The following is a 69356-nucleotide window of genomic DNA, read 5'->3' as shown; positions in this document are numbered from 1 at the left end:
CTTCTGCAAGGGGGAGCTCGAGCCCGTTGTCGGGCAGCTCGTTTGAAAGGCCCCTTCCAAGTCACTACCCGGACCAAGCCCCCATAAGGGGTCAGGGCACTCGATCCCGGCAACCACCACTACCTTCTCGTGCATACAGACACGATACCAGCGAGCACTACTTACGCGGTGCACGCAGTAGATCACCCGCTCAGCAGCAGTTGTACGCGCCCCCAGCGCCGCGCAGGCTCTGCTACGTTAACCCACGCTTCGTGGGTCCCCCTTCCTCGGGGGGTGGCGAGTCTTCCTATAGTTACGCTAGTCGTGCCAGCAACAACAGACAAGGCAAGGGCGCTAAGCAAAGGCAGAGGGAGAAGGCTAGGAGAGAGCGTTACCAGCGCAAGCGCGACAGAGAACACGCTAGGCTAGCGGCAGAGGCAGATAGAGAGCCAAGGAGTGCCAGTGTAGGGAACGTGGGCGACAACGCCAGTGGCACGGAGCATCGGCACCAAAAGGAAAGTTACCGCCATGCGACCGCATCAACAACAGCAGCGGCATACAAGGACTATTTACGCCATGGGAGGCGGGATTTCTCAGAAGAGCGGCCGGAGCGGGGCCACCTTGGAGCAGAACACGAAAGGCGGGCGCTAGAGGCTCCGCAAACAAGTACGCGGCAGCAGTCGCCCAGCTGGGGCAGAAGCCCAGGAGGAAGACCGGTAAGGACCACGACCTTGGCAGAGCCGGAGGACGGTCAAGCCGGTGAGTTGGCGTGTTTAAATGCTTGGAAAAAAGTGATGGATCCCGCCGCGGGGGCGGACAAAAATGATTTGGTTGTGGTTTTAAAGTCACTGTTGAGCAAGGTTGATCAAGGTGATGTTTTTTCGGTGTCCGGCGGACCCCCAAGGGGTGTAGTACCACTTGTGGGGCAGGAGGTTGGAAGCTCAACAGTCGGTGGTGACCCTACGGAAGGGTTGCGATACGCGGACTCGTTATTTTGTGGTGTTGCCCTGCTAGGGGTCGGTCTGTCAGACGAGGTGGTTGAGAAGATTCGAAAAGGTATATATGTGGATATATGGTCCTTGCTGTCGGCGGACCACGTAATTGTGGACAAAGAGCGAGTGTCGGAGCGCGGTGCGGATAGGAAGCCGAAAGTCGCTAAGACTTTTGGCAATTGGCTGCAAGCGTATATGGTACTGGCATACATTGTATGCCAGCACCAGCCCAAAAAGGGTCCTGAGCTCATGGTTTACCTCAATACGATTTATAGCGCTTATAAATTGCATGGCGGCGCCGCGTGGTGGCGATATGATGAGGACTTCCGACGACGGGTCTCGGGGATTAGTCATATCAGCTGGGCGTCAAAGGCAACCGACGTCTGGTTGCAACTTATTTTAGCACAGCGCCCACAAAAACCGACATTTCAGGGGGGAGCCGTGGGGGGCGGGCAACAGCCCCCTGCGGCCTCCCCAAGACCGAATGGATCCTGCTGGCTCTACAACGAGGGCCATTGCAAGTTTTATTCAACATGCAAGTTCAGACATGAGTGCTCTGTCTGCGGGGGTCAACACGCGGCGGTTCGTTGCTTTAGGAAGCAGCGAGCTACAGCCGGGGGCGGCGGTGCCAGTGGAGCACCAAACCCCAGTGAAAAGCCGATACCTCTTCCTGTGGCTCGACAAGTACCACAGGAGGGAGGAAGCAAAAATACTTAGAGAAGGTTTTACCGTCGGTTTCGTTATTCCGTTCACTTTTCAGCCCGCTTTCATGTCTTGTCCTAACCTAAAGTCTGCGACGGACAACATAGAGTTAGTTAAAGAAAAAGTTCAAAAGGAGGTATCAGCGGGCCGCATGGCGGGCCCGTTTGATGAACCACCGTTCGCCAATCTGCGAGTTTCCCCGTTGGGGTTAGTCCCCAAAAAGGAGGCTGGCAAGTTCCGCCTGATACATCATTTATCATTTCCAAAAGGGGAGTCGGTAAATGATGGTATCTCAAAGGAGCAAGCTTCGGTGGTTTACGCTTCATTTGACCAGGCGGTGTCTCTAGTCAGAGCGGCGGGAAAACGCGCGCAATTAGCGAAGGCTGATATTGAGTCAGCTTTCCGGCTGTTGCCAATTCATCCGGAGTGCTTCCACCTTCTCGGTTGCAAGGTGGACGATCAATTCTATTATGACATGTGTTTGCCTATGGGTTGCTCCATTTCATGTTACTATTTTGAGCTTTTCAGCTCCTTTTTGGAGTGGATGGTAAAATATGAGACGGGCATCACATCGGTAACGCATTACCTGGATGATTTTCTGTTCATTGGAACGGAAGCATCGGGTGCGTGCGGGGTTTTGCTAAATACATTTCGGTATCTTATGCGGCAGGCGGGGGTTCCGTTGGCGGAGGACAAGACGTTGGGTCCGGTCAGTAGGCTGGTTTTCCTTGGAATCGAAATCGATACCGAGGAAATGGTCTTCAGGTTGCCAATAGATAAGATAGCCCGCCTGCGGCAGACGGTAAAAGAAATTGCGAGCGGTAAAAAGGCCACGCTGCGCCAGGTGCAGGTCCTGTCGGGTTTATTGAACTTTGCCTGCAAAGTTATACCCATGGGCCGTGTTTTTGCCAGAAGGCTGTCGCTCGCGACAGTGGGAGTAAAAGAGCCTCACCACTTTATAAGGATCACACAAGGTATCAAAAGTGATTTACATGTGTGGAGAATTTTCTTGGAGACTTTCAACGGGCAAGTGGTATGCCCTAAGGAAGAGTGGGCAGGACCCGAGCTCAGCTTGTTTGCTGATGCAGCCGGGTCGGCCGGCTTTGGTGTGATTTTCCGGAACCACTGGTGCAGAGAACACTGGCCAGTATCCTGGATGAAAAGAAAGTGGAATAAGGACATAACGCTTCTGGAATTTTTCCCGCTGGTGGTAGCATTGGAGCTATGGGGCGATGAGCTCCGGGACCATAAGTTATGTTTCTGGTCCGACAATGTGTCGGTGGTTCAGATCATTAACAGACAGTCTTCGGCTTCATTGCCGGTGTTGGCACTGCTGAGGCACACGGTTTTACGATGTCTGCAACTGAATATATACTTGCGTGCAAAGCATGTGCCGGGTTATAAGAACTTAGCAGCTGATGCACTCTCTCGTTCGCAGATGGAGCGTTTCAGGGAGCGGCACCCGCTGGCGGACGCCGAGGGGGTCCGCTGCCCGATTTTCTTGTGGAGTCTGGTCGAGCGGAGCTGCTGAAGCTGGTCGAGACATCAGTAGCGGTCGGGACATGGAACAGTTATAAAGCGGTCTGGCAGACATGGTTGAGTTTCGCCGGAGGTTGTGTGGCAGGGGGCGATAGGGCCCGCTCGGCAACTTTGGACATGCTTGTTTTTTTGCGTAAGAAAGGGTCTTCGGCTGATGCGGTTAAAAAACATTTGGCGGGAGTCGCGTTTTTATTAAAACTACACGGGTTAGTCGATGTCACAAAACAGTTCGTTTTTCGGCAGATCGTGCGGGGCTGGAGGAAGGACAAAGTCCGGACGGACACGCGTCGTCCCATAACGTATTTTGTTTTGTGCAAGTTGTTAGAGGCCTTGGAAGTTTCCTGCAAAAATGGGTCAGAAGTATTGTTGTTTAGGGCGGCTTTTTCAATTGCGTTTTTCGCCGCGTTGAGGATTGGTGAGCTGGTTCCTGCAAGTAAGTGTAAGGCGGGCGGGCTACATTGGAACGATGTTATTATAGTCGATACGTCGTTGCGCGTCAGGATCAGGAAGTCCAAGACCGATGTGTACGGCAGAGGTGAGTGGGTGACTATCAGTCGTCTCGGATCGCGATGGTGCCCAGTTGACACTGTGATACAATACATGGACGACAGGACATCGGGAGAGCAATTTTTCGTACATTCGTCGGGCTTCCCTCTCACGCGGTTCCAATTTTCGGCAGTTTTGCGTTCGGCTTTAAAAGTAGCGGGGTTCAACTCAGCGGAGTTTGGAACGCATTCTTTTAGAATCGGCGCGGCCACATCGGCAGATGCGGGTGGTATGAATGAGGACGGGTTAATGAAACTAGGCAGATGGAAGTCGCAGGCATATAAATCTTATGTCAGACCGGATTTGGCGGTGGGCGACTTTAGCAAATCGGCGGCATTGTAGAGGAATTTTTGTGTTAGGTGGAGTTAAATAGCCTTGGTTCCTGTATTTTCTTTTCTTTGTTTTCTTTTGTTCTCAACTGCAGAGAAATGGAAGGCGTGCATTGTGGGACATTCCTACGTCTATTGGGCCCAGAGGAGGGCAGCAGTGCGGCCATTGGGATCGGACCTCGGCTTACCCGGAACACCCGTAACCTGGCACGGAGTCCGGGGGCTAAGATGGCCCGACATGCTAAAACTAATAACGGACATAAGCAGGTCCAACCCTCGGAGAGTGATTTTGGTAATTCACGCGGGAGGAAACGACCTTGGTAAAATGAAGACAAGGGACCTTTTGGCTATCATGAAGCAGGACATTTTACGGTTTCGCTCATGTTTTCAGGAGGTGATAATCGTCTGGTCCGATATAGTTGCACGAAGGTATTGGAGAGGTGCAAGAAACGTGGAGGCGATAGAGAAAGTGCGAAAATTAGTGAACATGAAAATGTCGCAGTTCGTGCAGTCCATTGGAGGGGTGGCGGTTCGCCACTGGGAGCTGGAAGGTAAAGAGAGGGGGTCATTGAGGGAGGACGGGGTCCACCTCAATGATCTGGGACTTGACACATTTTTATCTGGCTTGCAGGACGGCGTAGAGGCAGCTCTAGCCAGGGTAGGTGGGGTGGGACGGAATGAGCCGCAGTAATACGGCACATCCCGTGTGGCCCGGAATTATCCATGCTGGTTAGGGATGATTGAGGAGGGTTTGCAAGCCAGAGGATCGTGGGCTTACAAACGTCCTCGGGGACGGTTTATGGACTGAAAAGTTAAACTGCATACAGCATGGATAGGTTTCGTGAAAGTTCAGGATTAACGTTACTAAAAGGTTGTTTAATAAAGCTGTGGCCTACCCCACATTTGTTCAGCAAGAAGTAGTCGAGTATGTTATTTACTAGGTAAGTGAGCTGTTTAGAATTAAGTTATTGTCCCTAGTCTCTTATGCTGTGAACCGTGGTAGGGAAACAGCATGGGACTAGGGACAGGCAGGGTAAGGGTTAAGTGTAGCGAACGACGCAGGGGGTGGGGGGAGGAGCTAAGACAGGAAGAGCAGAGGGAAGGGGAGCGGAAGAAGAAGAAGACCAGAAGACGGGAGACACGTGGAGAGGAAAGAAGTCTGGAGCAGAAAAGAAGCCCACCCACCCTCCCGGAAGGCCTGGGCAAGGGAGGAGAAAGAACAGGGTTAGGAGTTAGTTGAGTCCACCTTTTTAATTTTAATTTTTCTTTTTTTTTTTTTTTTTGTTTGAATTTTAATTTTTCTTTTTAGTTTTTCTTTTCGGAAGTTGTCACAGCTAGTGGTTGGCCCGGAATTATCCATGCTGGTTAGGGATGATTGAGGAGGGTTTGCAAGCCAGAGGATCGTGGGCTTACAAACGTCCTCGGGGACGGTTTATGGACTGAAAAGTTAAACTGCATACAGCATGGATAGGTTTCGTGAAAGTTCAGGATTAACGTTACTAAAAGGTTGTTTAATAAAGCTGTGGCCTACCCCACATTTGTTCAGCAAGAAGTAGTCGAGTATGTTATTTACTAGGTAAGTGAGCTGTTTAGAATTAAGTTATTGTCCCTAGTCTCTCTGTTTCCGACCCGGATTGTCTGACCTGCCTTTGTGTTTGTGTGTCTCCTTGTATTTGTCTGTGAGTCTGACTCCTGCCCTGCATCCCTAGGGAGTTTAGGGACTGTCGCCCAGTTGTCGCCCAGTTGTCGCCCCAGGGCCTAGCCTAGGGGGGCAAGTTGGTAGTGGTTGCGGTTAATTCAGGGACTCCCAGTTTCCCGGACCGCAGCTCCTTGACAGTCAGTTCTCCCAGCAAATCATCAGACTTCAGCTCTATTTACTTACCTGTACAGATAACAGAAAGCTGACCTTTTCTTCAGTTGCTATAAGGCCTGCGGCACACGAGCGTACTTGTGTCCGTGTGCGGACCGTGTTAACCCTTTCCAACCCACTGTCTGACGTCTACAGACATTCTGATTGAAGCCTGTACAGCTCCGATGTCAGAAGATATCCTGCAGGGTATTCTTACTGTATATTACTGGCCCATCTGTTGTCGGGGGCCTATCCGGCATGTCCCATACCGCAGTACTGACTCTAGCCAGCAGACGGCACCATTGTGTAATGGCAGAAAGAGAAAGCCTCCTAGGAAACCCGGAATGTAAATTGGATTGCAAAGGGTTAATACCCGAACCCATTATAGCAGATGGGGCTACGGTATGTATATGTAGACGGCAGTTGTTTGACGCGGTCCGATGGTCCACGTGAGAAGCGCATCGTATATCCTATTCTTGTCCGTATCCATGTTCAGGCAGTCCGTGTATCAGACAGCTGTCCGTGTCGTGTCCAATGCAGGTTGTGACTGAACCTCTTGGGAGCAACTCTCACACATGACAAGTGAGTGCCCACCTTAAGACGACGTCTCCCTATGACAACCATAACCTGTCAGAGCAATGCTGTACTGTCATGGGGACACCGGCCGGGACATTATTATTTATTCACAGGAGGCCGGCAATGTTTACTGCGGATAACTAAACATCTGACCTTGCATACAATCGTGGCCAACAGGTTTGAGACTGACGCAAAGTTTTCTGCATCAGTGTTTTTAGATCTTTTAGTCAGCTGTTTCTATGGTTACTGCAGTAGAATAAGTAGTTCAGAAGTTTTTATACTTTTACTGACAAATAATTCACATTTAGACAAAGATGGTTGGTTGGCACAGCTCACTTCTGGATGGTTGGGAGATGCTGCTCCCCGGGTGGTGTGGGAGACGCTGCTCCTCGGGTGGCGTGGGGAAAATGTTGCTCCCCGGGGGGCGTGGGGAAAATGTTGCTCCCCGGGGGGCGTGGGGAAAATGTTGCTCCCCGGGGGGCGTGGGGAAAATGTTGCTCCCCGGGTGGCGAGGGGAAAATGTTGCTCCCCGGGTGGCGAGGGGAAAATGTTGCTCCCCGGGTGGCGAGGGGAAAATGTTGCTCCCCGGGTGGCGAGGGGAAAATGTTGCTCCCCGGGTGGCGAGGGGAAAATGTTGCTCCCCGGGTGGCGAGGGAGAAGTTGCTTCCTGGGTGGCGTGGAAAAAAAGAATCATTATGTCTTTTATTAACGCAGTTTCCGAGAAAAATCCACGTTGGGCGGCCACACATTGACCGGGCTGAATCCATGTGTGGCTCCACATGAGTATCCACAACAGAACTCCCTGGCTCAGCCTCGGATTCCCATCGTGGTCAGGCATCAGATTCAAGTTGGAATAATCTGTTGTGGATCTGACACTCGAGCATTCATGTGAACGAGGCCGTAAACTACGGAGGCATTACACCTGCTCTCTGATTGGCTAGTACCAATATACCAGTATTGATTGCAGTGGGACTTTAGCTAACTATTACACTTATGGCGCTGACCAGTGATGATGATGTCCGGCCTGCTGCACTGAGAGAGGCCAAACAATCAGCTGATTGATGAGCATCTCGAGCTGTGGGCCCCCAGCGATCAATAGTTGATGGGGTATTCTGAGGATAGGTCATCAATAGTTATGGTCCTGGTTACTCCTTTAAGGCTAACCGGAGCTGGACTATCCATCCGCATGAGCTCCATCTATGGTTTCTATACCCATGCATGCACTTCCTATCAGCCCCCTTGTGGTGATGGCAGGTAGGTACTCACCATAGAGGTTTGTGCAGTTGTTTGCCTTCAGTTCATCAAGTTGTGTTTTGACCTCTTGGACTATTTGCTCATAATCTTGGGTGATGTTCACATCACTATTTTTGGCCTCCACAACCACATTGTGATTCACGACGACGCTTCCTCTCCTGCAAGAAAATCACATATATTACATTTCACTTTAAAGCCAGATTCACACAAGCGTATGCGTATTTGGGCGCATGAGCGTAGCGTTTTTGCGGAACATCAGCGTATTTTAGTTTTTTTGTGGCTGCACGACATGTTCATTTGTGCGCGGCAAACAAAGACGCATCGATTGAAATGAGTTCCAGCTGTGTTCTTTTTCCAGTGGAGTTACGCAGCGTATTACCTTGTGTTTGTCCCCACCAGTCCACTCTCAGAAGAAGCTGCAGCAGACATGCCACTCACTGTGCACATGACTGCTCGGTCAGTCACAGAGCAGCGGTGATACTGGCACTCATTGTGCACATGACTGCTCGGTCAGTCACAGAGCAGCGGTGATACTGCCACTCATTGTGCACATGACTGCTCGGTCAGTCACAGAGCAGCGGTGATACTGGCACTCATTGTGCACATGACTGCTCGGTCAGTCACAGAGCAGCGGTGATACTGCCACTCATTGTGCACATGACTGCTCGGTCAGTCACAGAGCAGCGGTGATACTGGCACTCATTGTGCACATGACTGCTCGGTCAGTCACAGAGCAGCGGTGATACTGGCACTCATTGTGCACATGACTGCTCGGTCAGTCACAGAGCAGCGGTGATACTGCCACTCATTGTGCACATGACTGCTCGGTCAGTCACAGAGCAGCGGTGATACTGCCACTCATTGTGCACATGACTGCTCGGTCAGACACAGAGCAGCAAGGATACTGCCACTCATTGTGCACATGACTGCTCGGTCAGTCACAGAGCAGCGGTGATACTGCCACTCATTGTGCACATGACTGCTCGGTCAGTCACAGAGCAGCGGTGATACTGGCACTCATAGTGCACATGACTGCTTGGTCAGTCACAGAGCAGCGGTGATACTGGCACTCATTGTGCACATGACTGCTCGGTCATTCACAGAGCAGCGGTGGTACTGGCACTCATTGTGCACATGACTGCTCAGTCAGTCACAGAGCAGCGGTGATACTGGCACTCATTGTGCACATGACTGCTCGGTCAGTCACAGAGCAGCGGTGATACTGGCACTCATTGTGCACATGACTGCTCAGTCAGTCACAGAGCAGCGGTGATACTGGCACTCATTGTGCACATGACTGCTCAGTCAGTCACAGAGCAGCGGTGATACTGGCACTCATTGTGCACATGACTGCTCGGTCAGTCACAGAGCAGCGGTTTTTTCGTGCACATATTTACACACAAGAAAAAATTGCAACATGTCCTCTTGTGGTCCCCGAGTAGCCCATAGAAGTCAACGGGACTGCGTAAATACACATAATACATACAACATATTCACTGAAAGCGTTTTTTTTGTGCATGTTTATTGCGTTTTTCACATGTGCGCAAACAAAAAACCCCACAATGCTCAGGATTACACAGTTTTGGTCTGTTGTGTATTTTACGCCCCTTGTGAACGAGGCCTGATCGACACAGAAGGCAGGGCCGAAAGACAACCTGATGATAAGAGGCGGACGTGCCCTTCAGAGAAGAGCCTCCTTCCCAGGGCTCTCCAGGTATGGATCTTTGTCAGGGCATGCTGGGGGTTGTAGTTCTGCCACAGGCAGAAAGTGACTAGTTGGAGATGATGATGCTGCACAAGAGTGTTAACTGAAATCACTCACCATATATCGAGAATGAGCACATCCTTGTATCCAAGGACATTGGAGTAGACCAATCTCATCTGTAGGAAGAGGAAGACGAGGTCAGCTGTATCTCCATTGTTATACCACAGACCTGGGCAGGCGGGGGGTCACTGTCTGACACCTCTGAGAGGGCTGGGCTGCAGTACCAGGCACGGCCAAATCCATATGTATGGCGCTTTGCCTATGTAAAGAGTAGCATAAAGAATATGCCACCTCTGCCCCGTCTGTCATTGTCGCAGCAAAAAAAGTTCAATAAAAGTTTAATTTAAAGAAAAGAAATCTAATTTGAAAAATACGCATTCCCCCCCACCCCCTCCAAAAAAAACCCATCTTAGGCCATTTTTATATGGTCCAGAAAATCACAGGAGATTTTGCATTGCGAGACGCATGAATCCCGCACAAATATTAACCCTATCCTTTTGAATGGGGTCATGCATATAAGAATCTATCTTTGGGTGCATCCTGGCATTACATTGCCCATTGTTTCCATAAGGGCCAACGGCAGGATCGCGCCGCATGCTAGGTGCACATGCCAGGTCTCCTCATTAAAAACAATGGGAGACACTCCGTGATCCTTCATCGTGGCTGTCAGCAACGCACAAATCTCCCCCTCGCTGTCTCTCTGCCTCTCTCCTCCCCTCCGGCTATTTACAATGGGAGAGGGCGGAGCTAAGCCCTCTCTCCGCCCCTTGTCCGCAGCCAACAATGGGGGGGGGGGAGGAAACGGGGCGGAGCTTAGCAGGCAGAAATGCTGCTGATTTTCTGCACAGAAACTCTGCATAAAATCCGCTGCCCAGAGTGAGCGCCCTTATATTTCTTCATCAACGGAGCTGTCCAAGGGCTCTTTTTTTGCAGCACAAGATGCAGTTTTAACCTATTCCCCCCCATGGGGTACATGAGCGTTTTTGATTACCTTTCATTAATTTTTTTGTAGAGTGTAAGAAAACAGCAATTCTATTTTTTTTTATGTCATGCTAAATAAATTAAGGGTTACCTTTACAGTAGGGGTGATCCCAAATATGTATAGCTTCTCTTTTTTTCTCTCCCCCACCCCACAGTAAAGCAGCCAATTACACACCCCAGCAGTCTGTGCTGTTTTCCTGGCATCAAGGTTCCCAGCATCTAAGTGGTGATGCCAGGAGAATGGCATGTGACTGCGGCAGCCTCCGATTGGCTGTACTGGTCAGGTGGTAGCCATTCCCAAACAAAGACTGGGGGAACAGGGGGGTCGCAGTGCTGGATCGTTGCCGAATATGATAGCTAAGTACTGCTGGTTTAATTGTTTAACAGATTTGGCCCCGTTTTTAAAAAGCTGTCTCACTCACAGAAAACCCCTATAATGGCTGTAAGAGACACGGCCAGGACTATATTCCTCTTACCTGCTGCTTAAACTCTCCTTCAAACTCTTTGTATTCCGGACTAGTGTTGTCAGTCAGACTTTCCGAAAAATTTCTGTTGATGATTTTCAACTCAACATTCACTTTGGTCTCGACAACTAGTGAGACAGACAAATGCACATAGTATGAAGATTAGGTAGATAGATCAAAAAACCTGGCTTGTTCAGCATTAACTAATACAGAGCATATCCCTCTCTACCAGCTGGAGTGCTTCCCTACTCACAATGCATATGATGAGTCACACAGACCAGCTTTCTGTGTTCCCTGGTGGAGCAGAGCAGAGGCACATCTACTAATTAACAACCCGAGGCACATTTTCTCTGTCAGACAGACCTTGATGTGTTTGCCATTTCTGACATTCTGTTACTACAGTACTAATGTTATAGTAAGGGTGGTGGCAGGCTTTGAAGATACCTGGGGCACCAAGGTTTCCTGGCAGAAGGGAGGGCACTAGCATTTGGTCCAGTACTAGAAACTCTCTTCTATTATAGTAAATCTGCTTAGAGCAAAATAAGATACAAGGTCTTTGTATTGGTGCATATCAGTCATACTTACTTGGTGGGATTCTATCAGTTATGTATTCGCACTTGGGTCCGTAGAAATTGTCCAGGCATATACATTTATTTCCATCAAAGATGCCTCCGTTATTGCATTCTTGGGAATATAAAAAAATAACTACATTAGATCAACAAGATTATATTATTATATCATATAACTATATTATCAGCTCAGTTAGTTCTCGTGAAAGCAACCGTTTTGGCTCCAGAGCTCCTTTTCCTACCATGACTGGCTACAGGAAGTTCTAACCATAGCCAGCGATTTTGAAACATGTGGATAGCTGTCTTTGGTCATCCATACTAGATGGACAATGGAAAAAGCACCCATGCTCAGGAATGATTTCTCAGCCAGCTAAGCACCAAATGCACCATGGGAGCTAAAATGCAACCCCTTGGGTTATTGATTAGTTTTAGTGGAAGGTAACAAATCTAGCAAATCGAAAAAAAAAAAAAAAAATCAATACTCACCTAGCCGCTGGCGTCTAAGTCTCTAACACTGGTCCCCGGGGCTATGGCAGATTGCCGTGTCCTCTGCGCTGACACAGAACTCTCCTTCTGGTGACGAGGCTTTGAATACCTCGCCTCCAGCAAGCAAGTACTGTGATTGGATGGAGGCCAGCCAATCAGGGTCAGTGCTCAATTATTCACAGCCATTCAGTGAATGACATCACTGAATGGCTGTGATTGGCTCATCGAGCGCCGGCTCTGATTGTCTGAGCCACTTTGCTCGTGAGCCAATCACAGCACTCGCTTGCTGGAGGTGGGGTATTCAAAGCCCTGTCACTAGAAGGAGAGTTCTGTGTGAACGCCGAGTACACTGCAGCCTGCTGCATCGCCACTGAAGATCAGCACCGCCGCGAACCATGTGAGTATAAGCCCCCTGAAAATGAGACACTGTGCCTCTTTTGGAGCACAAAGTAATATAAGACCATGTCTTATTTTCGGGGAAACACGGTACATTTTGGTGTAAAACTGCTAAAACAGCTATACAGTTATGATGAGACAGATATACTAAAAGCTTGGATCACTAAGCCGTGGAAAAACATCACCTGGTCAAATGAACTTAGATTTCTGCTGCACCAATCTAATAAGAGGGTTAGAATTTGGCGTAAGCAGCATGAATTGATAAACCCTTCCTGTCAGCTGTTGAAAGTAAGTCTGTACTTCCATCCGATTTGCGGCCACTACAAGATGCTTCCTGTCAGTATGGGCCAATATTCCTGCAGAACAATTTTAATACCTTGAGGAATATACACCATGTCGAATCTCTGCAGTTCTGAAGGCCAAAGAAGGTCCAACACACTACTAGATGCAGAATAAGACTACACAGGGCTTGTGTGTAGTTGGGTTAAACAGAGACACATAGCTCCAAGTGAATCTAAATTCTGCACCCACTATTGAAGCTGCTTAGACACCTGCATTAGCTAATGGAGACTCCAGCAGTGACATAACGTACTTTCTAGACTTTAAGCTTAGCTGATACATTATGGATAATTGGAGTGCTTTCTCTATAGGGGTGAGTCACTAGAAAAGTTTGTGAAAAGTATGCAACTTACCTATAGTTTGGGCTGTGGTTGATGGAATTGGTGCCATCGATGTGGTGCTTGAGCGGGTTGAGCTAGAAGAGGTAGGAGCTGTCCTTGAACTGGTCAAGAGTTTCTTGGTTGTGGATGGTAGAGAGACAGTTGTACTAGTAGTTCGCTTGGTAGTCGATGTTTTACTAGTAGCTAGATGAACTGTAGTGGCTGGTATATGTGGAGTAGTTTTGGTTGAGCCATTGGATATAATGGTAGTTGGAGATGTTACTGTGGATAACTTAGGAGTTGTAGTAAGGGAAGAACTTGTACGTGGTTTGGTTGATCGAGTTTGAGAAGTAAAGATTGACGCATTTGTGCTTGAAGGTGTAAGTAAATTTGTTGTAGGTGTTGTGGTTAAAATGGAAGTAGAGAGGAACTTTGTTGTTGCAGCTGTTACAACTGGCACCGTTTTGCTTACAGATGTGGTAGACTGAGGTATAAGCATAGATGTAGAGGTGAAAGATGGTGTAGATGTAGAAATTGTTGTGGTTGGTGATGTGGTTGCTTTGGAAGAAATTTGAGAAGTGGAAGGCAACCTACTTGTTAATGTGGAGGTTGAAGTTGATGTTGGAAGTTGTGTACTGGAACTAGATATTGAAGTCAAAATTATAGTACTAGGAGAATCTGTTGATGGAGATACTGAAATAGTGGCAGGCAAAGGTAAGGATGTAGAAGAGATAGGAGGACTGGTTGATGAATTGTTGACAGATAATCTTGTAGTGGGTAAACCTGTTGTTAGGGGAAAAGCTAATTCAGATGTGGGTGAAACAGAAGTTGGTAAAGTGGTTCCCTCGGTCAGAAAAGTGGATTGCACTGGAGTTGTTTCTGGATGTTCAGATGTAGAAATGGTCTGCGATCCATGGGTAGTGTAGGCGGTCTTCAGTGTTGATTCTTCGGTAGCGGTCATTTGTGAAGTAGATATTTCTGCTTGCGTTGTTTCAAAAAGTTCAGATGTGGTTGTTTCCTCAGATGTAAGAGTTGATGGCACAGGCGTCGTCTCTACTTCAGCCGTGGGGAATTGGAGTGTAGTCCCTTGGGTCTCTGTCTTAATGGAGGACTGCTCAAAAGCCGTAGTCTTCAGAGCTGAGGAGGTGGTCTTTTCAACATCTGTTGTCTGTGATGTGGTATGATCCGCCTCTGTTGTTTGAGAGACCCCAGACGGAGTGAAGAAGGATGTTAGTAATCCGCCTGTGGAGGTTTCCTCTGCTGGCCTAGTGGGTTGTACAGTTGTCGTCTGAGTGGACCTAGTGGAGACGTATGTTGGGGTTGTTGAACGGGTCTCGGAAGAAGTTTGTGCTACATCAGTATTCTCTTCGGTGTTGTACGTGGACTGCATGGTATCGGTTGTTTGTACTGTGACGCTGTCTCCTGTTACTTCTGTGAATCCAGGCGTCGTCGTTTCTCCGGGAGTTCCTTGGCCATCTGTGGTTGTTTGCTGCCCTGGAAGAGTGCTTTGTACAGCTTCTGTCCTCTGCGTTGGCAACGTGGACTGATAGGGACCTGCCGTGGTCACTGGACTCTCAGTCTGCAGAGATGTTTGCGATATAGTGGCAGTCTCCAAAGTTGCGGATGAAGATTTTTCTGCGTCAGAAGTTGGCAACGTGGTACTTTCCGCTCCCGTGGTTTGAACCTCTGCCGTTGACGCTGCGAGTGACGTTCCTAGTTCTGCACTAGTTGTTTCCTCGGTCAGAAAAGTGGATTGCACTGGAGTTGTTTCTGGATATTCAGATGTAGAAATGGTCTGCGATCCATGGGTAGTGTAGGCGGTCTTGAGTGTTGATTCTTCGGTAGCGGTCATTTGTGAAGTAGATATTTCTGCTTGCGTTGTTTCAAAAAGTTCAGATGTGGTTGTTTCCTCAGATGTAAGAGTTGATGGCACAGGCGTCGTCTCTACTTCAGCCGTGGGGAATTGGAGTGTAGTCCCTTGGGTCTCTGTCTTAATGGAGGACTGCTCAAAAGCCGTAGTCTTCAGAGCTGAGGAGGTGGTCTTTTCAACATCTGTCGTCTGTGATGTGGTATGATCCGCCTCTGTTGTTTGAGAGACCCCAGACGGAGTGAAGAAGGATGTTAGTAATCCGCCTGTGGAGGTTTCCTCTGCTGGCCTAGTGGGTTGTACAGTTGTCGTCTGAGTGGACCTAGTGGAGACGTATGTTGGGGTTGTTGAACGGGTCTCGGAAGAAGTTTGTGCTACATCAGTATTCTCTTCGGTGTTGTACGTGGACTGCATGGTATCGGTTGTTTGTACTGTGACGCTGTCTCCTGTTACTTCTGTGAATCCAGGCGTCGTCGTTTCTCCGGGAGTTCCTTGGCCATCTGTGGTTGTTTGCTGCCCTGGAAGAGTGCTTTGTACAGCTTCTGTCCTCTGCGTTGGCAACGTGGACTGATGGGGACCTGCCGTGGTCACTGGACTCTCAGTCTGCAGAGATGTTTGCGATATAGTGGCAGTCTCCAAAGTTGCGGATGAAGATTTTTCTGCGTCAGAAGTTGGTAACGTGGTACTTTCCGCTCCCGTGGTTTGAACCTCTGCCGTTGACGCTGCGAGTGACGTTCCTAGTTCTGCACTAGTTGTTTCCTCGGTCAGAAAAGTGGATTGCACTGGAGTTGTTTCTGGATATTCAGATGTAGAAATGGTCTGCGATCCATGGGTAGTGTAGGCGGTCTTGAGTGTTGATTCTTCGGTAGCGGTCATTTGTGAAGTAGATATTTCTGCTTGCGTTGTTTCAAAAAGTTCAGATGTGGTTGTTTCCTCAGATGTAAGAGTTGATGGCACAGGCGTCGTCTCTACTTCAGCCGTGGGGAATTGGAGTGTAGTCCCTTGGGTCTCTGTCTTAATGGAGGACTGCTCAAAAGCCGTAGTCTTCAGAGCTGAGGAGGTGGTCTTTTCAACATCTGTCGTCTGTGATGTGGTATGATCCGCCTCTGTTGTTCGAGAGACCCCAGACGGAGTGAAGAAGGATGTTAGTAATCCGCCTGTGGATGTTTCCTCTGCTGGCCTAGTGGGTTGTACAGTTGTCGTCTGAGTGGACCTAGTGGAGACGTATGTTGGGGTTGTTGAACTGGTCTCGGAAGAAGTTTGTGCTACATCAGTATTCTCTTCGGTGTTGTACGTGGACTGCATGGTATCGGTTGTTTGTACTGTGACGCTGTCTCCTGTTACTTCTGTGAATCCAGGCGTCGTCGTTTCTCCGGGAGTTCCTTGGCCATCTGTGGTTGTTTGCTGCCCTGGAAGAGTGCTTTGTACAGCTTCTGTCCTCTGCGTTGGCAACGTGGACTGATGGGGACCTGCCGTGGTCACTGGACTCTCAGTCTGCAGAGATGTTTGCAATATAGTGGCAGTCTCCAAAGTTGCGGATGTAGATTTTTCTGCGTCAGAAGTTGGTAGCGTGGTACTTTCCGCTCCTGTGGTTTGAACCTCTGCCGTTGACGCTGCGAGTGACGTTCCTTGGTCTGCACTAGTTGTTTCCTCGGTCAGAAAAGTGGATTGCATTGGAGTTGTTTCTGGATGTTCAGATGTAGAAATGGTCTGCGATCCATGGGTAGTGTAGGCGGTCTTGAGTGTTGATTCTTCGGTAGCGGTCATTTGTGAAGTAGATATTTCTGCTTGCGTTGTTTCAAAAAGTTCAGATGTGGTTGTTTCCTCAGATGTAAGAGTTGATGGCACAGGCGTCGTCTCTACTTCAGCCGTGGGGAATTGGAGTGTAGTCCCTTGGGTCTCTGTCTTAATGGAGGACTGCTCAAAAGCCGTAGTCTTCAGAGCTGAGGAGGTGGTCTTTTTAACATCTGTCGTCTGTGATGTGGTATGATCCGCCTCTGTTGTTTGAGAGACCCCAGACGGAGTGAAGAAGGATGTTAGTAATCCGCCTGTGGATGTTTCCTCTGCTGGCCTAGTGGGTTGTACAGTTGTCGTCTGAGTGGACCTAGTGGAGACGTATGTTGGGGTTGTTGAACGGGTCTCGGAAGAAGTTTGTGCTACATCAGTATTCTCTTCGGTGTTGTACGTGGACTGCATGGTATCGGTTGTTTGTACTGTGACGCTGTCTCCTGTTACTTCTGTGAATCCAGGTGTCGTCGTTTCTCCGGGAGTTCCTTGGCCATCTGTGGTTGTTTGCTGCCCTGGAAGAGTGCTTTGTACAGCTTCTGTCCTCTGCGTTGGCAACGTGGACTGATGGGGACCTGCCGTGGTCACTGGACTCTCAGTCTGCAGAGATGTTTGCGATATAGTGGCAGTCTCCAAAGTTGCGGATGTAGATTTTTCTGTGTCAGAAGTTGGTAACGTGGTACTTTCCGCTCCCGTGGTTTGAACCTCTGCCGTTGACGCTGCGAGTGACGTTCCTAGTTCTGCACTAGTTGCTTCCTCGGTCAGAAAAGTGGATTGCACTGGAGTTGTTTCTGGATGTTCAGATGTAGAAATGGTCTGCGATCCATGGGTAGTGTAGGCGGTCTTGAGTGTTGATTCTTCGGTAGCGGTCATTTGTGAAGTAGATATTTCTGCTTGCGTTGTTTCAAAAAGTTCAGATGTGGTTGTTTCCTCAGATGTAAGAGTTGATGGCACAGGCGTCGTCTCTACTTCAGCCGTGGGGAATTGGAGTGTAGTCCCTTGGGTCTCTGTCTTAATGGAGGACTGCTCAAAAGCCGTAGTCTTCAGAGCTGAGGAGGTGGTCTTTTCAACATCTGTCGTCTGTGATGTGGTATGATCCGCCTCTGTTGTTTGAGAGACCCCAGACGGAGTGAAGAAGGATGTTAGTAATCCGCCTGTGGATGTTTCCTCTGCTGGCCTAGTGGGTTGTACAGTTGTCGTCTGAGTGGACCTAGTGGAGACGTATGTTGGGGTTGTTGAACGGGTCTCGGAAGAAGTTTGTGCTACATCAGTATTCTCTTCGGTGTTGTACGTGGACTGCATGGTATCGGTTGTTTGTACTGTGACGCTGTCTCCTGTTACTTCTGTGAATCCAGGCGTCGTCGTTTCTCCGGGAGTTCCTTGGCCATCTGTGGTTGTTTGCTGCCCTGGAAGAGTGCTTTGTACAGCTTCTGTCCTCTGCGTTGGCAACGTGGACTGATGGGGACCTGCCGTGGTCACTGGACTCTCAGTCTGCAGAGATGTTTGCAATATAGTGGCAGTCTCCAAAGTTGCGGATGTAGATTTTTCTGCGTCAGAAGTTGGTAGCGTGGTACTTTCCGCTCCTGTGGTTTGAACCTCTGCCGTTGACGCTGCGAGTGACGTTCCTTGGTCTGCACTAGTTGTTTCCTCGGTCAGAAAAGTGGATTGCATTGGAGTTGTTTCTGGATGTTCAGATGTAGAAATGGTCTGCGATCCATGGGTAGTGTAGGCGGTCTTGAGTGTTGATTCTTCGGTAGCGGTCATTTGTGAAGTAGATATTTCTGCTTGCGTTGTTTCAAAAAGTTCAGATGTGGTTGTTTCCTCAGATGTAAGAGTTGATGGCACAGGCGTCGTCTCTACTTCAGCCGTGGGGAATTGGAGTGTAGTCCCTTGGGTCTCTGTCTTAATGGAGGACTGCTCAAAAGCCGTAGTCTTCAGAGCTGAGGAGGTGGTCTTTTTAACATCTGTCGTCTGTGATGTGGTATGATCCGCCTCTGTTGTTTGAGAGACCCCAGACGGAGTGAAGAAGGATGTTAGTAATCCGCCTGTGGATGTTTCCTCTGCTGGCCTAGTGGGTTGTACAGTTGTCGTCTGAGTGGACCTAGTGGAGACGTATGTTGGGGTTGTTGAACGGGTCTCGGAAGAAGTTTGTGCTACATCAGTATTCTCTTCGGTGTTGTACGTGGACTGCATGGTATCGGTTGTTTGTACTGTGACGCTGTCTCCTGTTACTTCTGTGAATCCAGGTGTCGTCGTTTCTCCGGGAGTTCCTTGGCCATCTGTGGTTGTTTGCTGCCCTGGAAGAGTGCTTTGTACAGCTTCTGTCCTCTGCGTTGGCAACGTGGACTGATGGGGACCTGCCGTGGTCACTGGACTCTCAGTCTGCAGAGATGTTTGCGATATAGTGGCAGTCTCCAAAGTTGCGGATGTAGATTTTTCTGTGTCAGAAGTTGGTAACGTGGTACTTTCCGCTCCCGTGGTTTGAACCTCTGCCGTTGACGCTGCGAGTGACGTTCCTAGTTCTGCACTAGTTGCTTCCTCGGTCAGAAAAGTGGATTGCACTGGAGTTGTTTCTGGATGTTCAGATATAGAAATGGTCTGCGATCCATGGGTAGTGTAGGCGGTCTTGAGTGTTGATTCTTCGGTAGCGGTCATTTGTGAAGTAGATATTTCTGCTTGCGTTGTTTCAAAAAGTTCAGATGTGGTTGTTTCCTCAGATGTAAGAGTTGATGGCACAGGCGTCGTCTCTACTTCAGCCGTGGGGAATTGGAGTGTAGTCCCTTGGGTCTCTGTCTTAATGGAGGACTGCTCAAAAGCCGTAGTCTTCAGAGCTGAGGAGGTGGTCTTTTCAACATCTGTCGTCTGTGATGTGGTATGATCCGCCTCTGTTGTTTGAGAGACCCCAGACGGAGTGAAGAAGGATGTTAGTAATCCGCCTGTGGATGTTTCCTCTGCTGGCCTAGTGGGTTGTACAGTTGTCGTCTGAGTGGACCTAGTGGAGACGTATGTTGGGGTTGTTGAACGGGTCTCGGAAGAAGTTTGTGCTACATCAGTATTCTCTTCGGTGTTGTACGTGGACTGCATGGTATCGGTTGTTTGTACTGTGACGCTGTCTCCTGTTACTTCTGTGAATCCAGGCGTCGTCGTTTCTCCGGGAGTTCCTTGGCCATCTGTGGTTGTTTGCTGCCCTGGAAGAGTGCTTTGTACAGCTTCTGTCCTCTGCGTTGGCAACGTGGACTGATGGGGACCTGCCGTGGTCACTGGACTTTCAGTCTGCAGAGATGTTTGCGATATAGTGGCAGTCTCCAAAGTTGCGGATGTAGATTTTTCTGCGTCAGAAGTTGGTAACGTGGTACTTTCCGCTCCCGTGGTTTGAACCTCTGCCGTTGACGCTGCGAGTGACGTTCCTAGTTCTGCACTAGTTGTTTCCTCGGTCAGAAAAGTGGATTGCACTGGAGTTGTTTCTGGATGTTTAGATGTAGAAATGGTCTGCGATCCATGGGTAGTGTAGGCGGTCTTGAGTGTTGATTCTTCGGTAGCGGTCATTTGTGAAGTAGATATTTCTGCTTGCGTTGTTTCAAAAAGTTCAGATGTGGTTGTTTCCTCAGATGTAAGAGTTGATGGCACAGGCGTCGTCTCTACTTCAGCCGTGGGGAATTGGAGTGTAGTCCCTTGGGTCTCTGTCTTAATGGAGGACTGCTCAAAAGCCGTAGTCTTCAGAGCTGAGGAGGTGGTCTTTTCAACATCTGTCGTCTGTGATGTGGTATGATCCGCCTCTGTTGTTTGAGAGACCCCAGACGGAGTGAAGAAGGATGTTAGTAATCCGCCTGTGGATGTTTCCTCTGCTGGCCTAGTGGGTTGTACAGTTGTCGTCTGAGTGGACCTAGTGGAGACGTATGTTGGGGTTGTTGAACGGGTCTCGGAAGAAGTTTGTGCTACATCAGTATTCTCTTCGGTGTTGTACGTGGACTGCATGGTATCGGTTGTTTGTACTGTGACGCTGTCTCCTGTTACTTCTGTGAATCCAGGCGTCGTCGTTTCTCCGGGAGTTCCTTGGCCATCTGTGGTTGTTTGCTGCCCTGGAAGAGTGCTTTGTACAGCTTCTGTCCTCTGCGTTGGCAACGTGGACTGATGGGGACCTGCCGTGGTCACTGGACTTTCAGTCTGCAGAGATGTTTGCGATATAGTGGCAGTCTCCAAAGTTGCGGATGTAGATTTTTCTGCGTCAGAAGTTGGTAACGTGGTACTTTCCGCTCCCGTGGTTTGAACCTCTGCCGTTGACGCTGCGAGTGACGTTCCTAGTTCTGCACTAGTTGTTTCCTCGGTCAGAAAAGTGGATTGCACTGGAGTTGTTTCTGGATGTTCAGATGTAGAAATGGTCTGCGATCCATGGGTAGTGTAGGCGGTCTTGAGTGTTGATTCTTCGGTAGCGGTCATTTGTGAAGTAGATATTTCTGCTTGCGTTGTTTCAAAAAGTTCAGATGTGGTTGTTTCCTCTGATGTAAGAGTTGATGGCACAGGCGTCGTCTCTACTTCAGCCGTGGGGAATTGGAGTGTAGTCCCTTGGGTCTCTGTCTTAATGGAGGACTGCTCAAAAGCCGTAGTCTTCAGAGCTGAGGAGGTGGTCTTTTCAACATCTGTCGTCTGTGATGTGGTATGATCCGCCTCTGTTGTTTGAGAGACCCCAGACGGAGTGAAGAAGGATGTTAGTAATCCGCCTGTGGATGTTTCCTCTGCTGGCCTAGTGGGTTGTACAGTTGTCGTCTGAGTGGACCTAGTGGAGACGTATGTTGGGGTTGTTGAACGGGTCTCGGAAGAAGTTTGTGCTACATCAGTATTCTCTTCGGTGTTGTACGTGGACTGCATGGTATCGGTTGTTTGTACTGTGACGCTGTCTCCTGTTACTTCTGTGAATCCAGGCGTCGTCGTTTCTCCGGGAGTTCCTTGGCCATCTGTGGTTGTTTGCTGCCCTGGAAGAGTGCTTTGTACAGCTTCTGTCCTCTGCGTTGGCAACGTGGACTGATGGGGACCTGCCGTGGTCACTGGACTTTCAGTCTGCAGAGATGTTTGCGATATAGTGGCAGTCTCCAAAGTTGCGGATGTAGATTTTTCTGCGTCAGAAGTTGGTAACGTGGTACTTTCCGCTCCCGTGGTTTGAACCTCTGCCGTTGACGCTGCGAGTGATGTTCCTAGTTCTGCACTAGTTGTTTCCTCGGTCGGAAAAGTGGATTGCACTGGAGTTGTTTCTGGATGTTTAGATGTAGAAATGGTCTGCGATCCATGGGTAGTGTAGGCGGTCTTGAGTGTTGATTCTTCGGTAGCGGTCATTTGTGAAGTAGATATTTCTGCTTGCGTTGTTTCAAAAAGTTCAGATGTGGTTGTTTCCTCAGATGTAAGAGTTGATGGCACAGGCGTCGTCTCTACTTCAGCCGTGGGGAATTGGAGTGTAGTCCCTTGGGTCTCTGTCTTAATGGAGGACTGCTCAAAAGCCGTAGTCTTCAGAGCTGAGGAGGTGGTCTTTTCAACATCTGTCGTCTGTGATGTGGTATGATCCGCCTCTGTTGTTTGAGAGACCCCAGACGGAGTGAAGAAGGATGTTAGTAATCCGCCTGTGGATGTTTCCTCTGCTGGCCTAGTGGGTTGTACAGTTGTCGTCTGAGTGGACCTAGTGGAGACGTATGTTGGGGTTGTTGAACGGGTCTCGGAAGAAGTTTGTGCTACATCAGTATTCTCTTCGGTGTTGTACGTGGACTGCATGGTATCGGTTGTTTGTACTGTGACGCTGTCTCCTGTTACTTCTGTGAATCCAGGCGTCGTCGTTTCTCCGGGAGTTCCTTGGCCATCTGTGGTTGTTTGCTGCCCTGGAAGAGTGCTTTGTACAGCTTCTGTCCTCTGCGTTGGCAACGTGGACTGATGGGGACCTGCCGTGGTCACTGGACTTTCAGTCTGCAGAGATGTTTGCGATATAGTGGCAGTCTCCAAAGTTGCGGATGTAGATTTTTCTGCGTCAGAAGTCGGTAACGTGGTACTTTCCGCTCCCGTGGTTTGAACCTCTGCCGTTGACGCTGCGAGTGACGTTCCTAGTTCTGCACTAGTTGTTTCCTCGGTCAGAAAAGTGGATTGCACTGGAGTTGTTTCTGGATGTTCAGATGTAGAAATGGTCTGCGATCCATGGGTAGTGTAGGCGGTCTTGAGTGTTGATTCTTCGGTAGCGGTCATTTGTGAAGTAGATATTTCTGCTTGCGTTGTTTCAAAAAGTTCAGATGTGGTCGTTTCCTCAGATGTAAGAGTTGATGGCACAGGCGTCGTCTCTACTTCAGCCGTGGGGAATTGGAGTGTAGTCCCTTGGGTCTCTGTCTTAATGGAGGACTGCTCAAAAGCCGTAGTCTTCAGAGCTGAGGAGGTGGTCTTTTCAACATCTGTCGTCTGTGATGTGGTATGATCCGCCTCTGTTGTTTGAGAGACCCCAGACGGAGTGAAGAAGGATGTTAGTAATCCGCCTGTGGATGTTTCCTCTGCTGGCCTAGTGGGTTGTACAGTTGTCGTCTGAGTGGACCTAGTGGAGACGTATGTTGGGGTTGTTGAACGGGTCTCGGAAGAAGTTTGTGCTACATCAGTATTCTCTTCGGTGTTGTACGTGGACTGCATGGTATCGGTTGTTTGTACTGTGACGCTGTCTCCTGTTACTTCTGTGAATCCAGGCGTCGTCGTTTCTCCGGGAGTTCCTTGGCCATCTGTGGTTGTTTGCTGCCCTGGAAGAGTGCTTTGTACAGCTTCTGTCCTCTGGGTTGGCAACGTGGACTGATGGGGACCTGCCGTGGTCACTGGACTTGAAGTCTGCAGAGATGTTTGCGATATAGTGGCAGTCTCCAAAGTTGCGGATGTAGATTTTTCTGCGTCAGAAGTTGGTAACGTGGTACTTTCCGCTCCCGTGGTTTGAACCTCTGCCGTTGACGCTGCGAGTGATGTTCCTGGTTCTGCACTAGTTGTTTCCTCGGTCGGAAAAGTGGATTGCACTGGAGTTGTTTCTGGATGTTTAGATGTAGAAATGGTCTGCGATCCATGGGTAGTGTAGGCGGTCTTGAGTGTTGATTCTTCGGTAGCGGTCATTTGTGAAGTAGATATTTCTGCTTGCGTTGTTTCAAAAAGTTCAGATGTGGTTGTTTCCTCAGATGTAAGAGTTGATGGCACAGGCGTCGTCTCTACTTCAGCCGTGGGGAATTGGAGTGTAGTCCCTTGGGTCTCTGTCTTAATGGAGGACTGCTCAAAAGCCGTAGTCTTCAGAGCTGAGGAGGTGGTCTTTTCAACATCTGTCGTCTGTGATGTGGTATGATCCGCCTCTGTTGTTTGAGAGACCCCAGACGGAGTGAAGAAGGATGTTAGTAATCCGCCTGTGGATGTTTCCTCTGCTGGCCTAGTGGGTTGTACAGTTGTCGTCTGAGTGGACCTAGTGGAGACGTATGTTGGGGTTGTTGAACGGGTCTCGGAAGAAGTTTGTGCTACATCAGTATTCTCTTCGGTGTTGTACGTGGACTGCATGGTATCGGTTGTTTGTACTGTGACGCTGTCTCCTGTTACTTCTGTGAATCCAGGCGTCGTCGTTTCTCCGGGAGTTCCTTGGCCATCTGTGGTTGTTTGCTGCCCTGGAAGAGTGCTTTGTACAGCTTCTGTCCTCTGGGTTGGCAACGTGGACTGATGGGGACCTGCCGTGGTCACTGGACTTGAAGTCTGCAGAGATGTTTGCGATATAGTGGCAGTCTCCAAAGTTGCGGATGTAGATTTTTCTGCGTCAGAAGTCGGTAACGTGGTACTTTCCGCTCCCGTGGTTTGAAACTCTGCCGTTGACGCTGCGAGTGACGTTCCTAGTTCTGCACTAGTTGTTTCCTCGGTCAGAAAAGTGGATTGCACTGGAGTTGTTTCTGGATGTTCAGATGTAGAAATGGTCTGCGATCCATGGGTAGTGTAGGCGGTCTTGAGTGTTGATTCTTCGGTAGCGGTCATTTGTGAAGTAGATATTTCTGCTTGCGTTGTTTCAAAAAGTTCAGATGTGGTCGTTTCCTCAGATGTAAGAGTTGATGGCACAGGCGTCGTCTCTACTTCAGCCGTGGGGAATTGGAGTGTAGTCCCTTGGGTCTCTGTCTTAATGGAGGACTGCTCAAAAGCCGTAGTCTTCAGAGCTGAGGAGGTGGTCTTTTCAACATCTGTCGTCTGTGATGTGGTATGATCCGCCTCTGTTGTTTGAGAGACCCCAGACGGAGTGAAGAAGGATGTTAGTAATCCGCCTGTGGATGTTTCCTCTGCTGGCCTAGTGGGTTGTACAGTTGTCGTCTGAGTGGACCTAGTGGAGACGTATGTTGGGGTTGTTGAACGGGTCTCGGAAGAAGTTTGTGCTACATCAGTATTCTCTTCGGTGTTGTACGTAGACTGCATGGTATCGGTTGTTTGTACTGTGACGCTGTCTCCTGTTACTTCTGTGAATCCAGGCGTCGTCGTTTCTCCGGGAGTTCCTTGGCCATCTGTGGTTGTTTGCTGCCCTGGAAGAGTGCTTTGTACAGCTTCTGTCCTCTGGGTTGGCAACGTGGACTGATGGGGACCTGCCGTGGTCACTGGACTTGAAGTCTGCAGAGATGTTTGCGATATAGTGGCAGTCTCCAAAGTTGCGGATGTAGATTTTTCTGCGTCAGAAGTTGGTAACGTGGTACTTTCCGCTCCCGTGGTTTGAACCTCTGCCGTTGACGCTGCGAGTGATGTTCCTGGTTCTGCACTAGTTGTTTCCTCGGTCGGAAAAGTGGATTGCACTGGAGTTGTTTCTGGATGTTTAGATGTAGAAATGGTCTGCGATCCATGGGTAGTGTAGGCGGTCTTGAGTGTTGATTCTTCGGTAGCGGTCATTTGTGAAGTAGATATTTCTGCTTGCGTTGTTTCAAAAAGTTCAGATGTGGTTGTTTCCTCAGATGTAAGAGTTGATGGCACAGGCGTCGTCTCTACTTCAGCCGTGGGGAATTGGAGTGTAGTCCCTTGGGTCTCTGTCTTAATGGAGGACTGCTCAAAAGCCGTAGTCTTCAGAGCTGAGGAGGTGGTCTTTTCAACATCTGTCGTCTGTGATGTGGTATGATCCGCCTCTGCTGTTTGAGAGACCCCAGACGGAGTGAAGAAGGATGTTAGTAATCCGCCTGTGGAGGTTTCCTCTGCTGGCCTAGTGGGTTGTACAGTTGTCGTCTGAGTGGACCTAGTGGAGACGTATGTTGGGGTTGTTGAACGGGTCTCGGAAGAAGTTTGTGCTACATCAGTATTCTCTTCGGTGTTGTACGTGGACTGCATGGTATCGGTTGTTTGTACTGTGACGCTGTCTCCTGTTATTACTGTGAATCGAGGCGTCGTCGTTTCTCCGGGAGTTCCTTGGCCATCTGTGGTTGTTTGCTGCCCTGGAAGAGTGCTTTGTACAGCTTCTGTCCTCTGCGTTGGCAACGTGGACTGATGGGGACCTGCCGTGGTCACTGGACTTTCAGTCTGCAGAGATGTTTGCGATAAAGTGGCAGTCTCCAAAGTTGCGGATGTAGATTTTTCTGCGTCAGAAGTCGGTAACGTGGTACTTTCCGCTCCCGTGGTTTGAACCTCTGCCGTTGACGCTGCGAGTGACGTTCCTAGTTCTGCACTAGTTGTTTCCTCGGTCAGAAAAGTGGATTGCACTGGAGTTGTTTCTGGATGTTCAGATGTAGAAATGGTCTGCGATCCATGGGTAGTGTAGGCGGTCTTGAGTGTTGATTCTTCGGTAGCGGTCATTTGTGAAGTAGATATTTCTGCTTGCGTTGTTTCAAAAAGTTCAGATGTGGTTGTTTCCTCAGATGTAAGAGTTGATGGCACAGGCGTCGTCTCTACTTCAGCCGTGGGGAATTGGAGTGTAGTCCCTTGGGTCTCTGTCTTAATGGAGGACTGCTCAAAAGCCGTAGTCTTCAGAGCTGAGGAGGTGGTCTTTTCAACATCTGTCGTCTGTGATGTGGTATGATCCGCCTCTGCTGTTTGAGAGACCCCAGACGGAGTGAAGAAGGATGTTAGTAATCCGCCTGTGGAGGTTTCCTCTGCTGGCCTAGTGGGTTGTACAGTTGTCGCCTGAGTGGACCTAGTGGAGACGTATGTTGGGGTTGTTGAACGGGTCTCGGAAGAAGTTTGTGCTACATCAGTATTCTCTTCGGTGTTGTACGTGGACTGCATGGTATCGGTTGTTTGTACTGTGACGCTGTCTCCTGTTACTTCTGTGAATCCAGGCGTCGTCGTTTCTCCGGGAGTTCCTTGGCCATCTGTGGTTGTTTGCTGCCCTGGAAGAGTGCTTTGTACAGCTTCTGTCCTCTGCGTTGGCAACGTGGACTGATGGGGACCTGCCGTGGTCACTGGACTTTCAGTGTGCAGAGATGTTTGCGATATAGTGGCAGTCTCCAAAGTTGCGGATGTAGATTTTTCTGCGTCAGAAGTTGGTAACGTGGTACTTTCCGCTCCCGTGGTTTGAACCTCTGCCGTTGACGCTGCGAGTGACGTTCCTAGTTCTGCACTAGTTGTTTCCTCGGTCAGAAAAGTGGATTGCACTGGAGTTGTTTCTGGATGTTCAGATGTAGAAATGGTCTGCGATCCATGGGTAGTGTAGGCGGTCTTGAGTGTTGATTCTTCGGTAGCGGTCATTTGTGAAGTAGATATTTCTGCTTGCGTTGTTTCAAAAAGTTCAGATGTGGTTGTTTCCTCAGATGTAAGAGTTGATGGCACAGGCGTCGTCTCTACTTCAGCCGTGGGGAATTGGAGTGTAGTCCCTTGGGTCTCTGTCTTAATGGAGGACTGCTCAAAAGCCGTAGTCTTCAGAGCTGAGGAGGTGGTCTTTTCAACATCTGTCATCTGTGATGTGGTATGATCCGCCTCTGCTGTTTGAGAGACCCCAGACGGAGTGAAGAAGGATGTTAGTAATCCGCCTGTGGAGGTTTCCTCTGCTGGCCTAGTGGGTTGTACAGTTGTCGTCTGAGTGGACCTAGTGGAGACGTATGTTGGGGTTGTTGAACGGGTCTCGGAAGAAGTTTGTGCTACATCAGTATTCTCTTCGGTGTTGTACGTGGACTGCATGGTATCGGTTGTTTGTACTGTGATGCTGTCTCCTGTTACTTCTGTGAATCCAGGCGTCGTTGTTTCTCCGGGAGTTCCTTGGCCATCTGTGGTTGTTTGCTGCCCTGGAAGAGTGCTTTGTACAGCTTCTGTCCTCTGCGTTGGCAACGTGGACTGATGGGGACCTGCCGTGGTCACTGGACTTTCAGTCTGCAGAGATGTTTGCGATATAGTGGCAGTCTCCAAAGTTGCGGATGTAGATTTTTCTGCGTCAGAAGTTGGTAACGGGGTACTTTCCGCTCCCGTGGTTTGAACCTCTGCCGTTGACGCTGCGAGTGACGTTCCTAGTTCTGCACTAGTTGTTTCCTCGGTCAGAAAAGTGGATTGCACTGGAGTTGTTTCTGGATGTTCAGATGTAGAAATGGTCTGCGATACATGGGTAGTGTAGGCGGTCTTGAGTGTTGATTCTTCGGTAGCGGTCATTTGTGAAGTAGATATTTCTGCTTGCGTTGTTTCAAAAAGTTCAGATGTGGTTGTTTCCTCAGATGTAAGAGTTGATGGCACAGGCGTCGTCTCTACTTCAGCCGTGGGGAATTGGAGTGTAGTCCCTTGGGTCTCTGTCTTAATGGAGGACTGCTCAAAAGCCGTAGTCTTCAGAGCTGAGGAGGTGGTCTTTTCAACATCTGTCGTCTGTGATGTGGTATGATCCGCCTCTGCTGTTTGAGAGACCCCAGACGGAGTAAAGAAGGATGTTAGTAATCCGCCAGTGGAGGTTTCCTCTGCTGGCCTAGTGGGTTGTACAGTTGTCGTCTGAGTGGACCTAGTGGAGACGTATGTTGGGGTTGTTGAACGGGTCTCGGAAGAAGTTTGTGCTACATCAGTATTCTCTTCGGTGTTGTACGTGGACTGCATGGTATCGGTTGTTTGTACTGTGACGCTGTCTCCTGTTACTTCTGTGAATCCAGGCGTCGTCGTTTCTCCGGGAGTTCCTTGGCCATCTGTGGTTGTTTGCTGCCCTGGAAGAGTGCTTTGTACAGCTTCTGTCCTCTGCGTTGGCAACGTGGACTGATGGGGACCTGCCGTGGTCACTGGACTTTCAGTCTGCAGAGATGTTTGCGATAAAGTGGCAGTCTCCAAAGTTGCGGATGTAGATTTTTCTGCGTCAGAAGTCGGTAACGTGGTACTTTCCGCTCCCGTGGTTTGAACCTCTGCCGTTGACGCTGCGAGTGACGTTCCTAGTTCTGCACTAGTTGTTTCCTCGGTCAGAAAAGTGGATTGCACTGGAGTTGTTTCTGGATGTTCAGATGTAGAAATGGTCTGCGATCCATGGGTAGTGTAGGCGGTCTTGAGTGTTGATTCTTCGGTAGCGGTCATTTGTGAAGTAGATATTTCTGCTTGCGTTGTTTCAAAAAGTTCAGATGTGGTTGTTTCCTCAGATGTAAGAGTTGATGGCACAGGCGTCGTCTCTACTTCAGCCGTGGGGAATTGGAGTGTAGTCCCTTGGGTCTCTGTCTTAATGGAGGACTGCTCAAAAGCCGTAGTCTTCAGAGCTGAGGAGGTGGTCTTTTCAACATCTGTCGTCTGTGATGTGGTATGATCCGCCTCTGCTGTTTGAGAGACCCCAGACGGAGTGAAGAAGGATGTTAGTAATCCGCCTGTGGAGGTTTCCTCTGCTGGCCTAGTGGGTTGTACAGTTGTCGCCTGAGTGGACCTAGTGGAGACGTATGTTGGGGTTGTTGAACGGGTCTCGGAAGAAGTTTGTGCTACATCAGTATTCTCTTCGGTGTTGTACGTGGACTGCATGGTATCGGTTGTTTGTACTGTGACGCTGTCTCCTGTTACTTCTGTGAATCCAGGCGTCGTCGTTTCTCCGGGAGTTCCTTGGCCATCTGTGGTTGTTTGCTGCCCTGGAAGAGTGCTTTGTACAGCTTCTGTCCTCTGCGTTGGCAACGTGGACTGATGGGGACCTGCCGTGGTCACTGGACTTTCAGTGTGCAGAGATGTTTGCGATATAGTGGCAGTCTCCAAAGTTGCGGATGTAGATTTTTCTGCGTCAGAAGTTGGTAACGTGGTACTTTCCGCTCCCGTGGTTTGAACCTCTGCCGTTGACGCTGCGAGTGACGTTCCTAGTTCTGCACTAGTTGTTTCCTCGGTCAGAAAAGTGGATTGCACTGGAGTTGTTTCTGGATGTTCAGATGTAGAAATGGTCTGCGATCCATGGGTAGTGTAGGCGGTCTTGAGTGTTGATTCTTCGGTAGCGGTCATTTGTGAAGTAGATATTTCTGCTTGCGTTGTTTCAAAAAGTTCAGATGTGGTTGTTTCCTCAGATGTAAGAGTTGATGGCACAGGCGTCGTCTCTACTTCAGCCGTGGGGAATTGGAGTGTAGTCCCTTGGGTCTCTGTCTTAATGGAGGACTGCTCAAAAGCCGTAGTCTTCAGAGCTGAGGAGGTGGTCTTTTCAACATCTGTTGTCTGTGATGTGGTATGATCCGCCTCTGCTGTTTGAGAGACCCCAGACGGAGTGAAGAAGGATGTTAGTAATCCGCCTGTGGAGGTTTCCTCTGCTGGCCTAGTGGGTTGTACAGTTGTCGTCTGAGTGGACCTAGTGGAGACGTATGTTGGGGTTGTTGAACGGGTCTCGGAAGAAGTTTGTGCTACATCAGTATTCTCTTCGGTGTTGTACGTGGACTGCATGGTATCGGTTGTTTGTACTGTGACGCTGTCTCCTGTTACTTCTGTGAATCCAGGCGTCGTCATTTCTCCGGGAGTTCCTTGGCCATCTGTGGTTGTTTGCTGCCCTGGAAGAGTGCTTTGTACAGCTTCTGTCCTCTGCGTTGGCAACGTGGACTGATGGGGACCTGCCGTGGTCACTGGACTTTCAGTCTGCAGAGATGTTTGCGATATAGTGGCAGTCTCCAAAGTTGCGGATGTAGATTTTTCTGCGTCAGAAGTTGGTAACGGGGTACTTTCCGCTCCCGTGGTTTGAACCTCTGCCGTTGACGCTGCGAGTGACGTTCCTAGTTCTGCACTAGTTGTTTCCTCGGTCAGAAAAGTGGATTGCACTGGAGTTGTTTCTGGATGTTCAGATGTAGAAATGGTCTGCGATCCATGGGTAGTGTAGGCGGTCTTGAGTGTTGATTCTTCGGTAGCGGTCATTTGTGAAGTAGATATTTCTGCTTGCGTTGTTTCAAAAAGTTCAGATGTGGTTGTTTCCTCAGATGTAAGAGTTGATGGCACAGGCGTCGTCTCTACTTCAGCCGTGGGGAATTGGAGTGTAGTCCCTTGGGTCTCTGTCTTAATGGAGGACTGCTCAAAAGCCGTAGTCTTCAGAGCTGAGGAGGTGGTCTTTTCAACATCTGTCGTCTGTGATGTGGTATGATCCGCCTCTGCTGTTTGAGAGACCCCAGACGGAGTGAAGAAGGATGTTAGTAATCCGCCTGTGGAGGTTTCCTCTGCTGGCCTAGTGGGTTGTACAGTTGTCGTCTGAGTGGACCTAGTGGAGACGTATGTTGGGGTTGTTGAACGGGTCTCGGAAGAAGTTTGTGCTACATCAGTATTCTCTTCGGTGTTGTACGTGGACTGCATGGTATCGGTTGTTTGTACTGTGACGCTGTCTCCTGTTATTACTGTGAATCGAGGCGTCGTCGTTTCTCCGGGAGTTCCTTGGCCATCTGTGGTTGTTTGCTGCCCTGGAAGAGTGCTTTGTACAGCTTCTGTCCTCTGCGTTGGCAACGTGGACTGATGGGGACCTGCCGTGGTCACTGGACTTTCAGTCTGCAGAGATGTTTGCGATAAAGTGGCAGTCTCCAAAGTTGCGGATGTAGATTTTTCTGCGTCAGAAGTCGGTAACGTGGTACTTTCCGCTCCCGTGGTTTGAACCTCTGCCGTTGACGCTGCGAGTGACGTTCCTAGTTCTGCACTAGTTGTTTCCTCGGTCAGAAAAGTGGATTGCACTGGAGTTGTTTCTGGATGTTCAGATGTAGAAATGGTCTGCGATCCATGGGTAGTGTAGGCGGTCTTGAGTGTTGATTCTTCGGTAGCGGTCATTTGTGAAGTAGATATTTCTGCTTGCGTTGTTTCAAAAAGTTCAGATGTGGTTGTTTCCTCAGATGTAAGAGTTGATGGCACAGGCGTCGTCTCTACTTCAGCCGTGGGGAATTGGAGTGTAGTCCCTTGGGTCTCTGTCTTAATGGAGGACTGCTCAAAAGCCGTAGTCTTCAGAGCTGAGGAGGTGGTCTTTTCAACATCTGTCGTCTGTGATGTGGTATGATCCGCCTCTGCTGTTTGAGAGACCCCAGACGGAGTGAAGAAGGATGTTAGTAATCCGCCTGTGGAGGTTTCCTCTGCTGGCCTAGTGGGTTGTACAGTTGTCGCCTGAGTGGACCTAGTGGAGACGTATGTTGGGGTTGTTGAACGGGTCTCGGAAGAAGTTTGTGCTACATCAGTATTCTCTTCGGTGTTGTACGTGGACTGCATGGTATCGGTTGTTTGTACTGTGACGCTGTCTCCTGTTACTTCTGTGAATCCAGGCGTCGTCGTTTCTCCGGGAGTTCCTTGGCCATCTGTGGTTGTTTGCTGCCCTGGAAGAGTGCTTTGTACAGCTTCTGTCCTCTGCGTTGGCAACGTGGACTGATGGGGACCTGCCGTGGTCACTGGACTTTCAGTCTGCAGAGATGTTTGCGATATAGTGGCAGTCTCCAAAGTTGCGGATGTAGATTTTTCTGCGTCAGAAGTTGGTAACGGGGTACTTTCCGCTCCCGTGGTTTGAACCTCTGCCGTTGACGCTGCGAGTGACGTTCCTAGTTCTGCACTAGTTGTTTCCTCGGTCAGAAAAGTGGATTGCACTGGAGTTGTTTCTGGATGTTCAGATGTAGAAATGGTCTGCGATCCATGGGTAGTGTAGGCGGTCTTGAGTGTTGATTCTTCGGTAGCGGTCATTTGTGAAGTAGATATTTCTGCTTGCGTTGTTTCAAAAAGTTCAGATGTGGTTGTTTCCTCAGATGTAAGAGTTGATGGCACAGGCGTCGTCTCTACTTCAGCCGTGGGGAATTGGAGTGTAGTCCCCTGGGTCTCTGTCTTACTGGAGGACTGCTCAAAAGCCGTAGTCTTTAGAGCTGAGGAGGTGGTCTTTTCAACATCTGTCGTCTGTGATGTGGTATGATCCGCCTCTGCTGTTTGAGAGACCCCAGACGGAGTGAAGAAAGATGTTAGTAATCCGCCTGTGGAGGTTTCCTCTGCTGGCCTAGTGGGTTGTACAGTTGTCGTCTGAGTGGACCTAGTGGAGACGTATGTTGGGGTTGTTGAACGGGTCTCGGAAGAAGTTTGTGCTACATCAGTATTCTCTTCGGTGTTGTACGTGGACTGCATGGTATCGGTTGTTTGTACTGTGACGCTGTCTCCTGTTACTTCTGTGAATCCAGGCGTCGTCGTTTCTCCGGGAGTTCCTTGGCCATCTGTGGTTGTTTGCTGCCCTGGAAGAGTGCTTTGTACAGCTTCTGTCCTCTGCGTTGGCAACGTGGACTGATGGGGACCTGCCGTGGTCACTGGACTTTCAGTCTGCAGAGATGTTTGCGATATAGTGGCAGTCTCCAAAGTTGCGGATGTAGATTTTTCTGCGTCAGAAGTTGGTAACGTGGTACTTTCCGCTCCCGTGGTTTGAACCTCTGCCGTTGACGCTGCGAGTGATGTTCCTAGTTCTGCACTAGTTGTTTCCTCGGTCGGAAAAGTGGATTGCACTGGAGTTGTTTCTGGATGTTTAGATGTAGAAATGGTTTGCGATCCATGGGTAGTGTAGGCGGTCTTGAGTGTTGATTCTTCGGTAGCGGTCATTTGTGAAGTAGATATTTCTGCTTGCGTTGTTTCAAAAAGTTCAGATGTGGTTGTTTCCTCAGATGTAAGAGTTGATGGCACAGGCGTCGTCTCTACTTCAGCCGTGGGGAATTGGAGTGTAGTCCCTTGGGTCTCTGTCTTAATGGAGGACTGCTCAAAAGCCGTAGTCTTCAGAGCTGAGGAGGTGGTCTTTTCAACATCTGTCGTCTGTGATGTGGTATGATCCGCCTCTGTTGTTTGAGAGACCCCAGACGGAGTGAAGAAGGGTGTTAGTAATCCGCCTGTGGATGTTTCCTCTGCTGGCCTAGTGGGTTGTACAGTTGTCGTCTGAGTGGACCTAGTGGAGACGTATGTTGGGGTTGTTGAACGGGTCTCGGAAGAAGTTTGTGCTACATCAGTATTCTCTTCGGTGTTGTACGTAGACTGCATGGTATCGGTTGTTTGTACTGTGACGCTGTCTCCTGTTACTTCTGTGAATCCAGGCGTCGTCGTTTCTCCGGGAGTTCCTTGGCCATCTGTGGTTGTTTGCTGCCCTGGAAGAGTGCTTTGTACAGCTTCTGTCCTCTGCGTTGGCAACGTGGACTGATGGGGACCTGCCGTGGTCACTGGACTTTCAGTCTGCAGAGATGTTTGCGATATAGTGGCAGTCTCCAAAGTTGCGGATGTAGATTTTTCTGCGTCAGAAGTTGGTAACGTGGTACTTTCCGCTCCCGTGGTTTGAACCTCTGCCGTTGACGCTGCGAGTGATGTTCCTAGTTCTGCACTAGTTGTTTCCTCGGTCGGAAAAGTGGATTGCACTGGAGTTGTTTCTGGATGTTTAGATGTAGAAATGGTCTGCGATCCATGGGTAGTGTAGGCGGTCTTGAGTGTTGATTCTTCGGTAGCGGTCATTTGTGAAGTAGATATTTCTGCTTGCGTTGTTTCAAAAAGTTCAGATGTGGTTGTTTCCTCAGATGTAAGAGTTGATGGCACAGGCGTCGTCTCTACTTCAGCCGTGGGGAATTGGAGTGTAGTCCCTTGGGTCTCTGTCTTAATGGAGGACTGCTCAAAAGCCGTAGTCTTCAGAGCTGAGGAGGTGGTCTTTTCAACATCTGTCGTCTGTGATGTGGTATGATCCGCCTCTGTTGTTTGAGAGACCCCAGACGGAGTGAAGAAGGATGTTAGTAATCCGCCTGTGGATGTTTCCTCTGCTGGCCTAGTGGGTTGTACAGTTGTCGTCTGAGTGGACCTAGTGGAGACGTATGTTGGGGTTGTTGAACGGGTCTCGGAAGAAGTTTGTGCTACATCAGTATTCTCTTCGGTGTTGTACGTGGACTGCATGGTATCGGTTGTTTGTACTGTGACGCTGTCTCCTGTTACTTCTGTGAATCCAGGCGTCGTCGTTTCTCCGGGAGTTCCTTGGCCATCTGTGGTTGTTTGCTGCCCTGGAAGAGTGCTTTGTACAGCTTCTGTCCTCTGGGTTGGCAACGTGGACTGATGGGGACCTGCCGTGGTCACTGGACTTGAAGTCTGCAGAGATGTTTGCGATATAGTGGCAGTCTCCAAAGTTGCGGATGTAGATTTTTCTGCGTCAGAAGTTGGTAACGTGGTACTTTCCGCTCCCGTGGTTTGAACCTCTGCCGTTGACGCTGCGAGTGATGTTCCTGGTTCTGCACTAGTTGTTTCCTCGGTCGGAAAAGTGGATTGCACTGGAGTTGTTTCTGGATGTTTAGATGTAGAAATGGTCTGCGATCCATGGGTAGTGTAGGCGGTCTTGAGTGTTGATTCTTCGGTAGCGGTCATTTGTGAAGTAGATATTTCTGCTTGCGTTGTTTCAAAAAGTTCAGATGTGGTTGTTTCCTCAGATGTAAGAGTTGATGGCACAGGCGTCGTCTCTACTTCAGCCGTGGGGAATTGGAGTGTAGTCCCTTGGGTCTCTGTCTTAATGGAGGACTGCTCAAAAGCCGTAGTCTTCAGAGCTGAGGAGGTGGTCTTTTCAACATCTGTCGTCTGTGATGTAGTATGATCCGCCTCTGTTGTTTGAGAGACCCCAGACGGAGTGAAGAAGGATGTTAGTAATCCGCCTGTGGATGTTTCCTCTGCTGGCCTAGTGGGTTGTACAGTTGTCGTCTGAGTGGACCTAGTGGAGACGTATGTTGGGGTTGTTGAACGGGTCTCGGAAGAAGTTTGTGCTACATCAGTATTCTCTTCGGTGTTGTACGTGGACTGCATGGTATCGGTTGTTTGTACTGTGACGCTGTCTCCTGTTACTTCTGTGAATCCAGGCGTCGTCGTTTCTCCGGGAGTTCCTTGGCCATCTGTGGTTGTTTGCTGCCCTGGAAGAGTGCTTTGTACAGCTTCAGTCCTCTGCGTTGGCAACGTGGACTGATGGGGACCTGCCGTGGTCACTGGACTTTCAGTCTGCAGAGATGTTTGCGATATAGTGGCAGTCTCCAAAGTTGCGGATGTAGATTTTTCTGCGTCAGAAGTCGGTAACGTGGTACTTTCCGCTCCCGTGGTTTGAACCTCTGCCGTTGACGCTGCGAGTGACGTTCCTAGTTCTGCACTAGTTGTTTCCTCGGTCAGAAAAGTGGATTGCACTGGAGTTGTTTCTGGATGTTCAGATGTAGAAATGGTCTGCGATCCATGGGTAGTGTAGGCGGTCTTGAGTGTTGATTCTTCGGTAGCGGTCATTTGTGAAGTAGATATTTCTGCTTGCGTTGTTTCAAAAAGTTCAGATGTGGTCGTTTCCTCAGATGTAAGAGTTGATGGCACAGGCGTCGTCTCTACTTCAGCCGTGGGGAATTGGAGTGTAGTCCCTTGGGTCTCTGTCTTAATGGAGGACTGCTCAAAAGCCGTAGTCTTCAGAGCTGAGGAGGTGGTCTTTTCAACATCTGTCGTCTGTGATGTGGTATGATCCGCCTCTGTTGTTTGAGAGACCCCAGACGGAGTGAAGAAGGATGTTAGTAATCCGCCTGTGGATGTTTCCTCTGCTGGCCTAGTGGGTTGTACAGTTGTCGTCTGAGTGGACCTAGTGGAGACGTATGTTGGGGTTGTTGAACGGGTCTCGGAAGAAGTTTGTGCTACATCAGTATTCTCTTCGGTGTTGTACGTAGACTGCATGGTATCGGTTGTTTGTACTGTGACGCTGTCTCCTGTTACTTCTGTGAATCCAGGCGTCGTCGTTTCTCCGGGAGTTCCTTGGCCATCTGTGGTTGTTTGCTGCCCTGGAAGAGTGCTTTGTACAGCTTCTGTCCTCTGGGTTGGCAACGTGGACTGATGGGGACCTGCCGTGGTCACTGGACTTGAAGTCTGCAGAGATGTTTGCGATATAGTGGCAGTCTCCAAAGTTGCGGATGTAGATTTTTCTGCGTCAGAAGTTGGTAACGTGGTACTTTCCGCTCCCGTGGTTTGAACCTCTGCCGTTGACGCTGCGAGTGATGTTCCTGGTTCTGCACTAGTTGTTTCCTCGGTCGGAAAAGTGGATTGCACTGGAGTTGTTTCTGGATGTTTAGATGTAGAAATGGTCTGCGATCCATGGGTAGTGTAGGCGGTCTTGAGTGTTGATTCTTCGGTAGCGGTCATTTGTGAAGTAGATATTTCTGCTTGCGTTGTTTCAAAAAGTTCAGATGTGGTTGTTTCCTCAGATGTAAGAGTTGATGGCACAGGCGTCGTCTCTACTTCAGCCGTGGGGAATTGGAGTGTAGTCCCTTGGGTCTCTGTCTTAATGGAGGACTGCTCAAAAGCCGTAGTCTTCAGAGCTGAGGAGGTGGTCTTTTCAACATCTGTCGTCTGTGATGTGGTATGATCCGCCTCTGCTGTTTGAGAGACCCCAGACGGAGTGAAGAAGGATGTTAGTAATCCGCCTGTGGAGGTTTCCTCTGCTGGCCTAGTGGGTTGTACAGTTGTCGTCTGAGTGGACCTAGTGGAGACGTATGTTGGGGTTGTTGAACGGGTCTCGGAAGAAGTTTGTGCTACATCAGTATTCTCTTCGGTGTTGTACGTGGACTGCATGGTATCGGTTGTTTGTACTGTGACGCTGTCTCCTGTTATTACTGTGAATCGAGGCGTCGTCGTTTCTCCGGGAGTTCCTTGGCCATCTGTGGTTGTTTGCTGCCCTGGAAGAGTGCTTTGTACAGCTTCTGTCCTCTGCGTTGGCAACGTGGACTGATGGGGACCTGCCGTGGTCACTGGACTTTCAGTCTGCAGAGATGTTTGCGATAAAGTGGCAGTCTCCAAAGTTGCGGATGTAGATTTTTCTGCGTCAGAAGTCGGTAACGTGGTACTTTCCGCTCCCGTGGTTTGAACCTCTGCCGTTGACGCTGCGAGTGACGTTCCTAGTTCTGCACTAGTTGTTTCCTCGGTCAGAAAAGTGGATTGCACTGGAGTTGTTTCTGGATGTTCAGATGTAGAAATGGTCTGCGATCCATGGGTAGTGTAGGCGGTCTTGAGTGTTGATTCTTCGGTAGCGGTCATTTGTGAAGTAGATATTTCTGCTTGCGTTGTTTCAAAAAGTTCAGATGTGGTTGTTTCCTCTGATGTAAGAGTTGATGGCACAGGCGTCGTCTCTACTTCAGCCGTGGGGAATTGGAGTGTAGTCCCTTGGGTCTCTGTCTTAATGGAGGACTGCTCAAAAGCCGTAGTCTTCAGAGCTGAGGAGGTGGTCTTTTCAACATCTGTCGTCTGTGATGTGGTATGATCCGCCTCTGCTGTTTGAGAGTCCCCAGACGGAGTGAAGAAGGATGTTAGTAATCCGCCTGTGGAGGTTTCCTCTGCTGGCCTAGTGGGTTGTACAGTTGTCGCCTGAGTGGACCTAGTGGAGACGTATGTTGGGGTTGTTGAACGGGTCTCGGAAGAAGTTTGTGCTACATCAGTATTCTCTTCGGTGTTGTACGTGGACTGCATGGTATCGGTTGTTTGTACTGTGACGCTGTCTCCTGTTACTTCTGTGAATCCAGGCGTCGTCGTTTCTCCGGGAGTTCCTTGGCCATCTGTGGTTGTTTGCTGCCCTGGAAGAGTGCTTTGTACAGCTTCTGTCCTCTGCGTTGGCAACGTGGACTGATGGGGACCTGCCGTGGTCACTGGACTTTCAGTGTGCAGAGATGTTTGCGATATAGTGGCAGTCTCCAAAGTTGCGGATGTAGATTTTTCTGCGTCAGAAGTTGGTAACGTGGTACTTTCCGCTCCCGTGGTTTGAACCTCTGCCGTTGACGCTGCGAGTGACGTTCCTGGTTCTGCACTAGTTGTTTCCTCGGTCAGAAAAGTGGATTGCACTGGAGTTGTTTCTGGATGTTCAGCTGTAGAAATGGTCTGCGATCCATGGGTAGTGTAGGCGGTCTTGAGTGTTGATTCTTCGGTAGCGGTCATTTGTGAAGTAGATATTTCTGCTTGCGTTGTTTCAAAAAGTTCAGATGTGGTTGTTTCCTCAGATGTAAGAGTTGATGGCACAGGCGTCGTCTCTACTTCAGCCGTGGGGAATTGGAGTGTAGTCCCTTGGGTCTCTGTCTTAATGGAGGACTGCTCAAAAGCCGTAGTCTTCAGAGCTGAGGAGGTGGTCTTTTCAACATCTGTCGTCTGTGATGTGGTATGATCCGCCTCTGCTGTTTGAGAGACCCCAGACGGAGTGAAGAAGGTTGTTAGTAATCCGCCTGTGGAGGTTTCCTCTGCTGGCCTAGTGGGTTGTACAGTTGTCGCCTGAGTGGACCTAGTGGAGACGTATGTTGGGGTTGTTGAACGGGTCTCGGAAGAAGTTTGTGCTACATCAGTATTCTCTTCGGTGTTGTACGTGGACTGCATGGTATCGGTTGTTTGTACTGTGACGCTGTCTCCTGTTACTTCTGTGAATCCAGGCGTCGTCGTTTCTCCGGGAGTTCCTTGGCCATCTGTGGTTGTTTGCTGCCCTGGAAGAGTGCTTTGTACAGCTTCTGTCCTCTGCGTTGGCAACGTGGACTGATGGGGACCTGCCGTGGTCACTGGACTTTCAGTCTGCAGAGATGTTTGCGATATAGTGGCAGTCTCCAAAGTTGCGGATGTAGATTTTTCTGCGTCAGAAGTTGGTAACGTGGTACTTTCCGCTCCCGTGGTTTGAACCTCTGCCGTTGACGCTGCGAGTGACGTTCCTAGTTCTGCACTAGTTGTTTCCTCGGTCAGAAAAGTGGATTGCACTGGAGTTGTTTCTGGATGTTCAGATGTAGAAATGGTCTGCGATCCATGGGTAGTGTAGGCGGTCTTGAGTGTTGATTCTTCGGTAGCGGTCATTTGTGAAGTAGATATTTCTGCTTGCGTTGTTTCAAAAAGTTCAGATGTGGTTGTTTCCTCAGATGTAAGAGTTGATGGCACAGGCGTCGTCTCTACTTCAGCCGTGGGGAATTGGAGTGTAGTCCCTTGGGTCTCTGTCTTAATGGAGGACTGCTCAAAAGCCGTAGTCTTCAGAGCTGAGGAGGTGGTCTTTTCAACATCTGTCGTCTGTGATGTGGTATGATCCGCCTCTGCTGTTTGAGAGACCCCAGACGGAGTGAAGAAGGATGTTAGTAATCCGCCTGTGGAGGTTTCCTCTGCTGGCCTAGTGGGTTGTACAGTTGTCGCCTGAGTGGACCTAGTGGAGACGTATGTTGGGGTTGTTGAACGGGTCTCGGAAGAAGTTTGTGCTACATCAGTATTCTCTTCGGTGTTGTACGTGGACTGCATGGTATCGGTTGTTTGTACTGTGACGCTGTCTCCTGTTACTTCTGTGAATCCAGGCGTCGTCGTTTCTCCGGGAGTTCCTTGGCCATCTGTGGTTGTTTGCTGCCCTGGAAGAGTGCTTTGTACAGCTTCTGTCCTCTGCGTTGGCAACGTGGACTGATGGGGACCTGCCGTGGTCACTGGACTTTCAGTCTGCAGAGATGTTTGCGATATAGTGGCAGTCTCCAAAGTTGCGGATGTAGATTTTTCTGCGTCAGAAGTTGGTAACGGGGTACTTTCCGCTCCCGTGGTTTGAACCTCTGCCGTTGACGCTGCGAGTGATGTTCCTAGTTCTGCACTAGTTGTTTCCTCGGTCAGAAAAGTGGATTGCACTGGAGTTGTTTCTGGATGTTCAGATGTAGAAATGGTCTGCGATCCATGGGTAGTGTAGGCGGTCTTGAGTGTTGATTCTTCGGTAGCGGTCATTTGTGAAGTAGATATTTCTGCTTGCGTTGTTTCAAAAAGTTCAGATGTGGTTGTTTCCTCAGATGTAAGAGTTGATGGCACAGGCGTCGTCTCTACTTCAGCCGTGGGGAATTGGAGTGTAGTCCCCTGGGTCTCTGTCTTACTGGAGGACTGCTCAAAAGCCGTAGTCTTTAGAGCTGAGGAGGTGGTCTTTTCAACATCTGTCGTCTGTGATGTGGTATGATCCGCCTCTGCTGTTTGAGAGACCCCAGACGGAGTGAAGAAAGATGTTAGTAATCCGCCTGTGGAGGTTTCCTCTGCTGGCCTAGTGGGTTGTACAGTTGTCGTCTGAGTGGACCTAGTGGAGACGTATGTTGGGGTTGTTGAACGGGTCTCGGAAGAAGTTTGTGCTACATCAGTATTCTCTTCGGTGTTGTACGTGGACTGCATGGTATCGGTTGTTTGTACTGTGACGCTGTCTCCTGTTACTTCTGTGAATCCAGGCGTCGTCGTTTCTCCGGGAGTTCCTTGGCCATCTGTGGTTGTTTGCTGCCCTGGAAGAGTGCTTTGTACAGCTTCTGTCCTCTGCGTTGGCAACGTGGACTGATGGGGACCTGCCGTGGTCACTGGACTTTCAGTGTGCAGAGATGTTTGCGATATAGTGGCAGTCTCCAAAGTTGCGGATGTAGATTTTTCTGCGTCAGAAGTTGGTAACGTGGTACTTTCCGCTCCCGTGGTTTGAACCTCTGCCGTTGACGCTGCGAGTGACGTTCCTAGTTCTGCACTAGTTGTATCCTCGGTCAGAAAAGTGGATTGCACTGGAGTTGTTTCTGGATGTTCAGATGTAGAAATGGTCTGCGATCCATGGGTAGTGTAGGCGGTCTTGAGTGTTGATTCTTCGGTAGCGGTCATTTGTGAAGTAGATATTTCTGCTTGCGTTGTTTCAAAAAGTTCAGATGTGGTTGTTTCCTCTGATGTAAGAGTTGATGGCACAGGCGTCGTCTCTACTTCAGCCGTGGGGAATTGGAGTGTAGTCCCTTGGGTCTCTGTCTTAATGGAGGACTGCTCAAAAGCCGTAGTCTTCAGAGCTGAGGAGGTGGTCTTTTCAACATCTGTCGTCTGTGATGTGGTATGATCCGCCTCTGTTGTTTGAGAGACCCCAGACGGAGTGAAGAAGGATGTTAGTAATCCGCCTGTGGATGTTTCCTCTGCTGGCCTAGTGGGTTGTACAGTTGTCGTCTGAGTGGACCTAGTGGAGACGTATGTTGGGGTTGTTGAACGGGTCTCGGAAGAAGTTTGTGCTACATCAGTATTCTCTTCGGTGTTGTACGTGGACTGCATGGTATCGGTTGTTTGTACTGTGACGCTGTCTCCTGTTACTTCTGTGAATCCAGGCGTCGTCGTTTCTCCGGGAGTTCCTTGGCCATCTGTGGTTGTTTGCTGCCCTGGAAGAGTGCTTTGTACAGCTTCTGTCCTCTGCGTTGGCAACGTGGACTGATGGGGACCTGCCGTGGTCACTGGACTTTCAGTCTGCAGAGATGTTTGCGATATAGTGGCAGTCTCCAAAGTTGCGGATGTAGATTTTTCTGCGTCAGAAGTTGGTAACGTGGTACTTTCCGCTCCCGTGGTTTGAACCTCTGCCGTTGACGCTGCGAGTGATGTTCCTAGTTCTGCACTAGTTGTTTCCTCGGTCGGAAAAGTGGATTGCACTGGAGTTGTTTCTGGATGTTTAGATGTAGAAATGGTTTGCGATCCATGGGTAGTGTAGGCGGTCTTGAGTGTTGATTCTTCGGTAGCGGTCATTTGTGAAGTAGATATTTCTGCTTGCGTTGTTTCAAAAAGTTCAGATGTGGTTGTTTCCTCAGATGTAAGAGTTGATGGCACAGGCGTCGTCTCTACTTCAGCCGTGGGGAATTGGAGTGTAGTCCCTTGGGTCTCTGTCTTAATGGAGGACTGCTCAAAAGCCGTAGTCTTCAGAGCTGAGGAGGTGGTCTTTTCAACATCTGTCGTCTGTGATGTGGTATGATCCGCCTCTGTTGTTTGAGAGACCCCAGACGGAGTGAAGAAGGGTGTTAGTAATCCGCCTGTGGATGTTTCCTCTGCTGGCCTAGTGGGTTGTACAGTTGTCGTCTGAGTGGACCTAGTGGAGACGTATGTTGGGGTTGTTGAACGGGTCTCGGAAGAAGTTTGTGCTACATCAGTATTCTCTTCGGTGTTGTACGTAGACTGCATGGTATCGGTTGTTTGTACTGTGACGCTGTCTCCTGTTACTTCTGTGAATCCAGGCGTCGTCGTTTCTCCGGGAGTTCCTTGGCCATCTGTGGTTGTTTGCTGCCCTGGAAGAGTGCTTTGTACAGCTTCTGTCCTCTGCGTTGGCAACGTGGACTGATGGGGACCTGCCGTGGTCACTGGACTTTCAGTCTGCAGAGATGTTTGCGATATAGTGGCAGTCTCCAAAGTTGCGGATGTAGATTTTTCTGCGTCAGAAGTTGGTAACGTGGTACTTTCCGCTCCCGTGGTTTGAACCTCTGCCGTTGACGCTGCGAGTGATGTTCCTAGTTCTGCACTAGTTGTTTCCTCGGTTGGAAAAGTGGATTGCACTGGAGTTGTTTCTGGATGTTTAGATGTAGAAATGGTCTGCGATCCATGGGTAGTGTAGGCGGTCTTGAGTGTTGATTCTTCGGTAGCGGTCATTTGTGAAGTAGATATTTCTGCTTGCGTTGTTTCAAAAAGTTCAGATGTGGTTGTTTCCTCAGATGTAAGAGTTGATGGCACAGGCGTCGTCTCTACTTCAGCCGTGGGGAATTGGAGTGTAGTCCCTTGGGTCTCTGTCTTAATGGAGGACTGCTCAAAAGCCGTAGTCTTCAGAGCTGAGGAGGTGGTCTTTTCAACATCTGTCGTCTGTGATGTGGTATGATCCGCCTCTGTTGTTTGAGAGACCCCAGACGGAGTGAAGAAGGATGTTAGTAATCCGCCTGTGGATGTTTCCTCTGCTGGCCTAGTGGGTTGTACAGTTGTCGTCTGAGTGGACCTAGTGGAGACGTATGTTGGGGTTGTTGAACGGGTCTCGGAAGAAGTTTGTGCTACATCAGTATTCTCTTCGGTGTTGTACGTGGACTGCATGGTATCGGTTGTTTGTACTGTGACGCTGTCTCCTGTTACTTCTGTGAATCCAGGCGTCGTCGTTTCTCCGGGAGTTCCTTGGCCATCTGTGGTTGTTTGCTGCCCTGGAAGAGTGCTTTGTACAGCTTCTGTCCTCTGGGTTGGCAACGTGGACTGATGGGGACCTGCCGTGGTCACTGGACTTGAAGTCTGCAGAGATGTTTGCGATATAGTGGCAGTCTCCAAAGTTGCGGATGTAGATTTTTCTGCGTCAGAAGTTGGTAACGTGGTACTTTCCGCTCCCGTGGTTTGAACCTCTGCCGTTGACGCTGCGAGTGATGTTCCTGGTTCTGCACTAGTTGTTTCCTCGGTCGGAAAAGTGGATTGCACTGGAGTTGTTTCTGGATGTTTAGATGTAGAAATGGTCTGCGATCCATGGGTAGTGTAGGCGGTCTTGAGTGTTGATTCTTCGGTAGCGGTCATTTGTGAAGTAGATATTTCTGCTTGCGTTGTTTCAAAAAGTTCAGATGTGGTTGTTTCCTCAGATGTAAGAGTTGATGGCACAGGCGTCGTCTCTACTTCAGCCGTGGGGAATTGGAGTGTAGTCCCTTGGGTCTCTGTCTTAATGGAGGACTGCTCAAAAGCCGTAGTCTTCAGAGCTGAGGAGGTGGTCTTTTCAACATCTGTCGTCTGTGATGTAGTATGATCCGCCTCTGTTGTTTGAGAGACCCCAGACGGAGTGAAGAAGGATGTTAGTAATCCGCCTGTGGATGTTTCCTCTGCTGGCCTAGTGGGTTGTACAGTTGTCGTCTGAGTGGACCTAGTGGAGACGTATGTTGGGGTTGTTGAACGGGTCTCGGAAGAAGTTTGTGCTACATCAGTATTCTCTTCGGTGTTGTACGTGGACTGCATGGTATCGGTTGTTTGTACTGTGACGCTGTCTCCTGTTACTTCTGTGAATCCAGGCGTCGTCGTTTCTCCGGGAGTTCCTTGGCCATCTGTGGTTGTTTGCTGCCCTGGAAGAGTGCTTTGTACAGCTTCAGTCCTCTGCGTTGGCAACGTGGACTGATGGGGACCTGCCGTGGTCACTGGACTTTCAGTCTGCAGAGATGTTTGCGATATAGTGGCAGTCTCCAAAGTTGCGGATGTAGATTTTTCTGCGTCAGAAGTCGGTAACGTGGTACTTTCCGCTCCCGTGGTTTGAACCTCTGCCGTTGACGCTGCGAGTGACGTTCCTAGTTCTGCACTAGTTGTTTCCTCGGTCAGAAAAGTGGATTGCACTGGAGTTGTTTCTGGATGTTCAGATGTAGAAATGGTCTGCGATCCATGGGTAGTGTAGGCGGTCTTGAGTGTTGATTCTTCGGTAGCGGTCATTTGTGAAGTAGATATTTCTGCTTGCGTTGTTTCAAAAAGTTCAGATGTGGTCGTTTCCTCAGATGTAAGAGTTGATGGCACAGGCGTCGTCTCTACTTCAGCCGTGGGGAATTGGAGTGTAGTCCCTTGGGTCTCTGTCTTAATGGAGGACTGCTCAAAAGCCGTAGTCTTCAGAGCTGAGGAGGTGGTCTTTTCAACATCTGTCGTCTGTGATGTGGTATGATCCGCCTCTGTTGTTTGAGAGACCCCAGACGGAGTGAAGAAGGATGTTAGTAATCCGCCTGTGGATGTTTCCTCTGCTGGCCTAGTGGGTTGTACAGTTGTCGTCTGAGTGGACCTAGTGGAGACGTATGTTGGGGTTGTTGAACGGGTCTCGGAAGAAGTTTGTGCTACATCAGTATTCTCTTCGGTGTTGTACGTAGACTGCATGGTATCGGTTGTTTGTACTGTGACGCTGTCTCCTGTTACTTCTGTGAATCCAGGCGTCGTCGTTTCTCCGGGAGTTCCTTGGCCATCTGTGGTTGTTTGCTGCCCTGGAAGAGTGCTTTGTACAGCTTCTGTCCTCTGGGTTGGCAACGTGGACTGATGGGGACCTGCCGTGGTCACTGGACTTGAAGTCTGCAGAGATGTTTGCGATATAGTGGCAGTCTCCAAAGTTGCGGATGTAGATTTTTCTGCGTCAGAAGTTGGTAACGTGGTACTTTCCGCTCCCGTGGTTTGAACCTCTGCCGTTGACGCTGCGAGTGATGTTCCTGGTTCTGCACTAGTTGTTTCCTCGGTCGGAAAAGTGGATTGCACTGGAGTTGTTTCTGGATGTTTAGATGTAGAAATGGTCTGCGATCCATGGGTAGTGTAGGCGGTCTTGAGTGTTGATTCTTCGGTAGCGGTCATTTGTGAAGTAGATATTTCTGCTTGCGTTGTTTCAAAAAGTTCAGATGTGGTTGTTTCCTCAGATGTAAGAGTTGATGGCACAGGCGTCGTCTCTACTTCAGCCGTGGGGAATTGGAGTGTAGTCCCTTGGGTCTCTGTCTTAATGGAGGACTGCTCAAAAGCCGTAGTCTTCAGAGCTGAGGAGGTGGTCTTTTCAACATCTGTCGTCTGTGATGTGGTATGATCCGCCTCTGCTGTTTGAGAGACCCCAGACGGAGTGAAGAAGGATGTTAGTAATCCGCCTGTGGAGGTTTCCTCTGCTGGCCTAGTGGGTTGTACAGTTGTCGTCTGAGTGGACCTAGTGGAGACGTATGTTGGGGTTGTTGAACGGGTCTCGGAAGAAGTTTGTGCTACATCAGTATTCTCTTCGGTGTTGTACGTGGACTGCATGGTATCGGTTGTTTGTACTGTGACGCTGTCTCCTGTTATTACTGTGAATCGAGGCGTCGTCGTTTCTCCGGGAGTTCCTTGGCCATCTGTGGTTGTTTGCTGCCCTGGAAGAGTGCTTTGTACAGCTTCTGTCCTCTGCGTTGGCAACGTGGACTGATGGGGACCTGCCGTGGTCACTGGACTTTCAGTCTGCAGAGATGTTTGCGATAAAGTGGCAGTCTCCAAAGTTGCGGATGTAGATTTTTCTGCGTCAGAAGTCGGTAACGTGGTACTTTCCGCTCCCGTGGTTTGAACCTCTGCCGTTGACGCTGCGAGTGACGTTCCTAGTTCTGCACTAGTTGTTTCCTCGGTCAGAAAAGTGGATTGCACTGGAGTTGTTTCTGGATGTTCAGATGTAGAAATGGTCTGCGATCCATGGGTAGTGTAGGCGGTCTTGAGTGTTGATTCTTCGGTAGCGGTCATTTGTGAAGTAGATATTTCTGCTTGCGTTGTTTCAAAAAGTTCAGATGTGGTTGTTTCCTCTGATGTAAGAGTTGATGGCACAGGCGTCGTCTCTACTTCAGCCGTGGGGAATTGGAGTGTAGTCCCTTGGGTCTCTGTCTTAATGGAGGACTGCTCAAAAGCCGTAGTCTTCAGAGCTGAGGAGGTGGTCTTTTCAACATCTGTCGTCTGTGATGTGGTATGATCCGCCTCTGCTGTTTGAGAGTCCCCAGACGGAGTGAAGAAGGATGTTAGTAATCCGCCTGTGGAGGTTTCCTCTGCTGGCCTAGTGGGTTGTACAGTTGTCGCCTGAGTGGACCTAGTGGAGACGTATGTTGGGGTTGTTGAACGGGTCTCGGAAGAAGTTTGTGCTACATCAGTATTCTCTTCGGTGTTGTACGTGGACTGCATGGTATCGGTTGTTTGTACTGTGACGCTGTCTCCTGTTACTTCTGTGAATCCAGGCGTCGTCGTTTCTCCGGGAGTTCCTTGGCCATCTGTGGTTGTTTGCTGCCCTGGAAGAGTGCTTTGTACAGCTTCTGTCCTCTGCGTTGGCAACGTGGACTGATGGGGACCTGCCGTGGTCACTGGACTTTCAGTGTGCAGAGATGTTTGCGATATAGTGGCAGTCTCCAAAGTTGCGGATGTAGATTTTTCTGCGTCAGAAGTTGGTAACGTGGTACTTTCCGCTCCCGTGGTTTGAACCTCTGCCGTTGACGCTGCGAGTGACGTTCCTGGTTCTGCACTAGTTGTTTCCTCGGTCAGAAAAGTGGATTGCACTGGAGTTGTTTCTGGATGTTCAGCTGTAGAAATGGTCTGCGATCCATGGGTAGTGTAGGCGGTCTTGAGTGTTGATTCTTCGGTAGCGGTCATTTGTGAAGTAGATATTTCTGCTTGCGTTGTTTCAAAAAGTTCAGATGTGGTTGTTTCCTCAGATGTAAGAGTTGATGGCACAGGCGTCGTCTCTACTTCAGCCGTGGGGAATTGGAGTGTAGTCCCTTGGGTCTCTGTCTTAATGGAGGACTGCTCAAAAGCCGTAGTCTTCAGAGCTGAGGAGGTGGTCTTTTCAACATCTGTCGTCTGTGATGTGGTATGATCCGCCTCTGCTGTTTGAGAGACCCCAGACGGAGTGAAGAAGGTTGTTAGTAATCCGCCTGTGGAGGTTTCCTCTGCTGGCCTAGTGGGTTGTACAGTTGTCGCCTGAGTGGACCTAGTGGAGACGTATGTTGGGGTTGTTGAACGGGTCTCGGAAGAAGTTTGTGCTACATCAGTATTCTCTTCGGTGTTGTACGTGGACTGCATGGTATCGGTTGTTTGTACTGTGACGCTGTCTCCTGTTACTTCTGTGAATCCAGGCGTCGTCGTTTCTCCGGGAGTTCCTTGGCCATCTGTGGTTGTTTGCTGCCCTGGAAGAGTGCTTTGTACAGCTTCTGTCCTCTGCGTTGGCAACGTGGACTGATGGGGACCTGCCGTGGTCACTGGACTTTCAGTCTGCAGAGATGTTTGCGATATAGTGGCAGTCTCCAAAGTTGCGGATGTAGATTTTTCTGCGTCAGAAGTTGGTAACGTGGTACTTTCCGCTCCCGTGGTTTGAACCTCTGCCGTTGACGCTGCGAGTGACGTTCCTAGTTCTGCACTAGTTGTTTCCTCGGTCAGAAAAGTGGATTGCACTGGAGTTGTTTCTGGATGTTCAGATGTAGAAATGGTCTGCGATCCATGGGTAGTGTAGGCGGTCTTGAGTGTTGATTCTTCGGTAGCGGTCATTTGTGAAGTAGATATTTCTGCTTGCGTTGTTTCAAAAAGTTCAGATGTGGTCGTTTCCTCAGATGTAAGAGTTGATGGCACAGGCGTCGTCTCTACTTCAGCCGTGGGGAATTGGAGTGTAGTCCCTTGGGTCTCTGTCTTAATGGAGGACTGCTCAAAAGCCGTAGTCTTCAGAGCTGAGGAGGTGGTCTTTTCAACATCTGTCGTCTGTGATGTGGTATGATCCGCCTCTGCTGTTTGAGAGACCCCAGACGGAGTGAAGAAGGATGTTAGTAATCCGCCTGTGGAGGTTTCCTCTGCTGGCCTAGTGGGTTGTACAGTTGTCGTCTGAGTGGACCTAGTGGAGACGTATGTTGGGGTTGTTGAACGGGTCTCGGAAGAAGTTTGTGCTACATCAGTATTCTCTTCGGTGTTGTACGTGGACTGCATGGTATCGGTTGTTTGTACTGTGACGCTGTCTCCTGTTACTTCTGTGAATCCAGGCGTCGTCGTTTCTCCGGGAGTTCCTTGGCCATCTGTGGTTGTTTGCTGCCCTGGAAGAGTGCTTTGTACAGCTTCTGTCCTCTGCGTTGGCAACGTGGACTGATGGGGACCTGCCGTGGTCACTGGACTTTCAGTCTGCAGAGATGTTTGCGATATAGTGGCAGTCTCCAAAGTTGCGGATGTAGATTTTTCTGCGTCAGAAGTTGGTAACGGGGTACTTTCCGCTCCCGTGGTTTGAACCTCTGCCGTTGACGCTGCGAGTGACGTTCCTAGTTCTGCACTAGTTGTTTCCTCGGTCAGAAAAGTGGATTGCACTGGAGTTGTTTCTGGATGTTCAGATGTAGAAATGGTCTGCGATACATGGGTAGTGTAGGCGGTCTTGAGTGTTGATTCTTCGGTAGCGGTCATTTGTGAAGTAGATATTTCTGCTTGCGTTGTTTCAAAAAGTTCAGATGTGGTTGTTTCCTCAGATGTAAGAGTTGATGGCACAGGCGTCGTCTCTACTTCAGCCGTGGGGAATTGGAGTGTAGTCCCTTGGGTCTCTGTCTTAATGGAGGACTGCTCAAAAGCCGTAGTCTTCAGAGCTGAGGAGGTGGTCTTTTCAACATCTGTCGTCTGTGATGTGGTATGATCCGCCTCTGCTGTTTGAGAGACCCCAGACGGAGTGAAGAAGGATGTTAGTAATCCGCCAGTGGAGGTTTCCTCTGCTGGCCTAGTGGGTTGTACAGTTGTCGTCTGAGTGGACCTAGTGGAGACGTATGTTGGGGTTGTTGAACGGGTCTCGGAAGAAGTTTGTGCTACATCAGTATTCTCTTCGGTGTTGTACGTGGACTGCATGGTATCGGTTGTTTGTACTGTGACGCTGTCTCCTGTTACTTCTGTGAATCCAGGCGTCGTCGTTTCTCCGGGAGTTCCTTGGCCATCTGTGGTTGTTTGCTGCCCTGGAAGAGTGCTTTGTACAGCTTCTGTCCTCTGCGTTGGCAACGTGGACTGATGGGGACCTGCCGTGGTCACTGGACTTTCAGTCTGCAGAGATGTTTGCGATATAGTGGCAGTCTCCAAAGTTGCGGATGTAGATTTTTCTGCGTCAGAAGTCGGTAACGTGGTACTTTCCGCTCCCGTGGTTTGAACCTCTGCCGTTGACGCTGCGAGTGACGTTCCTAGTTCTGCACTAGTTGTTTCCTCGGTCAGAAAAGTGGATTGCACTGGAGTTGTTTCTGGATGTTCAGATGTAGAAATGGTCTGCGATCCATGGGTAGTGTAGGCGGTCTTGAGTGTTGATTCTTCGGTAGCGGTCATTTGTGAAGTAGATATTTCTGCTTGCGTTGTTTCAAAAAGTTCAGATGTGGTTGTTTCCTCAGATGTAAGAGTTGATGGCACAGGCGTCGTCTCTACTTCAGCCGTGGGGAATTGGAGTGTAGTCCCTTGGGTCTCTGTCTTAATGGAGGACTGCTCAAAAGCCGTAGTCTTCAGAGCTGAGGAGGTGGTCTTTTCAACATCTGTCGTCTGTGATGTGGTATGATCCGCCTCTGCTGTTTGAGAGACCCCAGACGGAGTGAAGAAGGATGTTAGTAATCCGCCTGTGGAGGTTTCCTCTGCTGGCCTAGTGGGTTGTACAGTTGTCGTCTGAGTGGACCTAGTGGAGACGTATGTTGGGGTTGTTGAACGGGTCTCGGAAGAAGTTTGTGCTACATCAGTATTCTCTTCGGTGTTGTACGTGGACTGCATGGTATCGGTTGTTTGTACTGTGACGCTGTCTCCTGTTACTTCTGTGAATCCAGGCGTCGTCATTTCTCCGGGAGTTCCTTGGCCATCTGTGGTTGTTTGCTGCCCTGGAAGAGTGCTTTGTACAGCTTCTGTCCTCTGCGTTGGCAACGTGGACTGATGGGGACCTGCCGTGGTCACTGGACTTTCAGTCTGCAGAGATGTTTGCGATATAGTGGCAGTCTCCAAAGTTGCGGATGTAGATTTTTCTGCGTCAGAAGTTGGTAACGGGGTACTTTCCGCTCCCGTGGTTTGAACCTCTGCCGTTGACGCTGCGAGTGACGTTCCTAGTTCTGCACTAGTTGTTTCCTCGGTCAGAAAAGTGGATTGCACTGGAGTTGTTTCTGGATGTTCAGATGTAGAAATGGTCTGCGATCCATGGGTAGTGTAGGCGGTCTTGAGTGTTGATTCTTCGGTAGCGGTCATTTGTGAAGTAGATATTTCTGCTTGCGTTGTTTCAAAAAGTTCAGATGTGGTTGTTTCCTCAGATGTAAGAGTTGATGGCACAGGCGTCGTCTCTACTTCAGCCGTGGGGAATTGGAGTGTAGTCCCTTGGGTCTCTGTCTTAATGGAGGACTGCTCAAAAGCCGTAGTCTTCAGAGCTGAGGAGGTGGTCTTTTCAACATCTGTCGTCTGTGATGTGGTATGATCCGCCTCTGCTGTTTGAGAGACCCCAGACGGAGTGAAGAAGGATGTTAGTAATCCGCCTGTGGAGGTTTCCTCTGCTGGCCTAGTGGGTTGTACAGTTGTCGTCTGAGTGGACCTAGTGGAGACGTATGTTGGGGTTGTTGAACGGGTCTCGGAAGAAGTTTGTGCTACATCAGTATTCTCTTCGGTGTTGTACGTGGACTGCATGGTATCGGTTGTTTGTACTGTGACGCTGTCTCCTGTTATTACTGTGAATCGAGGCGTCGTCGTTTCTCCGGGAGTTCCTTGGCCATCTGTGGTTGTTTGCTGCCCTGGAAGAGTGCTTTGTACAGCTTCTGTCCTCTGCGTTGGCAACGTGGACTGATGGGGACCTGCCGTGGTCACTGGACTTTCAGTCTGCAGAGATGTTTGCGATAAAGTGGCAGTCTCCAAAGTTGCGGATGTAGATTTTTCTGCGTCAGAAGTCGGTAACGTGGTACTTTCCGCTCCCGTGGTTTGAACCTCTGCCGTTGACGCTGCGAGTGACGTTCCTAGTTCTGCACTAGTTGTTTCCTCGGTCAGAAAAGTGGATTGCACTGGAGTTGTTTCTGGATGTTCAGATGTAGAAATGGTCTGCGATCCATGGGTAGTGTAGGCGGTCTTGAGTGTTGATTCTTCGGTAGCGGTCATTTGTGAAGTAGATATTTCTGCTTGCGTTGTTTCAAAAAGTTCAGATGTGGTTGTTTCCTCAGATGTAAGAGTTGATGGCACAGGCGTCGTCTCTACTTCAGCCGTGGGGAATTGGAGTGTAGTCCCTTGGGTCTCTGTCTTAATGGAGGACTGCTCAAAAGCCGTAGTCTTCAGAGCTGAGGAGGTGGTCTTTTCAACATCTGTCGTCTGTGATGTGGTATGATCCGCCTCTGCTGTTTGAGAGACCCCAGACGGAGTGAAGAAGGATGTTAGTAATCCGCCTGTGGAGGTTTCCTCTGCTGGCCTAGTGGGTTGTACAGTTGTCGCCTGAGTGGACCTAGTGGAGACGTATGTTGGGGTTGTTGAACGGGTCTCGGAAGAAGTTTGTGCTACATCAGTATTCTCTTCGGTGTTGTACGTGGACTGCATGGTATCGGTTGTTTGTACTGTGACGCTGTCTCCTGTTACTTCTGTGAATCCAGGCGTCGTCGTTTCTCCGGGAGTTCCTTGGCCATCTGTGGTTGTTTGCTGCCCTGGAAGAGTGCTTTGTACAGCTTCTGTCCTCTGCGTTGGCAACGTGGACTGATGGGGACCTGCCGTGGTCACTGGACTTTCAGTGTGCAGAGATGTTTGCGATATAGTGGCAGTCTCCAAAGTTGCGGATGTAGATTTTTCTGCGTCAGAAGTTGGTAACGTGGTACTTTCCGCTCCCGTGGTTTGAACCTCTGCCGTTGACGCTGCGAGTGACGTTCCTGGTTCTGCACTAGTTGTTTCCTCGGTCAGAAAAGTGGATTGCACTGGAGTTGTTTCTGGATGTTCAGCTGTAGAAATGGTCTGCGATCCATGGGTAGTGTAGGCGGTCTTGAGTGTTGATTCTTCGGTAGCGGTCATTTGTGAAGTAGATATTTCTGCTTGCGTTGTTTCAAAAAGTTCAGATGTGGTTGTTTCCTCAGATGTAAGAGTTGATGGCACAGGCGTCGTCTCTACTTCAGCCGTGGGGAATTGGAGTGTAGTCCCTTGGGTCTCTGTCTTAATGGAGGACTGCTCAAAAGCCGTAGTCTTCAGAGCTGAGGAGGTGGTCTTTTCAACATCTGTCGTCTGTGATGTGGTATGATCCGCCTCTGCTGTTTGAGAGACCCCAGACGGAGTGAAGAAGGTTGTTAGTAATCCGCCTGTGGAGGTTTCCTCTGCTGGCCTAGTGGGTTGTACAGTTGTCGCCTGAGTGGACCTAGTGGAGACGTATGTTGGGGTTGTTGAACGGGTCTCGGAAGAAGTTTGTGCTACATCAGTATTCTCTTCGGTGTTGTACGTGGACTGCATGGTATCGGTTGTTTGTACTGTGACGCTGTCTCCTGTTACTTCTGTGAATCCAGGCGTCGTCGTTTCTCCGGGAGTTCCTTGGCCATCTGTGGTTGTTTGCTGCCCTGGAAGAGTGCTTTGTACAGCTTCTGTCCTCTGCGTTGGCAACGTGGACTGATGGGGACCTGCCGTGGTCACTGGACTTTCAGTCTGCAGAGATGTTTGCGATATAGTGGCAGTCTCCAAAGTTGCGGATGTAGATTTTTCTGCGTCAGAAGTTGGTAACGTGGTACTTTCCGCTCCCGTGGTTTGAACCTCTGCCGTTGACGCTGCGAGTGACGTTCCTAGTTCTGCACTAGTTGTTTCCTCGGTCAGAAAAGTGGATTGCACTGGAGTTGTTTCTGGATGTTCAGATGTAGAAATGGTCTGCGATCCATGGGTAGTGTAGGCGGTCTTGAGTGTTGATTCTTCGGTAGCGGTCATTTGTGAAGTAGATATTTCTGCTTGCGTTGTTTCAAAAAGTTCAGATGTGGTTGTTTCCTCAGATGTAAGAGTTGATGGCACAGGCGTCGTCTCTACTTCAGCCGTGGGGAATTGGAGTGTAGTCCCTTGGGTCTCTGTCTTAATGGAGGACTGCTCAAAAGCCGTAGTCTTCAGAGCTGAGGAGGTGGTCTTTTCAACATCTGTCGTCTGTGATGTGGTATGATCCGCCTCTGCTGTTTGAGAGACCCCAGACGGAGTGAAGAAGGATGTTAGTAATCCGCCTGTGGAGGTTTCCTCTGCTGGCCTAGTGGGTTGTACAGTTGTCGTCTGAGTGGACCTAGTGGAGACGTATGTTGGGGTTGTTGAACGGGTCTCGGAAGAAGTTTGTGCTACATCAGTATTCTCTTCGGTGTTGTACGTGGACTGCATGGTATCGGTTGTTTGTACTGTGACGCTGTCTCCTGTTACTTCTGTGAATCCAGGCGTCGTCGTTTCTCCGGGAGTTCCTTGGCCATCTGTGGTTGTTTGCTGCCCTGGAAGAGTGCTTTGTACAGCTTCTGTCCTCTGCGTTGGCAACGTGGACTGATGGGGACCTGCCGTGGTCACTGGACTTTCAGTCTGCAGAGATGTTTGCGATATAGTGGCAGTCTCCAAAGTTGCGGATGTAGATTTTTCTGCGTCAGAAGTTGGTAACGGGGTACTTTCCGCTCCCGTGGTTTGAACCTCTGCCGTTGACGCTGCGAGTGATGTTCCTAGTTCTGCACTAGTTGTTTCCTCGGTCAGAAAAGTGGATTGCACTGGAGTTGTTTCTGGATGTTCAGATGTAGAAATGGTCTGCGATCCATGGGTAGTGTAGGCGGTCTTGAGTGTTGATTCTTCGGTAGCGGTCATTTGTGAAGTAGATATTTCTGCTTGCGTTGTTTCAAAAAGTTCAGATGTGGTTGTTTCCTCAGATGTAAGAGTTGATGGCACAGGCGTCGTCTCTACTTCAGCCGTGGGGAATTGGAGTGTAGTCCCTTGGGTCTCTGTCTTAATGGAGGACTGCTCAAAAGCCGTAGTCTTCAGAGCTGAGGAGGTGGTCTTTTCAACATCTGTCGTCTGTGATGTGGTATGATCCGCCTCTGCTGTTTGAGAGACCCCAGACGGAGTGAAGAAGGATGTTAGTAATCCGCCTGTGGAGGTTTCCTCTGCTGGCCTAGTGGGTTGTACAGTTGTCGCCTGAGTGGACCTAGTGGAGACGTATGTTGGGGTTGTTGAACGGGTCTCGGAAGAAGTTTGTGCTACATCAGTATTCTCTTCGGTGTTGTACGTGGACTGCATGGTATCGGTTGTTTGTACTGTGACGCTGTCTCCTGTTACTTCTGTGAATCCAGGCGTCGTCGTTTCTCCGGGAGTTCCTTGGCCATCTGTGGTTGTTTGCTGCCCTGGAAGAGTGCTTTGTACAGCTTCTGTCCTCTGCGTTGGCAACGTGGACTGATGGGGACCTGCCGTGGTCACTGGACTTTCAGTGTGCAGAGATGTTTGCGATATAGTGGCAGTCTCCAAAGTTGCGGATGTAGATTTTTCTGCGTCAGAAGTTGGTAACGTGGTACTTTCCGCTCCCGTGGTTTGAACCTCTGCCGTTGACGCTGCGAGTGACGTTCCTAGTTCTGCACTAGTTGTTTCCTCGGTCAGAAAAGTGGATTGCACTGGAGTTGTTTCTGGATGTTCAGATGTAGAAATGGTCTGCGATCCATGGGTAGTGTAGGCGGTCTTGAGTGTTGATTCTTCGGTAGCGGTCATTTGTGAAGTAGATATTTCTGCTTGCGTTGTTTCAAAAAGTTCAGATGTGGTTGTTTCCTCAGATGTAAGAGTTGATGGCACAGGCGTCGTCTCTACTTCAGCCGTGGGGAATTGGAGTGTAGTCCCTTGGGTCTCTGTCTTAATGGAGGACTGCTCAAAAGCCGTAGTCTTCAGAGCTGAGGAGGTGGTCTTTTCAACATCTGTCGTCTGTGATGTGGTATGATCCGCCTCTGCTGTTTGAGAGACCCCAGACGGAGTGAAGAAGGATGTTAGTAATCCGCCTGTGGAGGTTTCCTCTGCTGGCCTAGTGGGTTGTACAGTTGTCGTCTGAGTGGACCTAGTGGAGACGTATGTTGGGGTTGTTGAACGGGTCTCGGAAGAAGTTTGTGCTACATCAGTATTCTCTTCGGTGTTGTACGTGGACTGCATGGTATCGGTTGTTTGTACTGTGACGCTGTCTCCTGTTACTTCTGTGAATCCAGGCGTCGTCATTTCTCCGGGAGTTCCTTGGCCATCTGTGGTTGTTTGCTGCCCTGGAAGAGTGCTTTGTACAGCTTCTGTCCTCTGCGTTGGCAACGTGGACTGATGGGGACCTGCCGTGGTCACTGGACTTTCAGTCTGCAGAGATGTTTGCGATATAGTGGCAGTCTCCAAAGTTGCGGATGTAGATTTTTCTGCGTCAGAAGTTGGTAACGGGGTACTTTCCGCTCCCGTGGTTTGAACCTCTGCCGTTGACGCTGCGAGTGACGTTCCTAGTTCTGCACTAGTTGTTTCCTCGGTCAGAAAAGTGGATTGCACTGGAGTTGTTTCTGGATGTTCAGATGTAGAAATGGTCTGCGATCCATGGGTAGTGTAGACGGTCTTGAGTGTTGATTCTTCGGTAGCGGTCATTTGTGAAGTAGATATTTCTGCTTGCGTTGTTTCAAAAAGTTCAGATGTGGTTGTTTCCTCAGATGTAAGAGTTGATGGCACAGGCGTCGTCTCTACTTCAGCCGTGGGGAATTGGAGTGTAGTCCCTTGGGTCTCTGTCTTAATGGAGGACTGCTCAAAAGCCGTAGTCTTCAGAGCTGAGGAGGTGGTCTTTTCAACATCTGTCGTCTGTGATGTGGTATGATCCGCCTCTGCTGTTTGAGAGACCCCAGACGGAGTGAAGAAGGATGTTAGTAATCCGCCTGTGGAGGTTTCCTCTGCTGGCCTAGTGGGTTGTACAGTTGTCGTCTGAGTGGACCTAGTGGAGACGTATGTTGGGGTTGTTGAACGGGTCTCGGAAGAAGTTTGTGCTACATCAGTATTCTCTTCGGTGTTGTACGTGGACTGCATGGTATCGGTTGTTTGTACTGTGACGCTGTCTCCTGTTACTTCTGTGAATCCAGGCGTCGTCATTTCTCCGGGAGTTCCTTGGCCATCTGTGGTTGTTTGCTGCCCTGGAAGAGTGCTTTGTACAGCTTCTGTCCTCTGCGTTGGCAACGTGGACTGATGGGGACCTGCCGTGGTCACTGGACTTTCAGTCTGCAGAGATGTTTGCGATATAGTGGCAGTCTCCAAAGTTGCGGATGTAGATTTTTCTGCGTCAGAAGTTGGTAACGGGGTACTTTCCGCTCCCGTGGTTTGAACCTCTGCCGTTGACGCTGCGAGTGACGTTCCTAGTTCTGCACTAGTTGTTTCCTCGGTCAGAAAAGTGGATTGCACTGGAGTTGTTTCTGGATGTTCAGATGTAGAAATGGTCTGCGATCCATGGGTAGTGTAGGCGGTCTTGAGTGTTGATTCTTCGGTAGCGGTCATTTGTGAAGTAGATATTTCTGCTTGCGTTGTTTCAAAAAGTTCAGATGTGGTTGTTTCCTCAGATGTAAGAGTTGATGGCACAGGCGTCGTCTCTACTTCAGCCGTGGGGAATTGGAGTGTAGTCCCCTGGGTCTCTGTCTTACTGGAGGACTGCTCAAAAGCCGTAGTCTTTAGAGCTGAGGAGGTGGTCTTTTCAACATCTGTCGTCTGTGATGTGGTATGATCCGCCTCTGCTGTTTGAGAGACCCCAGACGGAGTGAAGAAAGATGTTAGTAATCCGCCTGTGGAGGTTTCCTCTGCTGGCCTAGTGGGTTGTACAGTTGTCGTCTGAGTGGACCTAGTGGAGACGTATGTTGGGGTTGTTGAACGGGTCTCGGAAGAAGTTTGTGCTACATCAGTATTCTCTTCGGTGTTGTACGTGGACTGCATGGTATCGGTTGTTTGTACTGTGACGCTGTCTCCTGTTACTTCTGTGAATCCAGGCGTCGTCGTTTCTCCGGGAGTTCCTTGGCCATCTGTGGTTGTTTGCTGCCCTGGAAGAGTGCTTTGTACAGCTTCTGTCCTCTGCGTTGGCAACGTGGACTGATGGGGACCTGCCGTGGTCACTGGACTTTCAGTGTGCAGAGATGTTTGCGATATAGTGGCAGTCTCCAAAGTTGCGGATGTAGATTTTTCTGCGTCAGAAGTTGGTAACGTGGTACTTTCCGCTCCCGTGGTTTGAACCTCTGCCGTTGACGCTGCGAGTGACGTTCCTAGTTCTGCACTAGTTGTATCCTCGGTCAGAAAAGTGGATTGCACTGGAGTTGTTTCTGGATGTTCAGATGTAGAAATGGTTTGCGATCCATGGGTAGTGTAGGCGGTCTTGAGTGTTGATTCTTCGGTAGCGGTCATTTGTGAAGTAGATATTTCTGCTTGCGTTGTTTCAAAAAGTTCAGATGTGGTTGTTTCCTCAGATGTAAGAGTTGATGGCACAGGCGTCGTCTCTACTTCAGCCGTGGGGAATTGGAGTGTAGTCCCCTGGGTCTCTGTCTTACTGGAGGACTGCTCAAAAGCCGTAGTCTTTAAAGCTGAGGAGGTGGTCTTTTCAACATCTGTCGTCTGTGATGTGGTATGATCCGCCTCTGCTGTTTGAGAGACCCCAGACGGAGTGAAGAAAGATGTTAGTAATCCGCCTGTGGAGGTTTCCTCTGCTGGCCTAGTGGGTTGTACAGTTGTCGTCTGAGTGGACCTAGTGGAGACGTATGTTGGGGTTGTTGAACGGGTCTCGGAAGAAGTTTGTGCTACATCAGTATTCTCTTCGGTGTTGTACGTGGACTGCATGGTATCGGTTGTTTGTACTGTGACGCTGTCTCCTGTTACTTCTGTGAATCCAGGCGTCGTCGTTTCTCCGGGAGTTCCTTGGCCATCTGTGGTTGTTTGCTGCCCTGGAAGAGTGCTTTGTACAGCTTCTGTCCTCTGCGTTGGCAACGTGGACTGATGGGGACCTGCCGTGGTCACTGGACTTTCAGTCTGCAGAGATGTTTGCGATATAGTGGCAGTCTCCAAAGTTGCGGATGTAGATTTTTCTGCGTCAGAAGTTGGTAACGTGGTACTTTCCGCTCCCGTGGTTTGAACCTCTGCCGTTGACGCTGCGAGTGACGTTCCTAGTTCTGCACTAGTTGTATCCTCGGTCAGAAAAGTGGATTGCACTGGAGTTGTTTCTGGATGTTCAGATGTAGAAATGGTCTGCGATCCATGGGTAGTGTAGGCGGTCTTGAGTGTTGATTCTTCGGTAGCGGTCATTTGTGAAGTAGATATTTCTGCTTGCGTTGTTTCAAAAAGTTCAGATGTGGTTGTTTCCTCAGATGTAAGAGTTGATGGCACAGGCGTCTTCTCTTTTTCAGCCGTGGGGAATTGGAGTGTAGTCCCTTGGCTCTCTGTCTTAATGGAGGACTGCTCAAAAGCCGTAGTCTTCAGAGCTGAGGAGGTGGTCTTTTCAACATCTGTCGTCTGTGATGTGGTATGATCCGCCTCTGTTGTTAGAGAGACCCCAGACGGAGTGAAGAAGGATGTTAGTAATCCGCCTGTGGATGTTTCCTCTGCTGGCCTAGTGGGTTGTACAGTTGTCGTCTGAGTGGACCTAGTGGAGACGTATGTTGGGGTTGTTGAACGGGTTATAGAAGTGACATTTGCTTTTGTCTCCTTTTGTTTTAGTGTGTAAACGTGGACTGTTTTTTTATTGTTGGTTGATGTCTTATAAAATGTCTGTTTCAAAGCTGTGATTTCTAGATCTTTTGTGTTCCTGAGCCCTTTAACCTCTGCTTTCATCCTGGTAGTTCCATAGTTTCTTAGTTTGGGTATAATATTATTTTTCACTATTTTTTCCTTTTGTAGAATTTCTGAAATTTTAAAAAATCATAATTATTCTACGCAGATCCTACAGTTTGGGAATCTTTTAAGGTTACACAAGCAGACACATAAATTTAGGTCAAAATAAATTGTATTAAAACAACTTTTTTACATCCTTTTTTAAGAGTATAACTTGTCTGCTAAGATTTACTGGAAGCAAAAGCTATGATCAGGCCCTATTATTTTGTACAGGTCTAATAATCATTAACCCCTTGAGTGGCACGCCCGGAAAAGTTCCGTGACGAGCTCCACTGCCCATAGTGATATACCCCGGAAGATTTCCGGGCTATGTATCACTATGGGAGCTGCAGAGCACAATGCCACAAGCTGTGGCAGTGTGCTCTGCCTGCACAGACCCACAGAGAACAAAGCAAGGGCTTTGAAAAACCAGCAGAAGATATTGCCGACATGTCGGCAATGTCCTGCTTTGTTTACAGGTTGCCATAGAGACCATCGGCTTGTCAGAAGCAAGCCAATGGTCTCTGTGGCAGGGAGAGCTGGTTGTTAGCTATCAGAGGACAGCTAGGTACCTGCTCTTACAGCAGAGATCAGAGAAAACCTCCGATCTCTGCTGTGTTAACCCTTTACATGCTGCAGTCTATGTGACTGCAGCATGTAAAGGGCTGTCACTGCAGCATGTAAAGGGCTGTCACCATCGGACCCCTGGAATGTGATCAGGGGTCCTGATGGGTCCCTGTGGAAGTCCCCTAAAGGGACAAAAAAATAAAAAAATTTAAAAAAAATTTTAAAAAAAAAAAGTAAAAAAATTATTACAAAAATAAAAAAAACACTTGTCTCCCTTTACTTTGTAAAAAATCAAAAATACAATCACACATATGGTATCCGTGCGTCATAATGACACAGAGAAGGAAGTTAATACATTATTTAACCCCTTAATGACATGGCCCCTTTCTTTCTTTTTTCCCCATTTCTTTTTTTCCTCCCCCCTGTTTAAAAAATCACAACTTGCCCCGCAAAAAACAAGCCCTTATATGGCCATGTCAATGGAAAAATGAAAAAGTTATGGCTCTTGAGACGCAACTGCAAAACTAGTTGAAATTCACTGATTAGACCATTTTAAAAAACCTGCCCTGGTGGGCACGACAGGGTGGTAGGAAACCTGCCACTCAAGGGGTTAAATGGCTTATTCCAAAATCAGATGTTATCCCTTATCCAAATGATAGAGATCAAATATTCTCACTGATCTCGGAAATGGGGGGTCCCATGTCCCATTTCCTCCTCACCGCAGGTTGCAGCACCATCCGCAGTTAGGAGCATATTTAACGGAGCTTTGGTGTCACTCCATTCAGTTTCAATGGGATTGCTGGAGATAGTTGAGTGCAAGTGCTCGACATCACTTCAGGTGGGAGAAGCTAGCCCTTTATTATAGGAAAGGTGGGCAGTACCCCTGTTCTAAGCAAGGAGATCCTCACTGATCATAAAGTTATTCCCTATTCTATAGATAGGGAATAACTTTAGATTTTGTGATAACCTCTTCACATAACTAAAGCATCGTGATACCTATAATGTTCTCTATTGCTGGTAATCGAGTAATCATGGAGAGTTTAATGTCAAGTTAATGTTTGCTACATTTGTACTTAAACACTTCAATGTTGTTGTCACATTTAATTGTGGAGTATAGTACGGTTTCTATTTCCTACAGAAGGCAGTATGGGCTGAAAAGACATATCCATATATGAAAATAGACATGTTTCCAGAAGTTTCGGTGATCTAAACAGGTCAGACAAAATAATTGAATTTTGAGAAAGAAGATTAATACCCACAAATGGGGAGTCAGCAAAGTGAGAATTGTGAGAAGTGTTTTATAATAATAAAACATAAAAATATCTATTCAGATATTTCCTTAAGGCCACCCAAGTATTTAATTCATAAATTTTTAAAAGTTTCCAACTAACTTTTCAGACAATTTCTGCTCATCTAATAGTCTATGTGTGTATTATCAGTTTTGTAATATAATTTTATAAGACAATTTTGTTTTACTTTTGTAAATCAAGCTTGAAATGGCTGCCCCTAGGGTCCCCCTTCCAGCCCCTCTGCAATCCACTGCCTGTTGTCAGTTATTGAGCTTCTGTAGTAACAGGGAAGCTGGACCATAGGGAGGGACTATTTTCACAGGCTGCCCCCTGCATTCACAGGCCAACAGATCTGCAGAAACAGTTCTGCAATCTCCACAATCTATGCCTCTCCTGCTATTACAGTGTATATGTGTGTGTATGTATATTATATTGTGTTTACTAGCCATTTGCCCTTTATATCTCTGAATGCCTGAATCATCTTGGGAAAGCAGAGGGGTGGGCATTCACATGCTGCCTCCTTGGTGATTGGACCAAAGGCGCAGTGTCAGGACTGGCAGCTCGCGGGTCTACGTTGCCCACATCGCTGGTCCTGTCACTCATGCTGGGGCTGTGCGGCGCATGGGAGCCCCAGCCCTTATTACCTTTACAGCTGCCGTACTCCTCCTTGCCTCCGGGTTGCCAGGGATGCGGCGGATGCTGCCCTGCTCCGTGTCCTTGGCACCATCACACCCAGGTACGCTTGGATCTCCCCTATTCTGCAGGGCTGGGGGTGGGTTCCCCAGCACTGCTGGGAGACTCTGCTGCTGTCAGACTCCCTGCCCCAATCAGCTGCTGGGGCAGGAGTTCTGACAGCATTTAAACATCTCTGGGAGCATCCATCCTTGGCAGTGTTAGTCTGGTCCTCCAGCTGCACGCACGTATCTTGCTTCCGTCTCCCGTATTGAACTCCGGTTTTGACCCTTAGCTTTCTTGACCTGACTTTGTCTTTTGCCTGCCCTTTTTATACTGCATACCCTACTGTTGCCGACCCAGATAGTCTGACTTGCTTTAGTGTTTGTTTCCAGTGTGTGTTGTCTTTCCCTGTGTCCCGCTACCCTAGTGAGTGCAGGGAATGTCGCCCTGGGGCCTAGACCAGGGGAGCAAGTAGGTAGAGACAGGGGTTGCGGGCAGTGGCAAGGACTTCCAGTATCTCGAACCCCAGTCTCGACACAGCAATGCAGCATGGGAAGTGAGGGAAAAGAGGCACAAGACAGGGACCTACAGGCAGGAGGTTAGGCTTGCAACATGCCCCCTGCCTCAAAATGGATTGCAAGTAGTAGGTAGCAGAAAGATTGGGAAGACCACCTGAACATTAGAACTCACAGTCTTAAAACAGGGTGCATTGAATGGAACAGCGGGGACAAGGATGGTCGTGGAATGGAGCACAGTGGACCGAGTTGGAAGTGGTGGACTGTCAGCAACGTGAGAGTGTGAGCAATGGCTATTTTAATGGCTATTTTATTATTTTACACCTTTACCTACCAATATGTCATAAAATCCCCTTAAAGGGGTTGTGTGGGTTCACTTTAACCCCTTCACGACCAATGACGTACCGGTACGTCATAGAGTCGCGGGGTATGTATGAAGAGAGGTTTCGTGTCAACCTCTCTTCATACAGTGCGGGCGTCAGCTGTTTATTACAGCTGACACCCGCGGGCAATAGCCGCGAGCAGACGCGCGGCCGATCGCGGCTATTAACCATTTAAATGCCGCTGTCAATTCTGACAGCGGCATTTAAATCCCCCGAACATCGTCCCATGCGGCCCCCCCGCGGTGAGATCGGGGAAGCTGTGCAGGTGTCATGGCAGCCGGGTGCCCAATGAAAGGCCCCAGGGCTGCCTTAATAGACTGCCTATCAAGCCATCCCCATGGGGTGGCTTCATAGGCTGCCTGTCAAAAAGCAGTATGACGTAATGCTATAGCATTACGTTATACTGCAGGAGTGATCAAAGCATCGCATATTAAAGTCCCCCAGGGGGACTTCAAAGTAATGTAAAAAAAAATTATAAAGTTTTTTATAATTGAAAAAAAAAAAAGTTGCAAAAGTTTAAATCACCCCCCTTTTGCCATATCTATTAATAAAAAATCTAAATAATAAATTAAAAATATGTATTTGGTATCGCCGCATCTATAAAAGTCTGAACTATCAAAGTAGTGCAATATTTTTCCTGCACGGTGAACGTCGTCCGAAAAAAAAAAAATAAAGAACGCCAGAAATACACTTTTTTAGTTACCCTGTCTCTCAGAAAAAACGCAATAAAAAGCAATCAAAAAGGCGTATGCACTCCAATTGGTAGTATCTGATTGGTAGTATCAGAAACTACAGAACATCCTGCAAAAAATGAGCCCTTACTAAACTATGTCGACAGAAAAATAAAAAAGTTATTGCGCGCACAAAATGACGGCAGAAAATAATTTTAAAAAATTAAATGTCTTTGAAAAAAAAAAAGGGGAGTATAGTAAAAAAAACCTATACAAGTTTGGTATCGTAATAATCATACCGACCCATAGAAAAAAGTTATCATGTCATTTTTTTTGCTGTTTGTGCGCCGTAGAAACAAGACGCACTAAAAGATGGCGAAATGTCGTTTTTTTTTTTTCATTTTACTCCACTTAGAATTTTTTAAAAGTTTTTCAGTACATTATATGGTACTTTAAATAGCATCATTGGAAAATACAACTCGTCCCGCAAAAAACAAGCCCTCATACAGTGATGTCGATAGATAAATAAAGGAGTTATGATTTTTTTAAAGGGGGGAGGAAAAAACAAAAATGGAAAAAGAAAAAGGGCCGCGTCATTAAGGGGTTAAAGATAGGTAATGGCCGGGCAAGCATTAAAATAAAAAAAATATGAATACTCATCTGCCCCCGGGCTAGAAACGACTCTACTCACAATGAACTCTGTAGTGAGCACGCGGAGTCCTCTTGAATGGAGAAAAAGAAGTGCTGTTGTGAAAAAGAAGAGGAGAGTGGTGGTTGTGGGGGATTCCTCACTGAGAGGAACAGAGGCCGCTGTCTGCAGACCTGATACCTCACCTGAGGTGTCCTGTCTTCCAGGTGCACAAATCACAGATGTGTCTGATAGATTGTCAAGACTCTTCAGTCCTACCGAACACCACCCATTCCTACTAATACATGTAGAGATAAATGACCTTGCAAAAAAGCACATCTGCAGAGACTTTGAAGACCTAGGAAAGAAGGTGAAGGAACTAGGAGCACAGCTGGTCTTCTCATCCATCCTCCAAGTGGATGGCCATGGAATAAGAAGATGGAACAGGATTCTAGAGGTGAACAACTGGCTACGTCAATTGTGCTGTCAGCAGAGATTTGGATTCCTAGACCATGGAGTGAATTACCTATATGATGGACTTCTTGCTAGAGACGGGTTGCACCCTACAAAGACAGGTAAACATATATTTGGTGGGCGCCTTTCTTTACTCATTAAACTAGGACAGTATGTGAACAATTACTCACTTTAAACTAGAACAATATGGGAAGGGAAGTGAAAGGCCAGGTAAAAATATACAGCTAATTGATACATATGAGAACCTCACTATTAGAAGTGGAAAGAAAGAACAAAGACAAAAAATTCTGAAGGAAAGTAGAGGAGCAAGAGACACCGATCACAAACTAAGATGTGTCTACACAAATGCACAGAGCATGGGAAACAGATAAGGAGAATTGGAGCTCCTAACACAGGAAAAGAAATATGATGTCATAGGCATCATGGAAACTTGGTGGGATGATACACATGATTGGAATACAAGGCTTGAAGGATACAACTTATTTATAAGGAACAGACCTAAAAAAAGGGGAGGAGGTGTTGCGTTGTATGTTAGGAAAACATTCATCTCCACAGAGATTCAAGCTTCAGAGCTGGGAGTTCTGTAGAAACTGGTTGGGTAAGAATACAAGGAGAGAACAACATAAAGGACACCATAGTAGGCATTTACTTTAGGCCACCTGGACAAGCAGAAGATATGGAGGAACTCTTTCTACATCAGATGGCCAAGCTCTCAAAAAACCACAACAGGGTGATCATGGGAGATTTTACCTATCAGACATTTGTTGGGAATCTTTCTCAGTTAAAAGTAATGGATCCAACAAGATCTTATCCGCTCTTACTGACAACTTTATCTTCCAAGAGGTAGAATAGAAAACAAGAGGATCTGCTATCTTGGACCTAATTCTTACCAACAGGGAGGAAATGGTTGAGGATGTAAGGGTGGTGCTCCATCCCCATTCACTACCGCTAGAGGTGAGGTGACCACTCTGATCCATGAGGGGAGCTGAAAGTACTCACCTCCATCCTCCACGATGTGTACGGCATTCTGGTCCTTCCAGGACCTGATGCAACCTTCTGCGCATGTGGTGCCAGACATAAAATGTCGGGGGCATGCACAGAAGGCTGGGCAGCCCGGGATATTTAAAATCTCTCTGCCCGCGCCAAGCATGAGTAGCTGGGAGCAGGGAGATGTCACCGCTGTATGCGGTTCCTGGTCACGTGATCACTGTTATCCGATGGAAAAAAGTTAAAGTTTAGTTTCACCGATTCGGTGGGAGGAGATGAAACGTCTTACCGGAGGACTCCGCATTTGAACCCTGATGCAGTTATCTTCCACGGACCTCCCCGGCTTCTGCGCATGTGCCTTCTGGCAAAATGATGGACACATATGCAGGAGACGGGGAGGGCCGTGGAAATTCAAAATCTCCTTGCTCCGGCTCAGAGCCTGGAACAGTGACCGGTGGCCTCGTTGAGCGGTCCCCGGTCACATGACAGAGAGGTGGCGATCTACCATTAGGCCGGTCTCACTTGACTGGATAGGAATTGCGGATTCCACATGCGTTTGATCCGCGGTAATATGCCGATCAATCAAATGCATTGGATTAGACAATTCCGCTCACATTAGCAGGTCAGAAATACGTAATCCACTCGCAGAAAACAGAACGCAGCAGGTTCTATTTTACCGTGGATATCGGCAACATAGAGGCCATTGTGCTCCATGGTCGCGGATATACCCGCAGCACATATGTAACTACATTGTATACGGGCTGGGGGTACCCGTGTCATCGCTAAGCGACGGTGCGGGAAATACAAACAAAAAAAAGGTGTCCGCCTGTGTGAGTACGCAGTTATGTGCAGTACATTACAAAAACATACGCAGCGCCACAGCTGGGATCTGCTGCGGGCCTCCGCAAGCGGATCCCACATACGGCCGTGTGAGCCCGGCGTTATTCAGACCGCTACCTGTAATACATAATTTACAAGAAGCCCCGGGAACGTTCGCCTTCCTGCAGTTCCAGGAGCAGCTTGTTGAGCGTCTTCTGTGTGAGACCGCCGCACTGCAGCAAGCTTACGAAGCCTCACAGAGCGCCACTCTTTACACCCCATACCTGCCGCTGAGGTTAAGAAATACCCCCCAAAAAGCATGGGAGGAGGGGGATATCCGGTTTTATTGCCCCATGTGCCTAACCCAACCAGCCTCTGTAATTGCCCCTGTCATCGGATATACAACACAGTTTACATTATTACTTATACGAGATTTAGGGAATACCAAAAAAGGGCGTGGGGGGGAGGGTTTTTTTTTTCAGGGAGTGAATTTTTTTTTATGCGCTAGTATGTAACAGGGCCTGGAATTTATTCAGTTGTGCCCTAAAATCCAAAGGGTGTTATAGGCGTAGCCATGTGTCCAGTAAGGAGATTAGGGCCACAATGTCTTCGAACATGGGACTAACGGGGGGATCCATTTTAGAGTGTCAGTCTTCATTCATGTATGTGTGCTGTACAGATAAAATGTTTTTAAAATGACACAATTGCGAAACAACTGAAAAACATTATTTTTTTCCTTCTGCTTTGCTTAGATTCATTCAAAAACTGTGGGGTCAAAATACGCAATACACCCCTAGAGGAATTCATTAAGGGATCTGGTTTTCACAATGGTGTCATTTGTGGGGGTTCTCCATCGTTTTGGCTGCTTAATGGCTCTACAAGTGGGCAATGGAGCCACTGGCTGCCCCTTTTGGTTTGGCCCCATGGTGCATACGGACATAAGATTAGGGCCACAATAGGTATGTTTCTGAACACGGGACAAACGGGGGGGATCCATTTTGAGTGCAAATCCTCATTTCCTGTGCACTATAAAATGACATATTTGCAAGAATATGAAAATCTATTTTTTCTCCTCTAAATAGCATTAACTCCTGAAAAGAAACTTTGGGGTCAAAATACTCATGAATTCAGGGAGGATCCTGTTACTGTTGGTAAAGGGATGTAGAGCGGTTGAGCTATGTATAAATATATCGGGGTGCAATGCAGAGATCTCTTATCTATTTATACCCAGGACTTTAACAAGGGGGCGCTCTAGTCACTATGTATAGATATATGAAGGGACAATACAGAGATATCACTCATCATCTAGTTATACCCAGGACTGTAGCAAGGGGGCGCTCTAATAACGATGTGTAAATATATCAGGGGTCAGTACAGAGATCTCTCTCATCATCTATTATACCCAGGACTGTAACAAGGGTGCGCTCTAATAACTATATATAGATATATCAGGGGTCAGTACAGAGATCTCTCCCATCATCTATTATACCCAGGACTGTAGCAAGGGGACGCTCTAATCACTATGTATAGCTATATCAGGGGTCAGTATTGAGATCTCTCCCATCATCTATTATACCCAGGACTGTAACAAGAGGGCGCTCTAATAACTATGTATAAATATATCAAGGGTCAGTACAGAGATCTCTCTCATCATCTATTATACCCAGGACTGTAACAAGAGGGCGCTCTAATAACTATGTATAAATATATCAAGGGTCAGTACAGAGATCTCTCTCATCATCTATTATACCCAGGACTGTAACAAGGGGGCGCTCTAATCACTATGTATAGATATATCAGGGGTCAGTACAGAGATCTCTCCCATCATCGATTTATATACAGGATTGTAACAAGGGGGCGCTCTAATAACTATGTATAGATATATCAGGGGTCAGTACAGAGATCTCTCCCATCCTGCATTTATACCCAGGACTGTAACAAGGGGGCGCTTTAATAACTATGTATAGATACATCATGGGACAATACATACATTTCTCCTATCATCTATTTATACTCAGGACTGTAACAAAGGGGCGCTCTAATAATTACCATGTTTCCTTTAAAATAAGACACTGTCTTCTATTAATTTTTGCCTCAAAAGAGGCACAGTGTTTTATTTTTGGGGGTGTCTAATAATACTAACCTACGGCCAGCGTTCCGATCCTCGCGCTGGCCTTTGTCGCTACTGCAGGCTGCCATGTCCTCCTTAAAGCTGATAGAGCAGTTCTTACTGGAAGCAGGGCTTGAATACCCCACCTCCAAGAAGCTAATGCTCTGATTGGTTAATCCAGCGTCC

The 69356-nt window shown here is 48.7% G+C and overlaps 2 protein-coding genes across 2 annotated transcripts in view; one reads left to right on the top strand and one right to left on the bottom strand.

The window, feature by feature from the left end:
• Positions 1-5136, top strand: part of LOC136610279 (cyclin-dependent kinase 13-like) — a 5885-nt gene extending 749 nt beyond the window's left edge. The window contains exons 2-3 of the mRNA XM_066589512.1: positions 1-738; positions 4183-5136. The exon at positions 1-738 is cut by the window's left edge and continues 47 nt beyond it. Of these exons, the coding sequence (XP_066445609.1) occupies positions 1-738; positions 4183-4778 (1334 nt within the window). The 3' untranslated portion in view covers positions 4779-5136. The remainder of the gene's footprint in view (positions 739-4182) is intronic.
• Positions 5137-13379: 8243 nt separating this feature from the next.
• Positions 13380-60013, bottom strand: LOC136610278 (mucin-3B-like). Its single transcript, XM_066589511.1, has 3 exons — positions 37632-60013; positions 13681-37550; positions 13380-13570 (listed from the first exon to the last, which is right to left on the bottom strand). Exons 1-3 carry the CDS (start codon positions 60011-60013, stop codon positions 13380-13382), a joined length of 46443 nt encoding a protein of 15480 aa, XP_066445608.1.
• Positions 60014-69356: the final 9343 nt, after the last annotated feature.

This window comes from Eleutherodactylus coqui, chromosome 2, assembly GCF_035609145.1.
Source record: "Eleutherodactylus coqui strain aEleCoq1 chromosome 2, aEleCoq1.hap1, whole genome shotgun sequence".
In the NCBI taxonomy this organism is placed as follows: Eukaryota; Metazoa; Chordata; class Amphibia; order Anura; family Eleutherodactylidae; genus Eleutherodactylus; species Eleutherodactylus coqui.
The sequence above is the reverse complement of the archived record's forward strand: the minus strand, read 5'-3'. Positions and strand labels throughout refer to the sequence as shown.

Excerpts from the sequence above, each read along its gene's own strand:
- LOC136610278 (XM_066589511.1), bottom strand. The coding sequence starts at position 60,013 with ATGAAAGCAGAGGTTAAAGGGCTCAGGAACACAAAAGATCTAGAAATC. Across the intron at positions 37,551-37,631 it reads ACCGATACCATGCAGTCCAC|GTCCACTCAGACGACAACTG; the intron begins GTACAACACCGA and ends CGTCTCCACTAG. Across the intron at positions 13,571-13,680 it reads TTCAACCTCCACATTAACAA|TCTACCACATCTGTAAGCAA; the intron begins GTAGGTTGCCTT and ends CTTATACCTCAG.